The 72,089-nt window shown below is 39.7% G+C and overlaps 1 protein-coding gene and 1 long non-coding RNA gene across 2 annotated transcripts; both read left to right on the forward strand.

The window, feature by feature from the left end:
- Positions 1-12,997: 12,997 nt before the first annotated feature.
- CTTNBP2NL (CTTNBP2 N-terminal like) lies at positions 12,998-51,961 on the forward strand. The gene is made up of 5 exons (XM_053457586.1): positions 12,998-13,087; positions 32,496-32,604; positions 46,658-46,888; positions 48,275-48,382; positions 50,186-51,961. The coding sequence occupies exons 2-5, from the start codon at positions 32,506-32,508 to the stop codon at positions 51,641-51,643; spliced, it is 1,896 nt and encodes a 631-aa protein (XP_053313561.1). The 5' UTR covers positions 12,998-13,087; positions 32,496-32,505; the 3' UTR covers positions 51,644-51,961.
- LOC128475133 (uncharacterized) lies at positions 35,405-36,174 on the forward strand. Its single transcript, XR_008346444.1, has 2 exons — positions 35,405-35,686; positions 36,079-36,174. It is a non-coding gene; the product is annotated as an uncharacterized LOC128475133 (long non-coding RNA).
- Positions 51,962-72,089: the final 20,128 nt, after the last annotated feature.

The raw sequence follows: 72,089 nt of genomic DNA on the forward strand, positions 1-72,089 counted from the left end.
CACACCGACACCCAAACACACACACCAGGACAGGCACTGCCACACACACACACCAGGACAGGCTCTGCCACAACAATACCCAAATACACACCAGGACAGGCTCTGCCACACCGACACCCAAACACACACACCAGGACAGGCACTGCCACACAAACACACACAACAGGACAGACTATGCCACACTGAGACCCAAACACACACACTAGGACAGGCTCTGCCACACTGACCCACAACCACTCACCAAGACAGGCTCTGCCACACCGACACCGAAACACACCCACCAGGACAGGCTCTGCCACACCGACACCCAAACACACACCAGGACAGGCTCTACCATACCGACCCCCAAACACACACACCAGGACAGGCTCTTGTATTTGTCTTAATGTTATCTTCTTATATGAGCACAGCAACGCCTCCATGCCATTGGTCATTTTTGTGCAAGGACCAATCTTTTTGGGGGCAGGAGAAACTTTAGAAGTCCTGCAAACTGGACAGTGGTCCACAATGGCATCCCACACTACAGGGAAGCAGTCAACCCGATGCAGACAAAATCTAAATAATGGATGCTAGAAAGTGACATATCCTTAAACACCTTTTCCAAAAATGTACTAAGTGTCACAAAAAGAAAGGATAATATGCATCCCATCGACAAGCAGTGGACAACATAAATGTCATCATTCAAAAGACAACCCAAAAACACAAAAGCCCTCCTCCAACAGTAGTGCTACCAATAAGTTCCCATAGCAGCATAACCAAAGCGCAACTCAATGACATTCACAATAACCACCTTTGTTAGCATTACGGGAGACAGCTGCCACACTATCCCCTTTGTTACACACAAACCACTCAGACGCATGATATTTCCCATTGTAGTGCACGCAACCATGCTTGAATTTATATGCCAGCTATATGACTAGCTGTCACCATACTGCAAATAAAACCCTTTTTTTTTGCTGGTGCAAAATGGAATTCTACATGCTTGGTAGGAGCCATGGCCCTGTGCCATAAGGCAATATCGTTGTCCCAAGTAGATCCAGAAGGTTGTCAAAAAATACTTCACCACCCAAGTGTATAAATTGGAGCTGGGACCCAAATCTCAGTATAAAAATCTGCTTTATAATCACATAGTATTCAGTAATAATTAGAATCGTAAGGCTAACAACCTCATATGCACTCTTAAGACCTCTCCAATAGTAGGGGCTTTCGCTGATGCTCGCAGCATCCTGGCTTCTCAGTGGTGAAGACAGATTAGTGCCAGAGGCCGCTAGAGCATGCTCTAGCCTGTTGCAGCTTTCTGCTCATAGTCTAGGAGCCTCAAAGACCTCTGAGTCCTAGAGAAACAAAGGGGATCATGCCTGGACGCCATCAGGGGAGACAGGAGACATGGGATCTACCAGACAACCTCTGGTAACTGCAAATGAGCTAGGTATCCTGAGGCTATGCAGTCTGCTCTGAAAGCTACAACGAGAGTCAGATGTACTACCGGTGCAGGAGCCTCATCAGGAAGAGCAGCCAGGTGTTTGGATCAGCCAGTACATAACTGAAACCAGGTCAACAGCTCTGAAACATATAAGCACAAGAGAGAAAAATCCTCCAAAACCTGTTCTGTCTATTGTTACTTTACTATGTTTGGCTCAATTGTGTCAATATACTTCATCTACAGTACGTGTCATACTCTGAACTAAAGATTTAATACCACCACCCTCCTAGCCCTGTCCTTCATATGTCTGGACTGTTTCCTCTAACTTTCTTGCCCTAAAAATCATACTTTTTAGGTCCCCAGAAAGACATAACATAGCATCACTTAATGAAAGGAAACCACAAATTTGAAGGGGACGTGTCCAGAGATATACAATTATGAGAATGCACCTAAGTACTGATACAAGACTTTATTTTCATTATCACTTGTGCCAAAATTCAGAGGGCTTTTTCAACTTGGAAACGAAATTCGTCTTCAAGCACTCATTTACTCTCTCATACACTTACTCTCTCTTACAGTCTCTCACACTCCGCACGCCATCTCTTCCATTCCTCCAATCAGAGGAGAGGGTTTGTGCAGACGCTCACCCATTTTGCACAAGCGAACCGCGAGGCCAAGTCAACAAAGCAGATAGTGGGAAGAAGACGACTAAGAAAGAATACAAAAGACAGAACTACAAGAAGAGCAGAGACAAAAAGCAGAGCTACAGAAAAAGAGATAGGGACATGGAGTCTGTTGGAAGAAAAGGTAGGGACACACTGAGAGACAGCGTAAGAGAGCGTTAGTGAGAGAATGAGATTTAATAAACCAAAGAAATGCACACAAAATTCGGAGCTCTCTGCTTTGTTTTCATATGTTTCGTTGGGTTTCCTTTTGGTTTTAATGAAATGTACAGATTTCATTAAAATAAGTGTGAATCCAAATGCACAAGTGTACTTTTTACTCGATACAAAAACACTATCATACTGTTAAAGTATTCAAGTTGACTGCCTGCATTAATATCAACTTCATACAGGAACCCTTGTGAGAAAGATATCATAGGCTTTCTTCAAGGTAAATTCTAGTACATTCAAGTACAAAGTTATTTTATGCAGCATGCCTCTGTTTGATGTAGGTTTGACACAGTGCATTAGCTATGAAATTGGAATGTAACAATCCACACTTCACACAACAAACATTTATTTCATGTCACAATAGGAATCATGGGATGATTAAAATAAGGGATTTTAAAGTTAAACTGCATAAAATAAGCAATGCTTACTACTTTTAACGGTATGTGACATCCGTCATATACCTAAAAAGCACACTTTTGAAGAATTATAGACAATATGGTAGATGAAGATTTCAAACACCTCAAGGATTTTTCAAAATTGATAGCTAGAAATAGAAGCACTTTAACATGCTTCATAAGGATTGGAACAACCTGGAAAGGTAAAAGGAGTCATTCTTCATTTATAGTGAAGTGGATTCATTGCACAACCTCTTTGAGATGAGAACAAAGATTACATGTTTTTTTACAACATAGAGAGGTTTAGCCTTATAAAAACAAGATGTTTCATTTTCTTTACAATATGATATTGTTGTCTTTATATTTAACCGCAATCTGATTACATAGCCTGTGTTTCATTTCTGCTAAGTTTCATTTTAATAACATTTCATGATATTGCTTTTACAGAGTGTCAATTACACATTTTAATCCATGATCCTCTAGCCCCATGTATCTTTGCTGTATTGTTGTTAGTATTATCTATTCTTTATATAGCGCCAACAATCTATGCAGCGATATTCAAGGGATATGACAAGACGACAATTGACAGACTAAGACAAACTGATACATTTGGTGGAGAGAGCCCTGCTCGGAAGCTTACAATCTTGAGGGAATGGGATGACAAACATAAGGCACAGAGAAAGGGTGAGAGGTAGTGTGGTGGTTGTATCAATGACAAGGAAGTTCTAGCAGCTAAGATGGTGCGGCTTCTCTGAAGAAGTGGGTTTTGAGATGTTTCTTGAATGTTGGGAGGGAGGGTGAATGCTGAAGGTTCAGTGGAAGTAGATTCCAGAGATATGGGGCAGTCAGAGTGAAATCTTGTAGACGGGAAAAGGAAGAGGTGATAAGTGAGGAGAGCCTTAGCCCATGGGAAGATTTTTTAATAGTACCTGTGTGAGCTACATGGGTGCAATATTTATGCTTAACTACAAACATGATAGAGAGACAATAGATGGATGATAGATAATAGATAACATATCTATGATGTGATCTATGAGATAAGTGATCCAACACAACAGCTCTAAAGATTTGGTAATTTCTCTGAAACAATTTCATGCTAACCACGGCTTGACAAACAGCTGCTCCCATTTCAATTACAAGATGCCTGAAGGGAAGATATTTTGTCCCTAAAACTTCAAAAGTCAGATGATCCTTTAGTCTGATTAGGTGAAAAAAATATATCATTAGCATATAGAGCACTTTTGGATTTTAACAGCCTTTGGAACACTGCTTTAGGCTCTGTCTGCATTAACTTCATTCAGATGAGATTTTAAAAAGGAATGTTTGATAAAATTATGTTTCTCTGTATCATATGCACGTAGGTGCGGCCCGTGTGAGATTGGCAACCAGGATCATAAGAGCCCTGCTGCTTACCTGTGGGAGGGTCTTTTGTACTCCACAGAGGAAGCGGAACTCAGCAGATAAGTCATATTGTTGAATTTTTTTGTCCAATTGTGGTGTGTTACTTCCTTTTAATAAAAGTGTTGTTAACACACCAAAATTGGACAAAAAAATACAATAACAATATTAATTTATATATGATTGTTGACAGCAATCACACTCCTATCATGCCCAGCCAACCAGTACATGCTGGAATCTGGGTACGCCTGAGATTGGTGTTAGCAATCATTATATATATATATATATATATTAACATTGTTATTAATTTTTGTGTACAATTTTGGTGTGTAACTTACTTTTATTAAAAGTGTGGGATTTTTTATGATTTTTAAAGGTTGGGGGGTCATTTTCGGTTTTGGATAAGTGAACCCTGAATTTTCTATTTCATTTTTACTTATCCAGAATCCTGAATTTGTTGTCACAAAACTTTCTAGGCCCAGAAATCAGTGAGAGGAAAAGTAAAGGTGTTGTGTCATTTTCTTTATTTAATCTGCATATTTTATGCAGTGAAAAAATGATTGCGGCCCTCGCACGTATACAATTCTGATGAAGTGGCCCACTGCAGAAAAAACTTGGACATCCCTGTACTATACTCATATGTGGCATTGGACAGTAATAGATTTATATGATGATGGCATGACAACATAAACCTTGCTATTTCTCAGGAACCTTTCCTTCACCCCCCCCTGTCCAGTGATATATTTTTGGAATTGTTACTTCTTTGGCCCAGACCCAGAGCAGCAGCACCTCCAGCCACCCCTACCATGTGTTCTCCTTTGCTGTGCATTGACTTATGTTTAAACATATGATGTTGTGCACAGATGTCTGCTGTATTAATGGTCTGTTTTAAGAAAGGTCTCTGTAGCCAACCTATTGAGACTTGTGGCACACAGAAGGGTCATTTGCTCATTAATTGACTTTGGGTAGCTAGAGCCTGGATGTTCCATTGAATGATGTACAGTATCTCACAAAAGTGAGTACACCCTCACATTTTTGTAAATATTTGATTATATCTTTTCATGTGACAACACTGAGGAAATGACACTCTGCTGCAATGTAAAGTAGTGAGTGTACACCCTGTATAACAGTGTAAATTTGCTGTCCCCTCAAAATAACTCAACACACAGCCATTGCTGTCTAAACCTTGGCAACAAAAGTGAGTACACCCCTAAGTGGAAATGTCCAATTTGGGCCCAAAGTGTCAATATTTTGTGTGGCCACCATTGTTTCCCAGTACTGCCTTAACCCCCTTGGGCATGGAGTTCACCAGAGCTTCACAGGTTGCCTCTAGAGTCCTCTTCCACTCCTCCATGACAACATCATGGAGCTGGTGGATGTAAGAGACCTTGTGGTCCCCCACCTTCTGTTTGAGGATGCCCCACAGATGCTCAATGGGGTTTAGGTCTGGAGACATGCTTGGCCAGTCCATTATCTTTACCCTCAGCTTGCTTAGCAAGGCAGTGGTCGTCTTGGAGGTGTGTTTGGGGTCGTTATCATGTAGGAATACTGCCCTGCGGCCCAGTCTCCGGAGGGGATCATGCTCTGCTTCAGTATGTCACAGTACATGTTGGCATTCATGGTTCCCGCAATGAACTGTAGGTCCCCAGTGCCGGCAGCACTCATGAAGGCCCAGACCACCACTATGCTTGACTGTAGGCAATACACACTTGTCTTTGTACTCCTCACCTGGTTGCCACCACACATGTTTGACACCATCTGAACCACAGGACATGGTTCCAGTAATCCATGTCCTTAGTCTGCTTGTCTTGTTGTCAAGGTTTAGACATTAATGGCTGTGTGTTGACTTATTTTGAGGGGACAGCAAATGTACACTGTTATACAGGTTGTACACTCACTACTTTACATTGTAGCAGCGTGTCATTTCTTCACTGTTGTCACATGAAAAGATATACTAAAATATTTACAAAAATGTGAGGGTGTACTCACTTTTGTGAGATACTGTATATACCGTATTTGCTCGATTATAAGACGAGGTTTTTTCCAGAGCAAATGCTCTGAAAAATACCCCTCGTCTTATAATCGGGGTCGTCTTCTCAGACCCCCCAAAAAATGTCTGCTGGGGCCATGCTGCTTACCGGTCGCGAGCAGCGTCTCTTCTGTTAGAAGCAGGAGGACAGGAAGCTTGCAGCGTCCTCACAGAGCTCTATCTCCCCCTCCCTCCTCTGGGGGCGGGGCCAGAGAAGTTGCTCTACAGCCGGTCCCCTGCAGAAGTCTTCGAGTGAGAGATCTGCAGTTCAGGTAAGGGGGTGGGGGAGGGTTTTTGGGTAAGTATGTGTGATTAATGTGTGTTTAATGTGTGAAGTATGTGTGATTAATGGAATGAATGAGTATTTAAATGTGTTTGTGTGTGATAGCATGGATGTGTAAGGGGGGTGGGGGTTGTAGCATGGCATAGGGAGGCTGTAATCCCACTACTATCATCCCCAGGTTCCAGCATGTACTGGCTGCCTTGGCTTGATAGGAGTGTGATTGCTGTTAGCAGTTTGATATATATATATATATATATATATATATATCAAACTGCTAACAGCAATCACACTCCTATCAAGCCAAGGCAGCCAGTACATGCTGGGTTAAAAGGCATATCATGGGGCTGAGTGGCATATAGGGGGTTAAAATGCATTTCTGGACCTCCAGAAATGCATTTTAACCCCCTATATGCCACTCAGCCCCATGATATGCCTATATACCTCCAGAAATGCATTTTAACCCCCTATATGCCACTCAGCCCCATGATATGCCTTTTAACCCCCTATATGCCAGAGTGGCATATAGGGGTATAAGGCATATCATGGGGCAGAGTGGCAAATAGGGGGGTATAAAGCATTTCTGGGGGCAGAGTGGCATAACTGGGGGGGGCAGGGTGGCAAATAAAAGGAAATTTAAAAAATATATTTTTCTCAATCATAGCTTTTATTAAACATGAAAAAATAATTTACATGAATTAATATTTACTGGTAAAACTTTTTTCCTATAGGGTCGTCTTATATTCAGGCTTTTTGTTTTTTTCCTAAATTAATATTTTGATTTTGGGGGGTCGTCTTATAATCGGGGTCGTCTAGCAAATGTACTGGCTTCCCATCACCACAAGGTGTCAGCAGCTCCCTACATAATATAAGATGTTGCGTTATAGAGACACAGAAACACAGTCTGCCCATTTTCCTGGTGTAGAATCAAACCTTACTTAGTCCTTGGTATTGTCTTAGATACAAGATAACCATACACTTGCCCCTTGCATGTTTGACCCTTTCAGTGCCAAACATGGACGTGGTCGAGAGCAAGCCTGGGGCATGTATGCAGAATGCAGACCAATCAACAGCTTCTCAACACAGACACAACACAAAAAAAAAAAATGAATATCCGATCACTGACTTCATTTGTGTGCTTAAATTTCATTATAACGTGTATCGTGAACTACATGGGCTGTGTGAGTAAACTGTATCTAGAATTACATCTGTTGGATACATTTATTAAGGGGCATTGAAGCTTTTAAGAAAATCATTTTTCTACTTTACAATTTTGTTTGGAACTTATGGGGAAATAATGGCAACTAATTGGAGGTGTTGTATTTTACCTTTATATCATGTAATGGGATGCTTTGGGACACCTTAATTTGACCTGAAAATATATATTTGTGTATATATTAAATTTTAACAATTTGTTAGTTCATACAAATCTCAGATTACGAGGAGGGCCCCAAACGAAAACGAACACCAAAATCTACAAAATTTCCATTCATTTGTTGGATACATGGTTACATTTTGGCACCATTACAACCCATCAGGCAAAGTGAGAAAGGATAGTGTGTTGGAGAGTAGCTATAAATGACAAATAGGTAGGAGCTCATAAAATGGGGGGTCTTATTGATGGTTATGGCTGTATCCAATAGCCTGCAGGTTGTTTTCCTTACTTTTTTACTCTGGCCAATCGGCATTTACAAGGGGAAAGCACAAGCATAGACATATATGTTTGCTTACTCCATTTTAACTTGTCAGTAACAGACATAGACTGATGGGAGTCAGGAGTGTGGGACAGTGTCAGTCAGTGACAGTGTTAGATTCATCTCAGATTGAAGTTCATCTGTCTCCCATACATCAAGCTGTGTAGTGCAGAACATTTAGTGGGGAGAAGCTTTACAACTATTGTTCGTTTTATTGATTTACCTCGGCAGGTAATGATTCATTTATTTATTCATGGGTTGTTTTTCAGTGAAAAAATGTATTTAGGCCAATTCTTAAAATATTTTCCCATTTTGTGCCTTAGTAACACACTTACTGTATACTACCAGCAAAACCTGTAACATAAAACAATAAATCAGTAACTATTAGTGACAAATTGGGCAGGGTAATGTGCTATGTATGCAGTGTGTTTTAGTTCTTGAAACACTGTTCCTGAGTAAGGTTTAAGTTCAAAGTTTATGCTACCAGCAAATCTTCTAGTGTTTTGACAACAAAAAACAATAAATCATAAAAATTAGGTAAGACAGGGGACTGTGCAATGCATGCAGTGTATAATAATAATAATAAAAAAACAATAGTGGCATATTAGGCAGGGGACTTCAATTGATTTGGAAATGTTAGAAATATTTTTGGGGTCATTGTTGGCGAATTCAGCAATCAGAAGGTTAGGACGCCAATTATCCTACTATGGTTTCTGGAAGCTCATGGAGCTGGAAAATATGTTGCAGAAATAGGCTGTGGTAGCTTTTGAAGGTAACTTTTCAGTAAGGTAATCTTGGAAAAACTGTCAGCAACCACCACTTGGAAGGAGGTAGATTTATGATAAAATCCATTGTCAAGTCAGGTTATGGGCCATAGTGGTTGGAATAATCCAGGAGGTTGTACTGTGAATACATGACAGGCCACCAAAAATTTCCTTTTGACCAAATCAATGGGTTTTTTGCTTCCTCCATGTCCTGCCAGAGGAGATTCATGATTATTATTATTATCTTTTATTTATATAGCGCACAGTTTTATTTATGTAGCGAACAGTTTACGCAGCGCTTAATACAATACATAAATTCAAGGGATATGACAAGACAAGAATTGACAGACTAAGACAAACTGATACATTCGGTGGAGAGGGCCCTGCTCGCAAGTTTACTATCTAGAGGATGATACAGTATTACATCCTGACAAACAGTAGATGGTATATACACCGATGGCAGTTCTGAAGGCAAAAGGGCGTCCAACCCAGTACTAGCAAGGTGTACCTAATACAGTGGCCAGTGAGTATATATATATATATATATATATATATATTTATATATATATATATATATATACATAATGTTTATTTTTATGAGCAAGTCCTAAAATTAGCGCTATATCTTTACACACATTCTCTGTCCATCAGCTGCCACAGAGGAGAGGGAGACCCCTCTCCGTCAGTCAGCACCCTCCATGGTGGAGCGAGAGACCCCCTCCGTCAGCCAGCAGCCAACCTGGAGGAAAGGAAGACCTTCATCCACCTCCACACGCCTTCTGGTGGCAAGTCATGAGAATGCAGGTTCCTATTACAGTCATGCCACGAACAACATGGCCACTGTGATCCCTGAACAAGAAGTGAATATTTTGGCGCCAAAACCCCTAATTGCTACCCACACACTTCCTTTCATATATAAGCCCTCAGTAGACATCAGACATTTCCCTCTGATGGTCATGCCTATGTTACATAGTGCCTATTCCTCAGTGCGCCTTCTATTCCACTCTCCAGTGTTTGACCTCAGCTTTACCCCGTTTAGTCTAACCTCTAGATTCCTGACCTCGGCTGGTTCTTCGTTGTTCCCTGACTTCTGGCACCCCGACCTCGTCTTATTTTCAATCCTGTTCTAGTCCACTCCTTGTGGTCCTACCTGCATTAGTGTCGACAAACCTTGCTGTGCATGACAGTAACAAAGTAAAACACTGGTATGTACCGAAATAAAATTCTGGACCGAAACCGAAAATTCAGGATTCACTTTGCCGAAACCGAACCGAAAATGACCCCCCGCTTAAAAAAAAAAATAACCACGCTTGCAATAACAATATTAATATATATACCGTATTTGCCCGAATATAGGCTGCACTTTTTTGAAAAATGCACACTTCCCAAATGTGGCCTTTTAGTCCCTAAACAAACCAACAAATCTATGCATGGGAGTATCACTGTACTCATGAAGTGTTTGTGTGTGAATTAAACACAAACATATTAGTACCACAAAGTTTGACAAAGGCTGGTGGTAATATACTAGCATTTGAAATAACCTGAGGTGTCTAGTTTTCAAAAATATATGGTTTCATGTGGGTAAATTGCATTGGTTGGCTGCACAGATGTCCCAAATAGCACATGGGGTTAAGAAAGCCCTTCCTGTTACAAAATATAACTTGTGTAGGTACAGTAAATGAGAAAAAAGAAAATTACAGCTAAACATGAGCACGGCAGAAGTCACGAAGGGTACAAAAAATTAAATCAGCCATTGTCACGAAGGGGATACAGCTGTAACATTATTATCATATTTTGTACAGCTCTAATCTTTTCATGGTCAGTCGTAGAGGACTGCATCGGGATGCGGGTGCGTGCGTTTTTTCGGGTGTTGCGGGTAGTCAGACAATGTACCTGTGGGTCACAGTAATCTTGCACACTCTCGCAAGACTGCCTTCGCGTTGCTCGCACACAGCGTCTCTTCTCTTGTTCCACCCAGGAACCCAGCGGAGTCACGTGACTTTACATCACTTCACGTGACTCCACTGAGTTCCTGGGAGGAGCAAGAGAAGAGATGCTGTGTGGGAGCAACGCGAAGGCAGCCTTGCAGGAGTGAGCGGGAAATCTGCAGTTCAGGTAAGGGGCTGGGCGGGATTGGACACATATGTTGCGGGAGAGGGCGGGAGTGGAACAGACACGTTGTGTCCCCACCAACTGCAATCAGTTTTAGCAATGGAGGTACCATGCTTACCATGGTAACAATGTGAGGGCAACAGTCACTTTCCCAACCAACTACTACTATATTAGCCTTACTCACTTAGTAGCAGCCAAATAGGAGTTATACAAAGATGAAATTAATAGCCAATTCCTACCCATCCCTTGTTGACTCCAGAAAAAAAGAACAGAAGTAGCGGTGTCTCCTGGAGGTCACTTCCTCTAGTTCACAAGACAGACAACAGGTAGCTCTCCAGCAGTCACTGATTCTTAAACAGCTCTGAGAAACTCTAGTTGGGAATTTTGGTAACCAGGCCCAAACTGGCACCTCGCTCACCAAGTAAATGGCTAGTGGGCAACTGGTCGATAGTGCCCCATACTTTAATTCCGCTCCAGCAGAATGTGTGGTGTACAGCTGGGTACACGCGGCTGCGTGCTATGATAGTACAAAAACATTATGTGCAGCTGCACGTCCCCAGGTTTGACACCACTTAACCCGGATGGTAACTCTATTTCATCAGTATCTGAAGAGCTACCTAAGCTCTACATTCTTTTCCAGGTTCACATCAGAAAGGAAAATATTCTAGTATTCTACTGTCATTTTGTCAATTTTGCGAGGTGAAGGGAAGGTTAAAGAGTGAGAGAGAGGTGGGAGGGAAGAGAAACAGAAGAAAGGGTAGCTTTAGAGTGTCAAGCCATATCATAGAGACAGGGGGAGCTATTCACCATCACTAAGAAGGCTGCAATCCTCTGACAATAAATAATCATTTCCTTGGAAGTTCATTAATTTTAGCGATCTTGTGTCCAACACTCCCCTTCTTGCCAACTGAAGTCAGCTTGATCTCTTGGCACCTGATGCTAAATGAGTTAGCATGAGTGAGATTTGCATTTCCAGATGAATTTGAGAGGATCTGTCTACAACACTGTGAGCGCCTTAGCTCAGTTATATTTTAGTTCTTTGTTAAAATAAATTAGTTGCACCACAAGCTATATCAAGGTTCTGCTTTGTGCAGCATGAAGTCCGAAACACGCTGGGTTGGTGTGATCTTGGTGCAAAGTTTCGAAATAGCAACCAAATTCTAGGGTTACAAGACCAGATTTTAAGTTTTGTACTAGAATCACTTTTATGCTTAAAGCAAATTATTACTTCATTATATTTTTTTAAAAAAGCTGTTTTAATAAGAAGTAAAGAACAAATTTCCATACTTTACAAGTCAGTGTACCAAATACAGACTTAAAAATAACATAAAATAAAAATAAGAATCTGCCACAGCCCCAGTCTGTATTTTTGTAATGGAAACCCATTATTCCAAGTATGATTACTCTTTCGACATATTTCATTTTAGTCAGTGTTTGGTGGCTAGTTTAGCGCACCCTTTACTGGCCCTTCACTTCAACCCGGGTTGGAAGCATGAGGCAGGACACATGTTTAATATAACTTTGCACTTATTTTTCCTTTTATTTTTTTAATAATTGAGTAAAATACTACGTATAGCTCTTCTCTGCATCTTACGTTGATGTTGAGTCATTATACGGTGCACACAGTATTTATAACACCACAGAAGAACTTTTGGAGGGAAAATGTGACAAAACCTATCCCAAGTTAGCATATCCCATAATAATTATTTCGCAAACGTTGGGGGTTATTATTTCTAATCCGTAAATTGTCACTTTTTGCTTCAGCGAGTGGCTTTAAAGCTACACAGTGGTGAGGAAGAGGGGGGAGGGAGAGGTTAAGTTAAAATCTTCTATTGTTCCCCTTCTGCCTGTCAGCCGCCTCCATCCCACAGAATGACAGAGAAAGGGCTTAGTGAGCCTTAGCAGAGAGGAGTGAGTACGGCCTATCCCAGCCGTGTCTGAATGGTCCAATCACTTGGAGAGGCCGGGGACAGCCAATCGGCGAGCTGTTTACATGATGCTCGGAATTGCAGAGGGCTGTACTGATTGTACGGAGCTGGGAGGAAACCTCAGTGCAGATTGCCCGGCTGTGTCCTGTTCTGCAACAAAGAAGGAGAAGCGTAAGTAGGACAAAAAGATAGAATTCTATTCACAGTTATTGCGTGGGTCCTGAGTGGGATGTGAGTGAGTGGAAAGCCCAGGTTGAGTGGGTCCTGAGTGACCTGCGGTTGGCTGACTGGCCTCTCTCTAGGCTGCTCTTGATATTTGTATATTGATACTGAGGGGGAGGTGGAATGTACCAGGGCAGTGCGGGATCCTGTATCCCTGTAATGGTAACCCTGTTAAATAGCCAGCCTTGTCTCAGTGTGTATAGAACTCAGTAAAGGTCCATCATTGATGGATAAGGTGCAGCGTGCCAGCCATCCTCCCTCTCTTCATCGGCACTTCATTTGTGGGCTTTGATGTAATGTAAGGAAGTTTTCATTTACTGGCAGGGTGGTAGATATGTGGAACAGCCTCCCAGCAGAGGTGGTAGGACCTAATAGAGTGAGGGATTTTAAACATGCATGGGATATGCATGAAGCTATACTGAATAGAAGACAGGACCAAAGGCTGATTAAGGTCTGATTTTTTTTTTCTATTCTATGTTTGCATGTCACTCTATGTATGTATGCATGTATGTGGACAGAGCCATCTAATAATACGTACATGTGGAAAGATCACTGCCTTTAGTTGGTTTGTTGCGTGGATTCTTGTCTATAAAAGAGTTCATATAGTTCTGCATTTTTGCTTTTTATGGCAAACTATACGGCAAAAGGGGAGACTAAATTCCGAGGAACTGAATTGTGACTCGCATTCTATTTTGAAATACACACAGAAGTAAGCAAATATTTGGTGGCGATTGCACAGCATGCGTTGTTTGACATCGTTTGACACCACGGAAATATTTACAGTGACCTGTATACTTGTGTCTGTGTGCGTCGGGGAACAATTCAAACATTATATATAGTTTATAATATATAAATTATAATATATATTATGAGCGCAAAATCGGAAAAGGCTAGCACCTTCTTTTTCACATTTGGCTTCCTTTGAGGATTGCTATTAAGGATGTCCCTGATGGCGAGCGAAGCCACCAAAAGCAACATGTTCACACTCTTAATGACTTTGTGAGTGAGCTGACACATAAAATATTAAACCTCTAAATAACCAATAATTCGGCATTAGGCTCCACTGGTGACTCCCAGCCATACGTATTTAGGAAACATATACATGTCATCCCCTCGCTGTTGGTGACGTAACATAGAATTTAGTGGTGGAAATGACGTTTAGAGGATGGAGCTTTGACCTTCAGTGACCCTGAGAGTATGGACAAGCCATAGAGTAGCCCGAACCATGAGTCTGGTTTCAGCTGTGAATCCTCTTAGGTATACGTATACGGGCTCAATGAAAGTATAGTTTGTGGGAGGGTTTGGTGAGTCATCCCTATTAATGCACAGAAAAGTATGTTAAAACCTGGCGCAAGAGCTGTCTATAGGAGTCAAACCTATGTCTGGAATCTGAATGTATAGATTAAAAAAATAATCCGCATGCTCATTTTTTTTCTAGTAGAGCACTGAGAAGGCTCAATGGCTCTTAGTTCTGCTGTCCTAATGTAAATCATAAATCAGTGAATTAAAAGAACATTTATGTATGAAGAGCAATTTTAATGAAAAATGATTTAAAAAAATGTGCAGTTACCCCATGTAACAGCTCTTTGCATCAGAGTTATTCTATACTGAGTCTTGGATGACCCTACCACTTGATTTGCCTCCTTATGCTGCTTCTAATATTGTCATCCGGTGTTGGGCTTACGTGGTCTTGTTATTTCTCAGTGCGTCTTTTTTCATATGTTTAGGAGATTATGTCAGCAGCTTTAACATGTATTATACTTGATCATCCCTTTGTGGTTATATAATTAAAAAAAACCCTAAATAAATTAAAAATGTGTTCAGGTCAGATATAGTTATCAAACATGCAAATTGATACAACCCCTTTTAAGATGAGCGGAGGATAACTGGCATCAGGATGCAACAAAGTCTTCTGTCTCGTGATGTCCAAGTCCATGTCAGGAAGCCACGGGAAGTGGTCAAGTTTTCAAATGAATATCCCAGGGCAGTGAATAAAGTAATGTTATTATTGAAAACATATTTGTTTTGTCTGTGCACATTGTTTGTGATGGATTATGTGTAGTTCCTTTACCCTGTAAGCTATTTGTCTATATGGTGCTAGAAGAAGCATTAACAACATGAAAAGTAAGGACCTTACCATGGAACTTATTGAGAAAAAATATCTTAATAGCTCCAAGTTCTCCCGAGACTGAATTCCTACGGTATGCTGTAAATTGTCAATTGTAATTATAATCAATGCCAGTCCCCCACAATCAGGCCAGGGTGATCAATAATACTGTCTGCTATTTTTCAAAACAAGGTGCCTGCTTTAGGGCCATCACGTGTTAAAGAGTCATTTTGGGCATAGGTCACCCTCTTTGTTCACCATTGTCCTAAGTACGCTCAGGTCCTAATGAATGTTGGGGATAGAAGCACACGTCAATCTCTAGCTTTGCGGAGATAGACGTTCTTAAGACTTTGGTGCTAAAAGGAACTGGTTGTCAGCCTGATATAACACTTCTGAATATTAGTGATGAGAACTGAACCCCAGTAACATCAATTCTTGCTACTATATACTTTCTCTGTCAGACTTTGAGGTCTACTCTCTTAAGGAGGAATTTGAGGAAGAGTGGTTTCAGTTCCCTCACTTCACTATTTATTATGAAGGCCAAACGCTCGCACGCTTCTCCAGTGAGCTGGCCCTGAATAATGTATAATACAATGGCTGAGGGGACACAAAGAAATCTGATTTCACTATACATTAGGCAGAACCTTTAGTGAATAGATCCCTTTGTATTGGAACCGTGGTGCACAGGAAACCTGAGAACATGCCATGTTTAGATCCCATTGTAGCAGTTACTCACAAGGAGGACCCTGGTTTAAGCTCCATTATTTGTTATTAGAGCTGTACTCCTTTTTTCACTGGGAGGCATGCAGGTGTTTTATGCCTCTCAGCATGAAGCTTTCACTATCGCCGACGGTAGTGTTTATACAAACTGCTGATTTATCCCCCTGTGTTCTTGTTTAGATATTTAATGCAAATCGAGTACAGAATGAGTTTTGGTGACTAAGGGGAAGGTTGCTCTTCTGCAGTGCACTACCCTGCATCTTTACTGAAAGTGACTCCATGCCGCAAGCTGCAGAACAAGCATACATTTCCCACGTGTCCCTCTTACGAAGCCAGAGCCAAGGAACTGAGAACGTTTGCTGGGTATGAGTGTATCACAGTGTTTTGCAGCCCTAAAAGTCACAATAATGTCTATTCAAACATCAAGGCATGTGCTTATAAAATGAATTGTGTGAATAAAATGCATTACTCGTCTACCAAATGACTTGCAGGGTTCAATAGTTACAAAGTCATGGAAGATGTCCTGTAAAGCCACATTCCCTAAATTACTCTTGTGTATCTAATTTATATTTTTAAAGTCTTCTGACCTCTTCCTTGTTTGTTTTTACCCTATACCCAAAACCTTTCATAAAAGGCGAGGCTAGATGCCCCTCAGGACGTACCTGGATGTCAGGGACATCTTCTTGCCGCTGCGCAGTGTCTATTGACAGCCTGGACTCTCACCCCTGTCAGCGGTAGCCAGCATCGCTGGTAGATAAGTTGGACAACCTTCCAGCATAAGTGGTAGAGGTGAATACAGTAAGCGAATTTACCCATGTATAGGATAGACATGAGGCTATCCAGAATATAAGGCAATATATTTATTTTTTATTTTTACAGCCGTTAAAAAAAAAAAAAAAAAAAAACCTGTGCCTAATTTGAATTTAGTTAAAGGGGAAAATGATTTTTACTTGAGTGCTATATATAATGTCGTAGCGTAGCACTGATTTTATTCTGCTAAACTTCCTTTATGTGAATACCTATAGGCGGTCGTGATGTGTTGGGTGTTTCCTTTCCCTGCTGAAACTCCACACCGAGCTGATCAAGTGAGGTCATGGTTATTCAATGAAGTCCTTTCCTCCGTAGACTTTCATTAGTCAGAGTGTCAGCTTCAGGGTGATTAAGACCGAGTCACTTTTGTTTACCATAAGTCACTATGATTAGCGCTATTTTGAATGTGATAGTGGTAGCAAAAAACATTCGGTGGGCATTTCCATTTAAGCTTAAGGCTACGAAGGTGACATAGAGACTAATAATGGATTGCCTGTGTTCTCTCCCTGGTTTGCCGTATTTACATGTACTGTATTTTCAGGCAAGGTTTCAATCTATGTCTGTAATCACTGCATTCCATCAGGAACGAGTGGGCACCTGTCACTCTCTGTGCCGTCGTCTTGTTCCAGAAGAGGCCATCTGTAGCTGTATAGGAACAGGAACACTGTATTCTGAATTGACAGACTATTTATAGCAAGCTAGGGGAATTGCACCAAACTAATATGTATCATAGTGCCACATGATAATGATTAAGCCATGGTTAGTGTTCCTGAAACAAAGTCTCAGAGTAACATTTTCAGGTAGCAAGCATATATGAGATTTTGTCTAGAACTACAATGTTCGTTATTGTACACATGCCAGCCAACGTGTGTATATATATCAAGGTGTCTGTGTTTAGGCTACATGTAATAGTGCCTTCTTTGTATAGATTTAGCTGGATATGAATGAAAATAATTACTGAGCATCTTGTACGGGGTTAAATAATTTAAATACCACCGGGTTACAACATGGATTTTCTTTTTTTTTTTTTTTTAAAGCTTTGCACAGTTTATTTAGGTTCCTATAAGTCTAGGAAAAGTATTTGGGAAAAAACTTCATATTTTTCTGGGGTTAGTTTTTGTTATTGAGCTCAGCAAATCAATCTATAATAGGCATACAAAAGCCACAGACTGGTCAGGGATTACCAGATAGGTGCTAATGGTCATCAATTTAACATGTAGATTGAAACGCAATCATTAACTGAATCAGACACAGCTGTGTAGGAGGAATAAAACTGAGTAAGGAACAGCCAAACTCACTAACAAGGTTGCTGAAGACAGTTTAATGTTAAAAGTCATACTCCATGCCACAGCAACAAGACTTCGAGTCAGACAGGATTTTTCCCATGTTCTGTCCAAGCTCTCTTAAACAAAGAACTGGGCATTGTCGAGGACTTTATATGTAGTAGTCGGCCAAGGAAACTTATGGCAGCAGATGAAGGACAAACCACGCTAACTTCCCTTCGCAATCAGAAGATGTCCAGCGGTGCCATTAGCTAACCATTGGCAGAAAACAGTGGGACCCTGGTACACCCAGACTGTCCAGAGAAGTCTGGATAGAAGCGTTCTTCATGGAAGACTTGCAGCCAAAAAGCCAAACCTCTGACAAAGAAACAAGAACAAGCCAATCAACTATTCACTAAAAACAGTAACCAGAGTGTGGAAATGGCCACAGGTGCTCTGGACTAATGAAATTTCTGCCTGTAGTAGAAGGCTAGAGCGATACAAGAATGAGTGTTTGCAGGCAACAGTGAAGTATGGTGGATGTCCCTTGCAAGTTTGGGGCTCCATTTCTGCAAGTGGAGTTGTTGATTTGGTCTGAATTAATGGTCAATTAATCAATGCTGAGAAGTACAGGCTGATACTTCTCCGCCATGCAATACCACCAGGGAGGCATCTTATTGCCCCCCAAATTTATTCACTAAGAACTGTCTTCAGCCTAAAGAAGAACAAAGTGTCCTGGAAGTGATGGTATGGCCCCCACAGAGCCTTAATCTGTCTGGGGCAGAGAAACAAATGAGGCTGCCTAAATCCACAGAAGAACTGCAGTTAGTTCTCCAAGCTGTCTGGAACAACCTACCTGCCAAGTTCCTTCAAAAACTGTGTGCAGGACGAATTGATGCTGTGTTTGAAGACAAAGGATGGTCACACAAAATCTTGAAATTATTTAAATTGGTCCTTTGTTCACTCACTTTGCATTAACTATTAACATGTCTATTTTTGAAAACTTTCTTGCTTTGCAACATTTTTCCACAACTGCCTAAAACTCTTGGACATCTGTATTTGCCACACAATGCTGAGGGATCTTCTTCAGGGCCCTTCCTTATCCTGGAAGCACAGGGGCGCTTCCTCTCCCCAAAACACTCTGTCAGGCTCCAGGGGTTTTTATTGCCGGCACCTGTGCCTGGTACAAGATTAAAAAAATATGCACAGAACATCTTCCCGGGACTGTATGGTGACACAATATTACTTCATGTTCAAAAGAGTTGCATAAAAGCTAAATATGTTTCACTTCTAATGTTAACGCAGACATTTAATGGTATGTTTACATGGCAGTATGTGAATACTTGTGCATCGCTTTGTAAAATAGTCCACCAGAATCAGAAGACCAACGAAGCATCGAGAAATAATGGACTTGATTGATTAAATATTTTAATCTTCCAGCAGCATCACAATATAGCCAATGTCCACTGACATAGTTTCCTAGCTGTAGTAAATGTGTACGAGGTTTTGGACATTTGATTGAAACCGCATGGCATTGTGCTATATTTAGGCATGAATGGAGCTCAGGCTGTTTATTTTCCCTTCAATTCTGTATCGACCGAGAGTCATAGGGTTGAAATTTCCATTATGTATACAGACACTGAATATAGCCTTTATTTCGAGGAGGACCATTACCCCTTTGTGTCGTCTTTCACGCTAACACCAGACCTCCGATTGATGCCATTCCCATTTGAAAAAAAATACTGTAATTGGTTCCAAGAGAACCCATACACAGGATTTATTCATACCCTTTAATACTTTACTTTAAACATTGAAGGGATATGAATGCTTAGAAATAAAAACATATATGCGGTGGCTGGTGTGTCGCTTTTGAAGTACTTTGTAAGGACTCAAATATGCTTTTACTGAACCTTCCATTTAAAGAGTTTTCGATTGTGTCACATGATGTAATGTTATGTTTTTACATGTATCTGTCACAGGGTTTTTGTATGTACTGTGGCCCATTCCTGGACTAATAATCTCCTAGACAAACACTCTTCGCTCCATGTGTAAACAACAGAAGGTCTTGGTCCTAATCACCCAGGGGGAACTGAGGAAATTAAGGTCTGTGGGGAAATACATTTATTGACATTGCCGTGAAGAATCACCAGTCCATTGGGGCCTTTAGTATTGTACATACTTGATGTTTATTTCAGCAATGTGGTACAAAGTTCATTTCTCTTAAATATGCTACATTCTCATTATATATATTATAGCCTAGAGGAGAAAAGGGGAGGATGGGTGATCATAAGAGAGGAAACAAACTACGGGAGACAAACTTATTTCAAAGGAAGAGAAATGTTAGGACAAGACATCATAATCTAAAGCTAGATGTCAGAGGCCGATGTGTAATAAGTTTAACTTTACTGAGAAGGTGTGACATACATGGAACAGGTTTCCAGGAGATGTGGTAGAAGTTAACAGAGTAACAGAATTTAAATTGTCATGGGATAGGCATAAAGCTATCCTGAATCTAAGTCGAGACAAAAGACTGATTAAGGTCTGATTCTTTGCATCAGAAAAATGGTTCTTATGTACTGTAAAATTCAATGTTTCTTTTACCATATACTGTATAAAGCAATATAAAAAAGATCCTTATCAACCCATTGTGAGTGTCACACCCCGTGTCAGAGGTATGATGCAGAGGTTCCTTGTCACGTTAGAGGCTTATATGCACACTCCCTTAAGACTCTCGGTGCCAAGACATGCAGGACGTGAATGTTATATGAAGTTTGATACCCTGTTAATGTTTGTTCCGCTTCTCAGACAATCTTCGACACGTCTTAAAAATTCCAAGATGTCGTCAAGGGAGTTACAGTCCGCATAACTCATTATCCAGAGAAGGAAGGTAATAAATATCATGCCCGCCCAGGCTTTGAGCAAAGGTATACAAGCAGAGATTACAAATAAAACCTTTACATGTTAATCTGATGTACAGAACATCTCATCCATTTCTTAGTTTCTTTGCTCGGGTCTCTAAAGGGACTACTTCATATTAATTGAAACCTCTTAAATATGGCAGTAGTAAAATGAATACAGTACAGGTTTAGGTAGGGCAAGTTAGGAGTATAATGTGGATCTGTTTTGCCCCCTAATCGCTGTGCCATACTTTTTATTAATGTCATCATAGGTAAACTGATCGGATTTTTTAAGTAAAATCTTCTGTATTTTTTTTTTTATTATTGTTTAAGTAATGTCAAGACAGAAACTGGCTCTGTGGATGCGGAGTAGCTTTGGGCCACACTCAACACAAATGATTTATCCTCGTAGGAACAGTAGGCACCTATGCATCAGTATACATTCTACCTATACATCCCATGTTACTATTGTATCCGTATTACTATGCTATTGATATCCATAGGAAGAAATTGTTTACAGGGCATTTTTATAATTGCACTGACTACAGTAGATATATTTTGTACAATTTAAATTTAAAGAAGGACTGGTTCAAAGGAAACACAATAAACGGTGAACAGAAGTCATAGTTGAGAGGATATCCCCATGAATCTGATATCTGGCCAACCTAACCATCAAGGTTTTCTGTGCATTTAATGGCACATGAGGTCCAGGATTATGTTCCTATTTTTGCTATATTGGTAGAAGGAGCATCGGTTGAAATAGTGAGAATGAAGGAGACAGAGCAGATTTATACATCCCTTGTCTACATGGGATAGTGTTGGGTAACATCTGTTGCTGAATTACACACCAGCCAATGGCAGGGCTCAGCTCGCCGCGTCTTATCTGTGTGCTACTAGAGTTGTCCCTCAACAGATGCCTACCCTTTTAGGTGACACTGCAGTTATAGTCATATTGTCAAGGCTAGTTGCTTAAAGGAAAGGTATCATTGCTTAAAAATGAAGGTGTTGTTCCAAACACGTCAATTACACTCGCGTTAAAAGTGCTGCGGGACATTTAAGAAGATCTTTCTGTCCCTGACAACAAAATATCATTCAAATGTTTACATTTAAGTTATGTAAATATGTCTGGCAGTGGTTAATGAATGACACAGTACTATGAATCATTTGTACAACTGCAAGTAGTTATGAAAGTGACACATTCAGTAGAAAACGTGGAGTACGGCATTAAAACTGAAGACATAAAACAGGCCTAATGATGTTTTTTTAATTAATGGGACATAGCTGTGAAATAGGGGAGTTCCATGTACGGAATTAGTGGTTTTGATTTTCAAGATGTCCACAGTCACATTTCCTCTATTTTTATATTGTGATTGGAATACGTTTGTGAAAGGGGAACACAGCACTAGACTTTATTTCCATCACACGAAATACAGAAGCATCATCATCATATACAATGGTATAGTGTTCTCTTCACTTGAGTTTAACCCCTTAAGGACAATGGGCGGTCCCTAAACCCATTGAAAATAATGCATTTTGAGCCCGTACATGTACGGGCTTTGTCATTAAGGGGTTAATAAAGGCTGGTGACCCTGTGATTCGTGCTGTAAAAAGCAAATGCTCTTAGTAAATGGGTTGTTACCCTATTACACGGTAATAAGAACCCTATTGCAGTTCAGAGGAACACACAGCAAAGCTCTGATCGAGAAAGTTTACAAAGTCGCAAAATAAACCGCACGAAGCAAAGATTTTAGGGTGTAGAGTAGTCCTGTGAATGTTACTATTCTTAATTTACCAGACCTTTTCAATAGGCCTGTCTGTATGCTTGCCTAACAAGGAAACTTTCCAAATGAGTCAAGTTACACCTCGGCAATTACAAGTAATTACTTAGCCCCATGGGATAGAAGCTATGAATGCAACTTGTGGAAAATTCCCTTGATCCTTCCTTGGCTTCACTGGAGCTCAGCCATACATGGCTTGTTTTCTTACAATTTACATTATTCTCCCTACTGTATGAACCTCCTCTTTTTTTCAGTAATGTAACCTCTTAAATCGGGGCTTCAGGGTAGGAGGAGCATGGAGTCCCCCAACCAACTTCCTAAAGACAAACAATGCACAATGTATGGGAAGCTTTTCTGCGTCCGGGTATCCTGTGTGTCTTTTGCGTCCCATGTGCATTCGCTTTAGGTTTTAGCACTGGCGAAATCAGCGCGGAGCTTGTCCCAAGCTCTGGCTTGGGGTTTATTTGCTAAATCTGGAGATTTAAGCATGTCACCTCCGTGACAGTATTGTGCACCATCAAGGGCAAGTCCCAATGGGTTCCTCTTGCATGCTGAACTAAACACTGGTTAAATTATGCATTAGGCATGGCCAGTAGAAATTGCAACTCTCCTGCAAACTGCCCTGCTAACGTTAGTGAATAAACTCTATTGTAATAAAAGAAACTCTGGTTGCCCCAAAATTTAGTTGTGAGCTATATGAGGCAAACCTTCTCCAAAAGACAATGCTTATAATATGGCTGTATCATATTGTACGTAAAATGTTACTGTGAAAGCGTGCCCGTTGACACGTTTACTGTGTAATTTGAGTAGGGAAACATCTCCTCTGCCGCTGCAGACTTTTAAAGGCATTGCTTTATGGTCCTGTGGTTCCTTTTGCTTTGTCAGGGTGTACATACCTTTCTGATGATAATAACACTTAACTCAGAATGTGGATGCTCACTTAACACTAGTATGCCAGACTGTCTGTCTGTGCACACATTGGTTAATGTAAACTTGCTCAATCTCTCCTAATCCCATAATGCCATGTGCATGGGACGCTGGCAAATCGACGCTTTGCTCATCATTATGCTCTAGTAGCCAATACTTGATTTGTGGCGCTACTCATATGGACAAAGTACAGGTGAGCCGTAGCTCAATTGATCTATCGCTCTAATCAAGACAAAGATGTTTGCATATAGGAATACTAATCTGCCATGTGCCTGGATAGGTGTATTCTACCTCTGTGAATCACGGCAGGGTGGATGTAGGTGTGGAGAGGCTGACATTACTATGATGCTTGTAAAATCCAGAGCTCTGATGCAATGTTCTCTTTCTGCTTCTGAACCGAAACTCAGACTTTTGAAAAGGAAGCAAGCCAAGAGAGGCTGTCTCTAATAAGATAGAGGTTACAGCACACGGATATATAGAATGTTCCCTCTGAGTCTCTGCCCCCATATCAACATGTGTTTGGAATTAAAGTGATGATGAAGTTAAGCGACCAGTGTTGGATGGACATTTAGAGTCTCTTTAAAAAGTGATACTCTCCATACTATACAGTAAATTTCTAAATGAATAGACGCTGATCACTCATCGGAACGATTTGCTGTTTACAGAAAGATGTTGAGGAACCAAAATTTCCTTTGTCAAGTTACAAATCCTTAGTAGATTTGTAACTTTTTCCATTTTATTTTTGTATGTATTAAATAAACCTATATAACTTTATTAACATATTTAAAAAAGCAATATATAGGTAATAAAGACTTGCCTTATGTGCACACTTTGAGGAAATGTATCTTAAAGCAGCGCTCCAGCCCATTTTCATGTTAAATGCGTATTTAGTGGAGGTCTATTGTCTCATTTAACTCCTCCCCCAGAAGCCTCTACTCGTGGAAGAGAGCATACCAAAATATGCTTCTTGCACATGCTCAGTATAACTCCTATTGAAATAAACAAAGGTAGCCACATGCAAAAAAGTGTGCTATTCCAACATACATTGAATAAATAAAATTATTTCATTACGTCCTGTCTTCTGAATATGCCTTATTATGACTTCCATTAAGTTTTCACTGCCCTAAGGGGGGATGAGGAGAAGGAAGAGAACTTCAGGGCATTGTTCTTTAGATGATGCTGTTTCTCCTGCTCTGAGACAATCCCCGCTTGTATGAAGTCAATGCAACCACTTTCATCTGTAGTAAAGCCTCATCCAGAGATTTTAAGACCTTGACTATTATTCATATATTTATCTACGTTCAGGTGCTTTTTGTAATTTTTGCTCTTTAACGTAAATCGCTACTTGTTTTATTACGCCTTTGGAACCACCATATTTTCACTGACTGACAGCAGACCTTTCCTGTTTTACTTACTAAGCCTGGCGTCTGTCTAATTCTAATGAAATGTTCACGCTTAATTACTGTTCAGATGTTTAATTAATATGGCCATGTTAGTTTTGACAAACATTTTTAGTTTGGTATCACCCTTGTCCTAGAAAACTTCCTGATTAAATCAACTTTTTAATTGTTCTCACACCCTCCTTCAGTAAACAAAACCCAAATTCTTATTAAATTCTTTTCAGTAGGTTGTGCATAGAATTAAATGCAGTCAGTGGCATATTTAGCTAAGAAGAATGTGTTGCGTTATAGTGTCCTGGTTTCTTTGTGCAAAATCAAAGTGGCCACCAGATCATCTACATCTGTAGACCTGTTTAATGTTGGAGCTACAACAACATTGAGAAGTGCTGCCAATCTCTACGGTTAATTAAAACTACATCTTCTGGAAAGTTTTGTCTTTTTACGTAACGGGAGGCAAAATGTTTGCATAAAGTTAAAACCTGTGAGAGATGGGGTCGATCATTTGCACCATTCACGCCGTATGTTGGCTTTCGCTCCCATAAGAGTTAACCGGTTCAGAACTGTTTCCATCAGGGCATAACTAAGTCATTTAAAAATCTGGTATTTAAAGTATCGGAGCGCTAATCCCAGAGTTTGTTCAGCAACAGACCCTGTTTAAGTTGGCTGGGAAGCAGAGATGCTCGTCATTTTAATTGATGTTATCTTAAAGTTTTATTCAGAAGCCAAACACTTCACTCAGATGCTTCGGCGTTTAGAGGATTCCTCACTTCCCGCGGAGAGACGGAGAAATAGTTTGAGGGCCGCCATTTTATTAGGAAAATGATGCTGTTTGGTGGAGCAGTAGTGGAAAGATTTTAGGTGGCCTCCTGGAAAAAAAATTTTATGTGGCGAAACCAATAACAAAAAAAAAAATTAATAAAAAAAAAATGTAAAATTGTCTCAAACTGGTCAAAATTTACTTCAATCTTCGTAAAATAGGACATGGGATTTTAGTGAATAAAACCATTGTACATGTCATTTGTTCTTGTGCGTGTGTCTGTTGAGTTGTACCCAAAGAGCACACCTGAGACCCGTGTTCATTTATCTTTCCTGCCATCGTAGACTATGAAACATTAAACACTCTCCAGCTGAACAGGTTGGGGAGGGGGGGGGGTGCAATTCCACTTTATTTTCATAGCCTCCAGCTGTAAACTCTGTTTTCCAAAGAGCTCGGTGGATTGTGTGCCTACAGCAAGCTCCAGCTGGAACATTGAACGAGGAGGTAATGGAGAAGCTTATTAAGAGAGCTGGGAGTGACCTCTCAATATATAATGTCCAGCTTGATGGATGACATTCAACTCCTGTGTGTGTAGAGGGAGGGGGAATGCGTCTAATTAGTTGCAGTCTTTATTTTCCCGTGTGTTTTATTTATTTTTTCACACCTACCACGACATCGGCTGAATGATCCTAAATAGCACCATATTTATTTCGTACTCGTTCATGGCAATGGATGACATGGCTTTCTGTGGTTGGCATTCATTGCAAATTAGCATATAGAGGCAAACCTGCTTCTCCAGTGACCTTTTGACAAGCTTTTTTGATTTTATGTTTATGAACGTGACTACGATTAAAAAAACACGATAGTAAGACAAGGGCCGACATGTCACCTTTTTCTGGGATCATTTACTGAATGTGTATACTGTCAGCATGTCCACAAAGTACATTTTCAACAACTAACTTATTTGGAGGGTTTATCATTTCGAAACACTTAGTATACTGAAAAATTGGCAATATTTCCTCAAGGTGCTGTTCCGCCTAGTCTGCTGACGTTTAACAATCGTATAGACAGATCTATACCGCTCTTAAATGCCCATACCTTTCCCAGAAATGATGCTTTGATCATGTATACCTTTTGGCTAACTCCTTTTCTTGTTCCGTGAAAATAAATGGCACTGATGACATTAAATCTGATGGTGGGAAAATAAATTAAAACAGTTATAGAAATGAATAATATTTCAGATGTATTCGCTTAACATACGCAAGATCCTAATCTTTGTCTAAGTGGAATGGCACCTTTCACAGTTATTGCGAAATCGTTGAAGCGTCTGCAGAGTTGGGAAGCAAGTCATCAACAACATATTGTTGGTAAATGCAGGCATTAGAGCAGCTTTGCCTGTAGTCAGTAGACGTAGTAAAACTGGGTGAGCCAGCATGGACTTGAAGAATTGTTCATACACAATGGCAAAGCCAAGCTAACTAAAAAGTCGCCTTCTTTAGTGTTGTTGGACTTTATATGTAGATCGAATGTAGCCCAGCTGATGCACCGGCTTGGAAATTCTGGCTCACTCCACGCCAGTAAAATATTTATGGCGTCAGTTGGTGGCAGATAATGATAAATAATATAGTAAGAGAGTTTAAACATGCATGGGATGGGCATAAAACTATCCTGGTTCTAAGACCGATCTGCTGTCACATTGTATGTTTCTACGCATAACATTATAAGATGTATTCTTGCGTTGAAGGAGAGAGCAAACCGCAGGGTAGCACAAGATTTCATCCAAGAAAATATGTTTCGGTGAAAATAAACAATAATGTCCAGTGAGGACGGAGCAGCAGGCTTCCGATAAACACATTTCTCATCCTTCTTGTGCTTTTCTAACTTTATTTACAGGTTATGCAAACAGCCTTTGGCAATCTTGTGAAATGTTTATCCCCGGTGCAATCCATTCCGTTATTTTATTGGCGGAGGAATGAGCTCTGCTCCCTGCAAAGCAAGCGCGACTTAATTAAAAGGGGAAACATAACGGCAGAAATATGTCACGTTAAAAAACCATTCCCTCTTGCTTTTTGTTATCTTTGTTGAGCATCGTTACAATCTGCTCATATTTGTTAGGAAAGGACTCCCTTAGTGTGCAGCTGCCTTTCCCGACGTAGCTTGACTACTCTTCATGTCTCTTTTTTTGACCTGTCCAGACATACCTGGCAAAAGTAAAATAAACTTAAAGGTGTAGTCAATCAGTAGATTTTATTTGCCAGTACGTTATAGATAATCAGGAAAAGGGGGGGGGTGGATAATGGGGGATTCTACAGAATTCCCCAAGCATGACACCAAGACCATTTGAAGGGACCCCTCGGCTATCATAGGCTTTAAGATGATGCAGGTGTTAAATCATGATCGATGATACTGTGCGTTCTTCCTTGGGACCGTGAATTTATTAGCTTATTTATTTAATTTTAAAACTTTATTGTGAAGATCCTAGTTCTGGATTATGCAGTCTAATGACAACACTACTAATCCTGCATGAAGAAGATGGGGTTACATACGTTTAAAGCGATGCCGTCATAAGGCAGCAAGGGATCTAAGTAACTTGTTTCCAACGCACACCAGAATTGCTCTTCATACAGGAACCCAAGGTCTTAATTAAATCGTCAGTGATTTTGAGCAAGCTGCAGCCAATAACTTAAGAATACGGCGCAAAAAGTAAGCCGACCTCAGCCCGGTTGATGGAACAAAATATATTGACACACTGAGTGCAGTCTGACCGGACGTAGTATTTCCAGACAGCCTTTCAGCGTAAACTCAGTCTAGCCTCATTAACTTTAATGGATTAAGACCGCTACTACATAACGTCAGTACATGTGTTCCCGGCAGCTTGTCAGCAAGTTCAGAAATTAGGCGATCGACCAAAACCCCAGAGCTGTTAAGACAATGTTAATTCCATACCACACAATACTTTAATACATGCTTTGCTGAAATATGAATGCACAAAGCAACAATAATTTTTACTCAATTTTTTTTTGATTATGTAGAGCAAGTGAAAACTCCACAGATGTCAGAATAATAGCACACTCTTAGTATAAAACCCTTTTTTGCATATTTTTTATTATGCCATAATAATAGGAATTCATGAAGGGCACTGGCTCTAAACCAACTGACACTAAATATATATAATATTTGGTTTGGACCTATGTTTTCAGACATTTCTTTGCCAGCATAAATCGCTTGCCCTAACTTTATACAGATTTTTTTCAGCTGTTGCTAAGCTTCTGGTAGGGTGACATTACTACTAGCCCATACACTTGCCAACACCATGGCTAAGCCAGCGTAGCTGACAATGCTGCCATGTCATAAAAATACTGGCACCCAAATAGCGTGAAGGCAGCAAATACACCGAGTCCCATATGCTACATGATACGGTATAATAATAAAGACAAAACAAAGATATTATTAAATATTAAAAACGTCATTTCTTTTAATATGGCGTCTGGACGTTAATCCCTCTTTATTGGGCCAACGTAGAAAAAAGACGTACATAGGCTTTCAGGACCTCGGGTCTTCTTCAGGTTTTGGATTTCTTTGACAGTATTAGACTTTTTTTTTTTTTTTAAGCGTGTGATGGCTACCTAACCATATCCACAGTAATAAAGGGGTGCTGTATTTAAAAATATTCAATTCACACAGTCCATTTTTACCGTTCAGTCATTTTGTAATCTTATATGCCCTACGTTGTCCTTGACAGTAGATATCACATTTTGTAGGCTTCCTAGCAGGGGGAAGATTATTTTAAGCAAAGTAACTTGACAATTAGGGGATGAATTAATACGGTTTTTGTTGGCAGTGTTCCTCGTGTATGCCAGCAAAAGGTGCACGTGCCAGATCTGCTTTTCTTTTGCTGTCAGACTTTTTAAAATTCACCGTGGGTCCTCAGAGCTGATGGCAGAGTTGCATAAATAGCCCCGGCCAATGGATTTAAGCTGATCTGCAAATCCATGACTCTAATCCTCGGAAACCATCCACGGTACAATTGATTAGAGCTCCGCTTGCTAATTGACTACTGTCAGTAGTTATTAGAGCCAGCTCACTACTAGCCAGCAGTGTATGAATATTTAACGTGTTCCTAAATACGACCCGCGTTAAACAATGGGCTATTTACATGTTCTCTCAAGTTACTGTAAACACGTCAGGGAGTTTTTAATATTTTTATAAGATTCAGCATTATCTGTAATTGACCCCCCCCCCCCGAGATGTTATATGTAAGCATCAGCAAAGACTGAGGTAAAGGGTATGGTGGAATACCACCATCAGCTTGAGCCCAGAGGGTAATCTGTCAGAATCGTATCTCTACGGCTCGGCCCGTCAGCGGTATACTCTTGATATTAATGGCGCACAGCGGAGGATGCGGAAAGCGCTTGTCTTGTAAAGATCTGTGCTGGCTTATCTAGACGCCGCAAAACTTCTTCACTTGCACCTCCGAGCTCCCTGATGTGGAGAGGGCTGATGGGTGGCAGAGTGGAAATGTGCAGCTGCCTAAAGTCCCCAGAGGTTCCATATGACACACAATGCGACCATAAAGGGCCATTTGGAATTCTTTCCGGCTCTGGTTTGGACAATGAAATTAGGATTGGGACACACCAGGAAACATCCTAATACCCTGTATTGGGATCCTATACCGAACATATGCTTAGAATTAATCTTACAAGCGTTAGTGGGAAGGTTTCTTTTACTCCCTACATTTTCATAGAATTTGAAACTTTGGAATCACACGGCAGTCTTATTTCCATTTGTATGCAGAGATATTCTAGGTAGGCTGCTAGTGGCATGATAGGGAAACTAAACACCTGCTCAAATACTCTGCTCAAATACTCGGTGCTCCTGTCCTACGGATCGGATCAGAAAGGGGCAAGTAGAAAAGCAAGTGTGATGTCTCCTCAGCATTGCTTTCTATGTTTTCTGTTTGGCGGAAGCATCATAGGGCATCTCACTCTTCACATTACTGGACTTTACCCAATTTTGCACGCTCCTCTAGACAGGCACTGTTGCCGTTACACAATAATCCTTCAGTTAATTCAAATAAACATGGCCATGTCCTCCTTCTGATCCTGTGCCGTTATGTTTAAATGTGGATGAAGTCCTCCCCAGGCATATGAATGATCTTTCAGAGCAGTTCAATAACAGAAGATGTTCTATAGCTATTAAAATCTCTGATATTTCTACAGCAAGACTACTCATTTTTAAGAAAACAAGAACTTGAATTATTGATTATTTTTTCCACTCATACACAAAAATAGTCATCAACTCTGTGATCCATTTCAAACCTACTCTAGGTTTATTTTTTAGGCTTTGCTGCTTTTTTGAAACCTAGACAGATGTAGAGTATTAATAATTTAACTTAGAATCCTAAGGGAAATGGGCAGAAAGGCGATATTTTCAGGTTATTTCACAGTGGAATACAGTGATTGCGCCCTCTTTCTGTGGCTTTTATTTATTTCAATCATTTATTTCCTTTGTGTCATTTTGCTCCAATGTCTTATGCATTTTTAGGGTGTAGTATGGGAAAACACAACTGAATAAGAACTCGCCTTCAAATCTAAAGCTTTGTGATTGAAGCGTTGTATGTGGTAGTGTGTCTGTATCACAATGTATCTGGCTTTATTCATCTCTAGGTATGCTGTTGTGGGTATCAGAAAAAGTTGGGTTCCACATTATAGATAGAGAAGTGGTTAAGCGATTATGTGTGTAGGAAGAGGCCAGCTTGAGATATTAGCTTTTATTCAACTTTGCCCTCATTCACCAGTTACATTTCAGGCCACCAGATTTCTCATGGCTTCACATGACTTCCCGATTTACCCGCAGGTTCATTGGGCATAATCCTGGGTGGATACCTTTTGGCGGGACCAAAAAATATTGCTGCCTACTAAGACTTTTTTTTTTTTTTTATTCCTGCTTTGGGGTTTCCTCATTTTTATTATTTTTGTTTATTAGTTATTTCCATCTCCCTAATAGGGAAAGTAGGATTCTGCCATCTGTGTCCCAGCCCTGAAACCTGGTAGCGACTTGCTTTAGCGCAGGTAAACAAGCTCATAAATCTTTTCTCTTTCTGATGTCCCTCTCTGACAGGCATTTAATAAATACGCGTTTATACATCAGGCATAATTAAATGTAATCTTCTTGTCTGATCGCTGACTGACAGCCGAGAGCAACGCCCACGCTTAAAATACGAAAACACATCTCCATAAAATCCAAATGCAGGAACAAAGCAGGTTTGTTTTATTAATCCATGTGTTTGAGGAAAAACCGATCACATTTCATCTCACCTGCATCCCACTTTTATGCACAAACCATTCTGTCTACGGCTGAAGGTATTCTATAACTACAACGAGATTCTGTATATGCAATGTATAGGGCCAATCCAGGTTGAGGGTTCCTTAGAAGAAGAGCTAAACTGGCCCTGTGTAATAGTTAACAACCATGCTTTATATAGGAGGAAATACAACTCAGATGACATTTGGTTGGGGATGTGTCTGACTTGCAGGGATTGTTAGAAATCTAATGGAATCAAGCTGCGTTTGCTAGTTTCATGTGGAAATGCCTTTACGTGGAGATCGTAAATGAAAAGCGTTCTACATGTTCCTGTGTGGTCAATGTTGTGACTGTAGTTTTATGCTTCGTATCTCATGTCTGCTTCCTTTTTTCTAGGGGGGACACAATGAATCTGGAAAAACTCAGCAAACCAGAATTGCTGACGCTGCTGAGCATCTTAGAAGGGGAACTGGAAGCGAGGGATCTTGTCATTGAGGCAATAAAGGTATGTCCTGTTTTTACAATGAGATTGTTAACTTGATTAATGACACAATACCCCAAATTATAAATCTGCGAGATCTTCTAGAGACTAGATGTCCCATTTTTAACTGGAGTGTCTCTTCATTTCAAATCCTGCCTTTTTTTTATGTCCATGTCTCATCTGAAAGCTATTATAGATTCCACATCAGTGTGATGCCTGTTGCTTTAAAGGGGCTAACAAGGGATGGACCTACAGCTCTGTCTGTTAACACCAACTTCTCCACGTGTTCCCAGAATACTATGCAAGGATTTGACTACCCAATTTGGGCAATATTTACAACTGCTGCCAAATTCTGAGCTGTTTCGCAGAGCACAGAAGGTCTTGAGTGCCAAGAATAAACCTTAGAGCCTATTTAAATGCCTTAATAAGGACTCAACGCGGTAAATATTTAAATCCACTTGTTAGAAATTGAGTTTGTTTTTGTCTTCAATGGCGATCAGCCACAGGGTTTCTGAAGTCAGTATTGACCCAGCTATTCCTGCAGCTGCTCCACGTTGGACGGGCTTCCATCACTTAATGCGAGGGAGACTGCCTCGCTGTTTGGCCGCAAAAAAAACTATTAACTCATCGTTAAATGCACCTAGATTTAAATTAAATCAGTATAACCGTGCAAGATAGGAATGGCTTTATTTGAAACAAGCTGTGATTATCTCCGATATGTTTATGTTTGAGGCCCCGGAGTTACTAAGCATAAAAGTATTATTCGGAAAGTAAGTCTATATATAGCATGTGTACGCATATGTTATGTGAAAAATTATGTTTTGTTGTTTTTTTTTTTTTAGCTTGCTCTTATAATTCTTAAGTGTATTTTCACATTTATTGCTTGATTAAGGGGATAACTCTATTTTAACGAAAGAGTTAATGTGCTTCCAGTTTGTAAGGGTTGCGGTAACCAAACCAGAAGGAGGATGGGGACGCTGGAGGCTGAGCCCGCCGCAGAATAGGAAGTGTTTAGTGTTCTAGGCAGTGATTTCATCGGCACCTGGAGCTGTGGCCGGCAGCAGCAATGACAGACTGACTAGGAAAAGCCACAAAGTCCTGTTCAGCAAAACTGAGGCCTCCTTGTCTCACTTTTCCATCCATTACAGCCAAACCTGGACCTTGCCTACTTTAAATTCACATACATAATGAACTAGGGGGGTTCACATTAATACTTAAAGGGACACTCCAGCCATCTTCCACTTTAATGTGAATGATGGCTGCATCACCTTCACATTTTTATTCCCCCCCCATCAATTTTGTGTAACAGTTCTTTAGAATCCCCTATATGCATTTGCATATTCCCCTAGCCCCCTAGCTTCCAGAAGTTGTGTTCAGCTGAATGCATTTACTGTTTACCATGCTTTGTGCATGCATGGTATACATACTACCAGCCACCTCTAGCCCCAGCTCTTGAGAGATTTCCAGGGGGTTTAATAAGACTTCCGCAGAAGCTTAACCAATTTTTCTCCCTTTCTGTCATGCTGATAATACGCTTTCTTCATCGGGGTATGGGACATTAAACTGTCCCTTTTAAAGCGGAAGTCCCCTGACACTTTCAACTTGAGTATAAAATACAGTGTAGGTCAGCAGTCTCATTTTGTTCTAATAAACATACTTTATCTGCAGTGAGCTGATTCTTTGTGGCAGTGCTAATAAAGTCCGTCCCTCCTTAGACTTTCATTATGAAGAGTTATTATTGTATTGTTTACTACAGACAGTATATCATCACTATATACAGTATTAGAAGTGTCATTCAGAGTACTGTTCATCACATGTAGCCTTATTTTTATTTAGTTCAGGGGCCAAGTAATTGCCAGCACTTCCCGCAGATCTATCGGGTAGTATAAAATGGCAGGGAATAGGGTAGCACGCGGTATAGTTACGGCATTGGGTATTTTAGACTTGCGCTGTGAATATAGAAAATAAAGAACACACTTAAGCAAGTAGTTGAAGTTGTGCTGATCCCTGAGTTTCCTAATCAAGTTCTTTCAATCACAAAATGGTTTAATTATTAGTAATGACTGCAGCATATCTGTAAAATTACCATTGATGTTCGTTGAAGCTAAAGGCTATAATAGTCAAGCAAATGAATGATTTGGAGCTTGTGAAAAAGAAAGAAATGTGCTTCGTTTCCCAAAAGCACATTATTTAAGCAATTTCAGCATGTCCACTATTTATCCCCACATGAGCAATAACAACATCTTTAAACTACTATGGAAACAAAACATTGGACTGAGAACTGGCATAAAGCCGTAAAACTGTAATACAGCTCCAAGCGGAGAGTAATGGGAAATATTAAGCGCAACAAAAATATTGCTAATGTTCCAGGCACACGCCAGCCATCAGATGCGTGATAATGCACATGATACCTGTGTGGGCTTTTTTAAATATTCCTGGTGCTTTCTTGCCACTGATTGGCTGCATACATTACATTACATTATGTTCCTTTGCTTATTACCATTACATTACAGCACAGCAAAGCACATACATGCTTCTGATACCATTATATTGGATTGGATTTGAAAAACATTACTTAAAAGATCTGCCTGTTTTCCCAAATCCTACATTATGTAGTTCCATACAGTGGAGTCATCCACTCATATGTATTAAAAGTGCCTATTATGACTGAATTGAACCTTTAACTCGCTGTTCTCAGGATTGCAAAGTTTTTCAACCTTATTAAGTTATTGCCGCCTTTGTTACTTCATGGTTTTCCATTGCTTGCAACTAATTCGGACAGCCTTTGTAATGTTGGAGTGAGTAGAACCGAAATGAACCTCAAGAAGGAAAACATAAATGCTTGGTTCTGCCACCTTTTTCTACACATCTTAGTCCCCCTGAGGTAAAATAACCTTTAACTTTTAAGTCAAATATTTCTACATCAATATTGCTTAGTAAAAAAAACTATTGGATAGTTTTGATAACGTAATTGCGGTAAAAGCTGTGAAACCGAATAGACTTGCACATTCGGATTTGTACGAAATTAAATTTTACGTACGAATCTCATGAAAGGAGGCGGGGGCCCCAACTTCTTTTGCATCTTCTTATTCTGTCTTCTTTATTCGTCCGCTGCTCCTCGTGTCTTCTTTCTTCATTCACTTCTCCATGAACCTGGCCTCCCAGTGAACTTCCGCAAGAGGGCGGAGTGTCCCGGCACACCCTGTCCCCCGACTGGAGGAATGTTTTATCCGAATCGCTTTTTATCCTCTTCCACAAGTCTAAGAGCTACAGTTTTCCTTTAATTGAGCTAAGAATAGAATCAGGAAGAACTTTAGGAGAATATGCTCGTCTAGAAAACAGACGCGCTTCTTACAGAAATGCAGCAGTGCTAGATCAAATCAACCTTTTTAAAAAAATATTTATCACACCATTTAGGTTTCCCCATACGATAAGTCCTATTTCCCAGTACAACTATATTGTTATCAAAGGGAGATGCGCAGAGGCAAATTGACACAGGCAGGTATTTGAGATAATGGACGGATGTCTAAAGGCTAATAGTATTTGCATAGATTGTAGAGAAGGGAATGTTGCATAGCCCATCTGAATAGATAAGATACCAAAAAAAAAAATAAAGGAATAGAGAGTGTATCCCGAGAGAATGAAAACAATGGTAAATAAAGGCGATTAAGTGGAAAACCAAAGCAGGCCCTGGGTCACCAGAGCTGATTAGAGACAGTATTAAGTGAAAGGGATGGGATCGGGAAGTAATACGCAAGTGGGACAATTAATAAGAAGGCTAAAAGGCCAGTTAGTTAGATTTTATTTTTTTAGCACGGTTTTTTGTTTTGAGGCAGTGGCATACTAGTCATTGTATGTGTTCAAGCTCTATTATCTTAACCAAATCTACTAAACAAACACTCTTGACTCGTTATCATACTCCCTTGTGGTATAGAATACAATACTCATTGTTAATCATCCAGCTGGGCTCTGACTAATAAGAGTCTATGTAGGAAGGACTTCATGGTATTGCCATAAAGAATCCGCTCAGTGTGTTGCTTGTGCGGGGAAGGGCACACATTATATGACACGGTGGACATGGCATCCCGGATACCGCTGCATGGTTTGCGTTGCCCATGAATAATGCATAGGTGATATGAAAGGTTACTCTAACTCTCCTGACCGATCTAGCTAGGCATTGTGCAGGGCCAGCCATAGCCTTTCCTTGACGAGAAGCCATTTTTCTTGTGGATTTTAAGAAGATGGGTCTACCCAGGCAAGAGCAGCAAGAAGCAGAGAGACAGAGTGAACGTTATTAACTGCCTTGTATTTTGTATTTTTTTTACAATCTTGTCTGTCAAAAATGTATGTCAAGAATTCTTTGCAGGAGATATTAATTTTCTGAAAAATACATACACCTTGTGATATACAGAAAGCAATAGTATGAAAAAGTACACAATGTCTACAAAATGATTTACAAATTGGACTTACTCCTTTTATATATAAACTTCTTGTGGGTCAGAGAGAACGGAGTGCCCTTTAACTGGTACCCAGGGTTAAAATGGGGTCTCACCCTGCACCCCTTGCACACACAGCCAAAGAGTAATATCGGGATATTTGATACTTTTTTTTTGTAGATCTGGGTGAACTCTCCCAGGCCCCCATCTCTCAGCCTCCCTTCCTGTTTACTACGAGTTATATCATAAAGGCCTCTCTTGTACAGGCTGCAATGACATTTGCAGGCACAGAACTCCTTTCACGCAGTGCTGGCTGAAAGCCCACCCCAAATACTGCAGGGTCAGGCTCGTTTTCTTTATATTCCCGTTAACCCTAACTATTTATCCTTTCATTGCAGTAACGTTCTGCAATGCAAAAAAAGGAAAAATAATCCTAATCAGATAGTTTGTTGTCGATTAACATTATTATTCCCCATCCAGTTATTTTTTAACCCCTTAAGGACAATGGGCGGTCCCTAAACCCATTGAAAACAATGCATTTTGAGCCCGTACGTGTACGGGCCTTGTCATTGAGGGGTTAAATGACTACCAGAGGTTACCTATGGATTCTGGGCTTTTTATACCAGCAGCTTGTATGCTCATGATTGCATATTTCCACATTTTCTTTTATTTACTTTTAAGTGGTACCAAATATCTAGGAATCCCTAGAAACCTGTGATGGCTGGTGTATCAGAGAAAGCTCTATTTGTGGGCAGTTGATTATATGGCTATGGGACAGTTATCACTTATTTCTGACATAAGCTTGATTGCAGCCAATATTGTGTTCAAATCCACTTGTAGCTGAACACTGAGAATTAAGTGACCCCTTGAACCAACCTTGGATGAGTAGCAGGACCTCCCCAGTAAGCATGGGGATCGATTGATTGCATTTGGCAAGACATCAAATGATTATCCATACTCTGTGGCATTAACATAATTCTGTCCTAGGAATTATGATCCCTTAACATAGACAGAGACAAAGGACAAGAGGTCAGCAATATCTTTCCAGTAAAGAATGGTGATTCCAATTCTTCTGTTCTGCTCTGAATTAGACACACTTGAGATCTGATACACTAGAACAACACATGAAGTAAAGGAATTCTACTCGCTTAAAGTGAGTACATTCACCTCTCTACCATCCACATTAAACACATTGGCCGTGTTTTTTGCAGGGCACACGTAATTAGCACATATTGCTGATCAGCAAAAGTAAAGTACAGCCCTGCAGTATGTGAGATGTATAAACAGTTAATCAACTATACATTCATAGTTTTATTCTGAGGGACCTGTCTTATCCGTGCTGATTTTAAGCGGTATGCATGACACGGTATGCGGTAAGCGGTATGCATGACACTTTTTTTCCTGTTGATTTGTGACCTCTTTATTGCAGTAATTGCATGAACAAAACCTTATTATGTTTGACTAGTTCAGTAGAGCACCTAAAATATTTAAAATACTTGGAATGAGAAGTACAACAGATCATGTTTTTTTTTACAGTATATAAAATCATGATATAATAAACTTGTGCATCAAAATTTGCATGAATTTTCTTCTGTATTCTTTCTTTGTCCGCTTCTCCCCTTCCCCTGTATCAGCTCCGTTTAACCAGGCCTTGAGGAGCGCTTCAGCCCCCCCACCCCCGATTGGAGGAATAGGGTACAGGCTGTCCACATGGCTCCACCCCTTTTGTGGAAGTACTTTGAGAGGCCAGGATAATGTAGAGAGAGGTGCGGAAATGCTGCTCTGGCCTGTTGAAATACTTCTGCAAAAGGGCGGAGCCATGTGGGAAGTGCTCCGGGAGTCCTGGTTAACAGAGATGATACTGGGGAGAAGCGGATGAGGACAGAAAAACAAGAAGAGGCAAGAGAAGAAGCTGAGCTGCAGAAAAAAGAGACAGGGGTACGGAAGCAACTGGTAGAGAGGTTAGGGAGACATTGAGAGAAAAATCCCTCCAAACGGTGCATTTGCACAAATCTAATATATAATAACAAGTCATTTTCCTAATATAGCTATTTGCTGTTAAACATTTTAGTCTAGTTTGCAATATTATTTTCAGCATTCCATCAGAAGGTAAGTATATTGCGGGGTTATGTTTCAAGTCTTATCACCACAGCAGCAAACTAAAAAGGTTCTTGCTGATAGGACTATTTTGTTGGTTGCTATGGCAGTAAGAAGCCTTTTCACACTTTGGGCCAGAATCACTTTATACGTGTTACTGCAGTGTCTCTGTCTGGGCAGGGTAGCTTGCTAATGACACAGATGCATTTGGGTTTTTTATGGGAGCATCTGACCATATACACACCTTTACTTAGTGGTGCTGCTTGGTGAACAAGCAGCCTCAGTAAAACTGTGGGCTTTATTCACTAAAGTGGGAATTGTCAGGACAATTGTGAATGATTATGACAGCCTGAATGACTCACATGGTATATAATATACACACTTTTGTTTATTGGTAAAACTATTAGAAGATACCACCAATAAATCTGATGAATAAAGTACCAGTACAGCCTTGCATATCTCCCTGCTTTCACTTTAGCGTAGCCCTCGGTATTCTCGATCTTCAAGGGACTTTCTCGTTTGTCATCTCTGCTGCAATTTCCTGTTATTCTTTAAAACACAGCAACTTGTGCTGCTCCCATTTCCAGGTCCAGCATTTCCTTCCCAGTTCTTATTTATGGAACAAAAGCATCTTTCCAGTACATATCGTTAAGAAAATGTTGGGAATATAGGCTGTGTAGGGAGTGGCTGACACCAAAACCAAGGCAATGCACAGTCTTACGCAATAGTTCATTGACTGCCAAGGGTAAATATATTCGTGTAATGGGACTTTACACAGCAATATAGATAGCGACCCTGTTGAGTTTAATATATGCTTGCAAGAAGGCTTCGCTGCTTATTGTATGAACTCCTCAGGATTGACCGCTTCAGTTTTACCAACTCGTATCTTCAATTGTCTTCTATTTGTGAGCCTTTACAATACTGGAGAATCTCCCTATACCAAAGGTCCTCTTTATTGTGAGCATGGTGAAACCTAATAATGTCTTGTCTTGCATTTTTACTAAATGATGCCACTATGTATTGTTAAAGGCAAACCTCAGTGCGTTTCTCCTACAAGAAAGTCTTATTTGGCCCTGCGTAATGCAAAGGTAATGGGGGAGATTAAAAACCGCCCTCACTGATTAAACTATTCATTATACAGGGTTTGCTTAGCCCTTTGAGCAAGAGAAGCTCACTGAGATTAGTAATATGAGGGAGTTAGAGTATATAACTAACAAGCAAACTCCCTCTTTAGTGAATATTCCCCCCACTAGGTGTTTTTAATATGTCTGTTACAATGCAAAACTCAAATACAACATCTTTAAACTACTGTTTCCGTTAAGTTTATGGTAAAATGAGAAGGAAACAGACAACTACTTTCAAGGTATTTATCTGTCAACTATCTTTTAGTAAAGCTTTAAATAGTTGGATCCATATGATATTTATTAAGACAACAATCTCCATCTGGAACTCATTGGAGATCCTGTGACCTCGGCGGGTTCACCAGTTCCCATGCTAACGTAAATAAATACAAATAGGGTATCTGTGTAATGCAGAGGCTACACATGCCCACCTGGCCATCATATTATCTGATATCCTTTATGCCTACACCTTAGTAGTGATAACTGTTTTACTGGATCAATGAACACACCTTGATAATAGTATATCGTTTATAATACACAAAAGATCTCTCTCCAATCCTATCCATCAAGTCTTTTGTTCAGGTGGAGGGACATGGAGAACCAAGCAATGTTCTCAGAATGTGCACAGAGGGTACCGCCCTACTTAATTGTAAACCTACTTTTTTGTAAAATCTAGAAATCTACTGACTTAATATGAACATATACCGTATTATGTACAGACCCTGGGTAGCCAACATGTACCTTTCAGCAGCTGCAGAAGTGCAACTAATGGGCTATGAGTCAGTCTTTGGCTTGGGACCAAACATTTTACTCTTTATCTGTTGGCAACCCGGGACATCGATTTCTACCTATCCCAAACATTGCTTGTGGGACTGGTGCACTCCCTACGAAACTTTGCTTTTCAGAGCAGAAGCTCTAAATGTGGCGTTGTGGAATGTATTGAATAAATAATAATAATATATGAGTGCATCATGTCTTTGTATGGCGAAACCATAGTTCACCAGGAATATACCGTCCTCTGTTTTCTACATTTAGAATCGTTTAGACAAGATGTGATTGACACCATTGGTGTTGTTTAGTTTGTGTTATACTTGCTCCTTCATAAAGATATGTTACCTTCAGAGACGCTCTTACTGATCATTTGTTCAATCTCCATGGTATTTCTTTTTAGGCGCTGGTTTGTCCAAGCAGGAGAGATTATTTTCTTGATTATTGTGTTTGTAATTGCTCTGGAAGAGTTAGCGCACAGCTCTTTATTTGCCAGCGGTTGATCAAATGTATAACTATGCCAAGTCAGTGCTGCGTAGCTGCTGCAGGTAATCCCAAATAGTTCACAGATGTACACAGCATGGAAACGAAAAGCCAAAATAAAATCCTATAATTGCTATAAGATCTACAGTCACGTGAAAATGAAAGTACACCCTGTTTGAATTCTATGGTTTTACATATTAGGACTTTAAGACATTCATCTGTTCCTTAGCAGGTCGTATGTGTCATTATTTATTCAACAAAAAACAAGTTAAAATAAGCTATTTACCCAGTTTCTAAGGAACAGATGATTATTATGTACTGATATCTAAAAATATAGAATTCAAAGAGGGTATACTATGCTGTTTGCTGTTGCATTGGTTTCTCTGTCAAAGGCAAGATGGAGCCTGTAGCAGAAGTAATACCTTTTACTGGGCCACCATAAAAAAGATGGAGAGTCACATAAGCTTTGAAAACCTCAGAGCCTAATAAAACGTATCACAGGTGTAAGCTTTCTACCAGACACACACACACCCACTGCATTCCGGTTTAATAGCTCAGGTTTTCAAATTCTTTGGTATATTCGTAATTGGCAAAGTATCACTTTCTTCACAGTACTGTATATGGAGAAGCATGAATACCCTGGGCTTCTGGGGGGAAAAGGGTGGTGTATCTTAACCTGCTAGGATCCAGTCTAAAATGCGTATGCAGGCATGATCATAAACATGCACAGCCATCGATTCGTGTGTAAGACCCAATAAATCTTTGATATCATTCAGGAGGCAACCTAGCAGGTAATCTTTCAGGTATCAGAATTCATTTCCACGTCTTGGTGAAACCTGCAGTAACAAAGGCCGAGTGTCTATGGAATGTGGATCAGCTGGTTCTGTTGACTATTATTTAAAAAAAAAAAAAAATCATAATAAAAAGAAAAAACTGCGATGTACAGAAAAGGCATGAATACATTTTTCTTAACCTCTTCTGCACCTCAAGCTTCACTACAAATGTTTCTGTAATACCGTATTTGCTTGATTATAAGATGACCCTGATAATTAGATGCCCCCCCCCAAATTTGAATATTAATTTAGGGGGAAAAAAGAAAAGGCTTGAATATAGGACTACCCTATAGGAAAAAAGTTTTACTAGTAAATATTCACATGTAAAATATATTTTCATATTTAATTTAAAAAAATGCATTGTTTTTATTTCATTTTGTTTGCCAACCTGCTATGCACATCTGCCCCCAGCTTGCCACTCTGCTTCCCAGATATGCCTTATACCCCCCTCCACTGCTGCCCGGCACTTCCACTGAGGCTTCAGACAGTAAGGTCATGTCACGCCGGCGCTCAGTCATAGAAGCCCTAGCAGAAGTGCTGGGCAGCAGGGCTGCCAGAGAGGAGGATCCAGGTCCCCTGCAGCCCTGTGGGGGATCTGGATCTTAGTCTCATAGTCAGACCTCCATTTGACAACCTCTAACACAACCTTGAATATAAGGCAATGGGAATTTTTCAGAGCTTATATTCAAGCAAATATGAACAGAATAAAGTTAAGCATACTATGTGTGCAACAGCAAGGCCAGCTGAATTACAAAGTAAAGGTATTAAAGGGAGAGAGATTCACAGGCTTGGATTTCTCGTCTATCAATGTCCAACAGACCAGAACCCAGTGGGGAGCATTTAATGGCAGTAGGTTCGTTCCCTGAGTCTGCTGTGTGTCTAAGTGGTTGTATGTATGTGTGAGAGGGTGTAGCTGAAAGTGTTGTGTGCTTGTGGCCACATGCATGTGGGTTGGGTGACTGAGTGTGTTTGTATGGCTGGTGTATGTGATATGATATCTGTTGACTGAGAACACTCTGTTCATTAGTGGTATTTGTGTTTTAGTCTGCAGCAGTGCTGCTGCTTACTTTATCCACTATGCTGCTTATTATTCTTGAAATTATTATCGCTGACTGATGGAGATATTTATTCGGGATGTATTTTGGGAGAGCACTTTTAGCACTTCTGTCCAAGGATATATACTTATTTGTTTGTAATTTCCATTGTGAAAATATTGAAGTAGGTGCTCCACATGGAAAGGCCACAGTGGAAGCCAGGTCCCAATCATCATCTATGGCTGCACCCCCCAAGGGGGATATGCAGATCCTTCCCATCATGGCTGAAACTGAGGAAGAGTCGGAAATTATAGCCCCCCCAGCCCCTCTTCCCCGAAGACAAAGGGCACAAAACACCCCATTCACAAAAAGAGGCGAGTGTTTAGTCTTATTCAGTGTACAACCTTATCTGTGACTCAAAATCAAAATTCCACAGATGCACAAAACAACTAAAAATAGTGCTTGTGAACAGTATGATTTAGTGTCGTATTCCAGCCCCAGCCAAGGGCTGGTATTTTGTAAAAAAAAAATACCCCTCCACCACCAGCATAAGAACAGGGCAAATTAAGTGAGCGGTTTTCTCTTAACCCTTACCATTTTGCATGACAGGCTTCATGATCCTCGGGCTTCATGATGCCAGAGGACCAAGCTTTTCTCATAGGTGCTCACTTGATCTTAGCCAAAAGCCTGAGAAATGATGATATGTAGTAATGCTGTACAGGAGCCGTGTCGTGCGGCCACACAATAAACCTACAGAAATGTCTTGTTTGAATGTGATTTTCCTATTGTGAGGACAGTAGCGCTTATTATTATTGATATATATATATAGCATCATCTTATTCTGCAGCTCTGTGCAGTGGGTCACCACCCTTTTAAACGTTTTAAAGGTTGGCAATAGTTAATTATTCTTGATTTCGTATTGTGTCTACTTGCCCATTATCCAAAATCCCCAGCTGCGGTATAATCCTTTTATTACATTTCATGTGTAGGAGGTAAAATGATACATTTCGGGAATATAAAGAGCAAAACCAATTGACGTCGGATGAGCCAGACCGAGACCCGCCTTGTCTGACCTTTTTGGATATTTAAAAACTTACATATAATTTTTTATTTTTTTTACATCTGCTGCTGTGTATATTCACTTATGCTGATTAGCTGTTCAGATCAAGTTTTAGTCGTTCCTTCCAGTATTCTTTTAAACAGCTAGGTGTCCACAGTCTGGATGTGGTCCACAAGAGCTATCATAAGTGCCTCAGGCTACCCGAGTACTCAGTAGACTTCATTTTATTATTACATCATTTTTTTCTTTTACATTTTCCCCAGCAGTGACTCATTTAAACCTAAAAAGTCTAGATGACCATGGTTGCTTTTTATAGTTTATAGATTTTTTTTTTATTTCAGCTGGGTGGTTGAGCGGGGTCGGATATGGATGTGTCGGGAAGTAGCCAGAATGACTGAGGGATGGATTACCCGAGCCATAGTTTGGATATTTGCTTGCTCTGGTGTGCCCAGTGAAATTTACCTGACAACGTACTAGAGCTAGGGATGCTCACAGCTTCACCAGAAGATTTATTTTCCATTTTGGTCCAATTTAAATACTTTTATTGGTCATTTTTCCTGATTACAGCATGTGTTCACCTATTCATAACTTTGTCAGGACCAGACAGATTCTATTTGCACTAAGATTGGTTGTAAGATGGTCTATAAAGAGTGATCAGACACATTGATGATCACAAAATTCATGCATTTGTTTTGAGATAAAGTTGACTGATGCGCCTAGAACAGAATGTTGCCCGGCCATGCATCGGGAGAGCAGAAAGCGACTCCTGACATATTAATAGTTTCCTTCACAATGAGTAGCTGATATGCAACTTTCACTTGGCTACAATGAACTTTTAGCTCACCACACGCCCTTAAGTGACTCTATAATTCTCCTTCTTACTTGGGAACTCTGTGGGTTGCGCATGGAGACTCCGGGTGAAGTGCCACTTTTCTGGGTCACTAAAGGGAAACAGGTCACAGGAGCGTAGTTCCTGCACCCGGCCCACTCCCCCATTAAATATAGCATGTGTCCTGCGATGTCGGTCAGTGAGTGGACCCGAGACACACTGCCCACCGACGCCAGGGGCACTTGCCACTCGCATCCTGCAAGGGGGGGGCTCAGGGTACCCACAGCCTGAAACTTCCCAGGAATGGCTATGGTGATTGCACCATGTTTTGCTTTGTAATTGTTCTTTATAAATCACTTTATAAATCTTTATTATTTTTTGTTTTTTATAGATTATATGCTATAATGTTATGGGTTTTCTTCTTAGCTTAGTGTATGGGTCTGCAAATCTTTCAATTTGTAGGTAGGTTTAGCACCAGTATTCCGGAAGGATGTAGTTTTAAAGTTAGAAAGTAGTGTGGAATTAACCAGCTTGTATACCTTTTATGGGGCATATTCAGAGAGAAGAACGCAGGCACTCCCACAATATACTGGAAAAGCATCCAAAGGTCAGCCTGCTGTACGTCACACAAGATTTGAAGAGGGTGTGTGTGTACTACCAACTACAATAAATACAATATATACCTTTATAACTACAGATCGAGGGTGTGGAGACGTGTTTCCCAAGGGACTGACTTGTACAAAACAGAGGAAATTATCACAGCGTGTCCTTTTGCCTTGATAAGGATTTCTTTTTTCCTGTTCATAGACTCCTGCATCACTCACAGTAGGATAGTCACTATCAATTTTTGACGTCGCAGGATTTGGGTTATCATTCGCCGTTTTAAACACTCTGCGTGTTCTTCTGGCGGTTCCCCTGTGAACCCCTATTACAGAGCTTCTTTTGATGATTCTGTTGCAACAATGGAACGCATGAGTAGCTGATACGCGCTTTGTGGCCCTGTTTGCTTTGTCAAGCCTTGCTGTGACCCTAAAAAAAAATCGCAAACCTGCCCGTACGCGCACATTAAATAGGAAACGTGCCTTTTAACAAATATAAATACGCGGTAAGTTATGGTTTTTTTCTAAAAAAAAGAGCTCTGAAGCACTTTATTGTAGAGCTGTTGACACAATTTGGTTGGGCAGACTGGGTGGGCCAAATGGTTCTTGTCTGCCGTCACTTTCTAGGTTTCTATAATTTTATTAAAATTATTCATTAAGCCCACGTTTTGCCAGTGAAAGGAGCCCACTTTATAGAGGTTTACAGTACGCGGCAGTGAAACATCTTCGTGAGATAACTAATGACCCTCATCTTTTATTAAAATATCTCATGTATATGCAGTTTATATATCATTTCTTATCTCTTTTTTTTCCTCAGGCCCAGCATAAAGAGAGTTTCATTGAAGAACGCTATGGGAAGTACAATATCAGTGATCCATTGCTTGCTCTGCAGAGAGATTATGAGACTCTCAAGGATGAGAAGAACGGGCAGAGGCCCCCAGTGTGTTCCAACCCTTTGTATGTCTTGAAAGAAGTCATGAAACAGTGCAAGACCATGCAGGAGCGGATGATGGCTCAGCTGGCAGCAGCAGAATGCAGACACAGAAAGGTGAAAACGTGGTTTGGGCTTGCAAAATCCATTCAGGCCCTCCTTGGTTTTCTAGAGGACTTTCATCTCGGCTTTCCTAGATAGACTCAGGATACTAAAACATACTCCTAAAGAGTCTGTCCTCTTGTTTGTTTGCCATTGTGTGCATCTATATCACGGTGCATGTGGTCATTAGTGGATTTCTAGTAGCTATGTTTCCTTTTGTTGTATAGTTCTGCCACACACAGAAGAATCTTCTAATTCCCTTGTGAGTCCTTAGTACCTTGGACTGATATTGTGTCTCTGTCTGTCTGCAGTTCACTCATTCCAAAGGAATGTAAAGTAATAACACTGTATGATGTCACCTACCTGCTTTGTTGTTCTTCGTGACCTGTGGCTCAGAAGTTTAGATGAACCACGTGTGGCAAAATGCACTCCACTTAAACCAATCTTTGTTTAAAAAAACACCATGTAAGAATGTATAATAAAATAAAACCATTTAAAAAGCACTTAAAAATGTTTAAACAAAAGACATCTTCAAGGAAACTCACTCTCACATGTTAAGAAGGTATCCTGATTTCAATTGCCATAGAGGTTTTTGGAGTTTGTAAATGTATATATTTACACACACACACACACACACACACACACACACACACACACACACACACACACACACACACACACACACACACACACACACACACACACACACACACACACACTTTATAAATAGTGTAGGTCCCCTTTTCAGTTCTTGCAGTTTTAGCATTGTTAATGTAACAGGGGCTCCCTCCAGTGGTGTTGAGGTGTATTGTACATTATTCGGAAGGCACACATATATTTTCATATGAGATCCTTGACTGGCCCATTGAAAGGCGTTAAACTCTGTTAAGGACACTTTCAACGCTGGGACCTTTAAAACATTATGGGGTTTATTCACTAACGTGAGAACTGGTAGGAGAGCTTGAACTTTGGGGCTACATGACAGTGCATGACTTATTTATGATGCTCTTACCTTAAGGCACATTCACTTTTGAGATCAGTATGATAGTTACAAGGCAATAGAATAAAATAGTACCCCTACAGCAAGCAGTAATATGGTCAGTAGTTCCATATGTGGTCCTTACACTGTCCTTGAATACATTTGGAGAATTGTAAGATTACCTCTTGATAGGGTGTGATACCTTTTTAATATGGTCAACCAAAGAGGCTAGAAATGTGTGCACTACCAATTAGTGTAGGTTGGAAATTTTGTGACCAATAATATGCATCAGCTTGTTGGGGTTTCCCGTTTCGCTAGCTATTTCTTTATGTAATTATGGTTGATTTGGGGATACAAAGCCAGAAAGTAAACAGTGAAACTACGTTCTTGTGGCCTGCCCATTTATATGCATTCTCATGCAGGTTATTTTGGACCTTGAGGAGGAAAGGAGAAGGCATGCCCAGGATGCAGCGGATGGCGATGACGTTACATACATGCTAGAGAAGGAGAGAGAGAGACTGGCACAGCAGGTAATAAGTGATGAGATACCACCCATCAATTACCAAAGATAAACGTACTTGCTTATATCAATGAAGACAAATTCAGAAAATAAAGAATTATGGGCTTTGCTAGCAGAAAAATGAAAGCAGAAATATGTAGACATATGGTGGTTTGAATCCTTCATGTCGCAGATCCAAGTTATCTTCAAGGAAAAATAAACTTTTATTGTCTTAAGAGGCCCATAGTATGTTAGAAAACTATTGTCATTCTGTCATGTCAACCGTGAATCAGTTCCAGTAATTTGTGATGGTCTGTGTCTGCTGTGTGGAACACATGTAAGTACTCAGCCAAAAAAAGGAGAGGGGTGCATATGCTCTAAAAAGCTAAACTCCTGTTTTTGATACATGATTTTAATGACCTGTAATTTAATGGTCAGTAATGTACCGTATTGGCTCGAATATAGGCCGCACTTTTTTCCCCCACTTTAAGTCGGGCAGGCAGCGGGGTTAGGATACAGATCCCCCGCAGCGGTGCAGGGGACCTGCATCCTACTCCCCGATACGCTCAGACAGCCTCCCCTGCCAGCCGGGGTGCCGGCACAGGAGGTTGTCTAAGCGCATCGTGCGGAGCGTCCGCACGATGGGTTTTACCTCTGCCCACCCGGACTTACCGGAGCAGACTCCCGGGTGTCGGCACAGTGGCAGCATATCTCGGGGAGGGAGGACAGTGGCAGCATATCTCGGGGGGGGGACAGAGTGGCAGCATGTTTTTTGGTGCTTTTTTAAAGAAAAAAACTTTTTCTTTAAAAAAGCACCAAACTTTTAGGGTGCGGCCTATATACGGGGGCGGCCTATATCCGAGCCAATACGGTATATAGATATGGACAGTCCCAAAATCTTTTTCTTTATATTATACTTAATAAAATAATAATGCATAGTTTATCCTGTGCTGTAGAGGGGAGAGGTTTGTGTATGTATAAATATATAAATGTGTTATATAGATAACACTGTCAATAAATAAGCTTGTAAAATACTGCACTTTGCTATTAACCCCTTAATGACAAAGCTCGTACATGTACGGGCTCAAAATTCATTGTTTTCAATGGGTTTATGGACCGCCCGTCGTCCTGCACCATCTGCTGGCACACTAAAAAAATCACATTTTTAGATTAAATGTTTTTATTATTTACAAGCTCTGTCCTCAAGTCTCACAAAAAGACCATATTTTACATCTATTTTACCCCAAGCCTCAGTGTAGTAGTAATCTAATTTCCTGATACGTTAATTAGCCCCCTTAATGCCAAAAGGAATAACCTTGCAAATCTGGCTTGTATTTAAGATGCTTTGTAACCTAATGGATGTGCAGAAACTGTAATTCCCCTACTGCTAGCCCACCCTGAACATTAGTCATGGTAATGTATACAGTCTTCAGGCATTTTGCGTAATGTACTTTTGTTTTGAGTATTATGTCCTTGTTATATAGCTTTAGCTTAATTCATAGCAGTGTTCATCGTATTGACAACTTACTTAATATTCACAGAAATAAATACTGCTGAAATATGTGTTAGGGATTCACAGGCTTCCTTTAGGTGGCTGTGCTGTTCTTTGTGCCTGGTAAACCCACAACAGCTTATAGAAAAAACATGCCTCTTTCTCGCTTCTTCTAACCATTGATTTCCTTGTTAGTATCGCATTGTTACTTCTTTTACTTACCAAAATGTCTATTTCTCCTGTATAGTTTACCATTTTGCCCAAAGCTTGTATGTTCCTTTACAGAACCTCATGTATATTTTCTCTTTTCTCCTCTTTCATTTATGTCTGTCTCACCTGAAGTTGGAATTTGAAAAGTCCCAAGTGAAGAAGCTTGAAAAAGAACAAAAACGGCTTTCTGCTCAGCTGGAAGAAGAGAAGTCTCGCCACAAGAAGCTATCTTCTGTGCTTATGAAAGAGTGCACAAAAGCTAACAATCGAGCAGTGGAGGAAGGGCAAAAGGTTGAAGATGTTAATGTAAAGCTGGAGAAGGTTAAGACCAAAGTGACCCAGCTGGAGGAGGACCTGGCATTGGAGAAGAAGCGGAGCCTTCAAATGGAGGCCCAGGTGGAAAAACAGCTATCAGAGTTTGATATTGAAAGAGAACAGTTGAGAGCCAAACTGAACCGCGAAGAAAATCGAACCAAAGCCCTAAAAGAGGAGTTGGAATCCTTAAAGAATGTCTTGAAAGATTTGAAAGCTGCACCCCAGGTACAAGAATCCCTTGCCAAGCCCACCTCAGAGCTGAAATCCACTGGTGTTTCAACAGAGAAGCCTGAGGTCCTATCGGTTTCTTGCCAGACAGAGTGTGTACAGAATGAAAAAGGTGTTGTGGATGGCCCAGCCAAAGCCAATATTTCTCTCTCAACCCCAACTAAAATTCCACAATCGTATTCTAAAGTAAATGGACATCATAGTGTAACACACAGCAACGAGCATGTTTTAAAATTAAACGTAGGGGAAAACCAAAGGGAAAAGTCTAGAAGTCATGAAAATTTGCCTGAAACCGGAAGCTCTCCTGTCAGGGTTGAATCTCCTCTGCACATGGTAACACATCTTCCGTCCAGTGGCGCATCCTCCTCGCCCAGCAGTACAGCAGCCTCTTCTTTAACCTCCTCTCCATGCTCTTCTCCAGTGCTTTCACGGCGCCTAATTGGGGCAACAGCGGGGAGCCCCGGATATCAGTCTTCATACCAGGTCGGCATCAACCAACGCTTCCATGCTGCGCGACACAAGTTTCAGTCTCAGGCTGAGCATGATCAGCATGTTTCTGGCCTACAGAGCCCACCTTCGAGGGATTTATCTCCAACCTTAGCAGATAATTCTGCAGCCAAACAGCTCGCTCGCAACACAGTCACCCAGGTGCTTTCCCGTTTCACCAGTCAACAGGCCTCAAGCAAATCTGTCCCTCCCAACAGTTCTCCATTTGGCACAGACTATAGAACCCTTGCCAGTCCTTCTAACCAAAAGAACGATGGGAGCCATTCTCCAAATCCTATCAAAGTTTCCAGTCCTCTAAGTCCAGTGTCCCCGGGGATCAAATCCCCTACCATATCGAGGGTAGAAAGAGGAAACCCTCCTCCAATTCCTCCAAAGAAGCCAGGTCTAGCTCAGTCACCAGCTTCTCCAATCCCACCAGCCAAAGTGCCGAACCAACCACCTTCACTCGGAGGTTCAGTAGAAGTTTCTAGTAGTTGCTGCTCTAACAGCATACTTGCAAATGGGAAAGATATTGACGTAATGATGCCATCTGGCAGCTAGAGCTACAAATTGGTGGCCAACATTTGGAGACATAAACACGTCGACTGACTAGTCCTGTGTCTGAATGCTCTATACAAAATGATCAAACGTATTTATTTTGATAGTAGAAGAAAATTGTATAGTTTACTTTTTATTTACTTTTGCCTTTATTTACAAACCGTGTTTTCCTTTTTGATATGGAAATGAACGCTTATCCTGATAAGGGAAAAATACCCACATCTACCTTCCACGTACAGCAGTAAATATGCAGGCGATTGAATGGTTGAATATATGCTCGAGGCAGATGAGACATGGAAATCGAATGATGCTTCATTTTTAGCAGACAAATGCTATTATATAAATGTAGTTTTGGATGTGGTGGCGAGTTATGTCGCTGTGTTTTGAAGCTGCCTATTATGAAATCATTAACATAACATTTATTCCATTGTTATTCCAAAAACGTTTACCGTTTTCTATGTAACGCTTTCAGTTGAAGTGTTATACCACGTGGATGCCAAACATGGCTCTCAGGAGTTTCAGACGACTTCGTTATGTCAGTAGCGTTATCAGCTTGACGTAAAATTGAGTACATACTTAGGACAACTTTTGTTACCAAAACTTTTCCATGCATGTTCATAAACAATAATGTACAGTTTAGGTGGTAAAGTGGACAGGTATTGGTGCTCAAGTTTAATGTGAAGAGTTGTTAACCGTTTGGTTGGACGTGAAAAATACCTTTTTGGTTACTGTACTGCTGTGATTTACTTTTGCCACCAAATAGGGCCGCCGTTAGCATCACTTCGTGTGTCTGGCGCTATATATTGTGAAGCCAACATACAACATTTGATTAGCTCAAATTATATAACACAGTAGGCATTATAACACGAAATGAAAACATGGGAAAGAGTGAAGATCATAGTTTATTAACCATTTACAAACAAGACTACGGTCTGCTTTACTTATTGTAAACCCCAATTTTAACCATGGGTCAAGCGTCGGGAAAGCAGGACAAGCAGGATATATGATCAGGGTCCAAAACCTGGGGACTAATTCACCGTAATAGTTCGTAGATGGAATATATTGAATTGTTTCCAAGTACACATATGGCAAGTTTTTTTGTTTTTGTTTGAGAAACCAGTTTAACCCCTTAAGGACAATGGGCGGTCCATAAATCCATTGAAAACAATGCATTTTAGCCTGTACATGTCATTAAGGGGTTAAGGTGTTCAAAAGGTGCTCTTTTAATACCAAAACATTACAATCTTTATAGGTAGAGAGTTGAGTTATATAACAAAAAGTTATTTCCCGTTCTAGTGTAATATCATGTGGCTTTATGTTAAAGCAAGGCAAAAAAAAAGACCACTATGGATTTGCATTTTTAGAATATGCCCTTTATGTTAAAGTAAGGCAAAAAGGACTACTATAGATTTGGATTATAGAATATGCCTTTTTCATTCTATTTCTTTTTTTTTTTGTTTGTTTTGTTAGTAAATAAGTGTGAGTTTTGTCGCACAGTTTTCCTGAACATATCCCAGTTTTTTTAGCGAATGAGTAGATCAATATTTATTTAAAAACTTTACAGGACTAGCACCCTATTAAAATAAAACACATTTATCTTTTTAATTTTAGAATGACCAGGGAGAATTGGATGATCCTGAATCCCTCCCAGAGGTTGTATAGGCAGATTTATGTTCACAAATGGAAATCAGTCTTTTTTTTTATATTAAATATAAATATTCCTTTAATTTGTATAATTAAATACCGCTTCCCGTGAGAAATCAATTTTGCCTAGTCAGGTTCGGAAATGCTGACACAACGCAGCAAGATACCCTCAAACAAAGCATTTCTTAGTATAAAGAATCGTCACAAATAATACGGTGCTCCAAACTATACAAGAATTATGCAAACAATCAGAATACATGTTTTTTACTGCCACATAAAGTGACCCTCTGGTCCATGTTATTGCAGAAACAGGTGAAAGAATGAATGCCCCTTTATCTTCACCCTTAATGTGCCTTAAAATATAATAGTTTATTAAATTATCCTTAATTCTTTGCAAAAAGAAAATCCCAGATTAGCGAGTATGGTAGTATATGTGCAGAAATTGTAAGTTTTGTTGCATCCATGGATTGATTGTCAGCAGGAAATCTCACAGTAACAGCTTTTAGCATAACTGAATTACTAATTTAAAATTGCCTGTAGGTTGTACTTTTTTTGGTCTGGTACGGTGTGGAAGACTTGTAGTTCACGTTGTGCAAGCAGAGGTTGGTGACCGCGTGTAACAGAGCCAGCATAATTTAATTCTCCATCTTGCAATTAATTTCTTTATTCTCCATCACCCTCACAAAGGCTGTCTGAACCAATCAACAATCAGCAGCTGAACAACAGGTGACAGACAGGCCATAGACATGCAGACCTTGAGAAAAGGAAGTTAAGACACTATTCTCCATGTTACACGCATAAGCGGGATTGGATTGCCGATGCATTGCTTATTTATTCTATTGTGAACATTGGGTTATTTAGTGAATGCAATTGTAAAATGAAGGTTTTAGGAATGCAATAGGTGCGCTATAACTTAAAGCACAGCCAACTCCAGCCTCCTCGAACAGAGCTTCTTGGGCCTATGTAAAGGGTCAGTGACTGAAACATATATTTCTATGGTTAATTCAGTAGGAGCATTACGTTGTCATGTGTGTTTTTAAAGGGAATCGCCTACCATATTGTTTTGCTGTCCTGTGGTTATAAGGAAAATGTATCTAATGTTCCTCACAAAAAAACTTGAGTACTTTCCTACCCATAATTCCTGCAAGCCTTTTGAGGAGCAGAAGATATCACCTGATTGTATCGCATACCATGGCTTGACATACGGTGCTTCTGACGTTCAGCACAGGCCAGTACAATCCCTTAGTGTCTGAACTCTGGCTAGGAAGAATGGCGACACACAGCAGTAGCGTATACCATAGTAAAACCACCTACATAGTACAAATGGCTGGCTACCCCACTGGCGATATAAGTATAACGTATACAGAAGAATACGTTTCCACATGTTTATGGCCTGCCCGGGAATGCTGTGTAGCAATCATTACTTCTATCAATATTTTGCCCTTCGCTTGTAATTCATTCTTAATTCTTTAAGTGGTGCAACAGAGGGTTTACAATCCAATATGCAGGTAACATAGAGGTGAATTTTAAGCCAGCATCGCCGCAATGGTGCTTCATATTTACAAACTGAATCCTAGCCTTTAGACTTTGCATTGTCATTGTCCATCTTCTTTTGGAAACCAAAATGTGGCACTTAAGACAGAAGTAGAATAAGAACCACTCGACCCATCTAGTCTTCCCATTTTTTTTTTTATGTAAAGACTCCGACCTTAATTAGTACTTGATCTTGTCTTATATTCAGGATAGCCTATGCCATAGGATTGTAAAGAACAACACATGTATATACTGTATTGTAATGTGGTAATCAGCCACATGCCTTAAGAACATCAATTTCTTATGAAATGATTAGAACTAGTTGGGCCTCTGCTTTAATTCTTCTCATTTACTGCGCATGATTAAGGTATCCACATATTGCATGGTTATAGCTGGGAGAGTGGTCCTCGCACCTTACTATTTGGTAATTATGTCTAAAAAGCCATTCTGGAGCAATCAGTATAGCAACCAATGGAATGTCCACGCTAATTGTTTCACTTTGCACCAGCATTGCAGCAAATCCGCATAACCATCATGGTTTTTATACACATCTTAAATCCATCGAATAATCCCAAGTGTGGACTTGGCATTGGGGAAGCTATTAATCATTGCTTGTTGTCAGTTGAGCTAATACTCTGTATTAATACCTGTCTGTATCTATCATTGTTAAATGATCAGTATGTTTCTGCATTTAACCATTTTTTTCTTATGTCCCTAAAACTATGTTGACCAAACATTTAAAAAGTATACATACTGTGTGATAAATCATCGTCCGGTTTTAAACCGGTGTGGGGGTTCTGTGAGATCATCCATAACTCAAGCATGGATATTTGAAGTGTATAAGGGAACTCTGTAGTAATTCAACTGGATCAGTATTTACATTAAACCTGTAACCCTCAGGGTGGAGTGACAAACCGAGGTTAAGTTTTGTTTATATATATATATATATGTCCATTATAGAAAAAAACGCACTAACAAGACTTGCAAGAAATAATAGTGAATATAATATTCAGTATTGATTGAATTGGAGTAAATGACTGAGTGCAGGAGTACTGGAATAATATATCAATCCATAGAATCTGCGTTTCTGTCTACCACCGGTACCTTTGGCAAAGGTCCTGGATGCGGACCGAAACGCCAATGTACGGAATTTACTTTTCAAGCTTTCAGGACTAAAATACTAGCCGTCTTATTGGTTCTATAGTATTGGCATACTATTGGCATAAGACTTAAACAAGTCACTTTATGTGATCTAAATGAAATAAATGCTTACATATAATTGTGTTACACAAAAATGCATGATATTGTTGGAAAAGTAGGTAACTGCTGGTGTAGAGTAAAAGATGTTCATTCAATCACAGATGAGAGACCCTAAGGTTTACCTATGACCTGGATTATATTAAAGGAAAAAAAACAGCCTTTGGAATGTTAACTAAGGCTATTTTGTTGTTTTGAATAAAAGCAGAAAAAAAATCTTGTTACAGTACAGAAGGAAAATCCATAGGTCTTATTTCTGTAGAACCATGCTTCGTTGTACATGTGGTCTCTATTAATTAAACTACCTTAAGGTGAAACAAAGACTAAAATAAATTAGAACCAACCTTAAATAGATATGGGCAACATTTAAAAGGGATGGATGGATATATATATATATATATATATATATATATATTAATATATATTATATAAGTTACTATACATTGACATATAACAGTATTTCAAAATATCAGAGGGAATATATTTTTCCAGTTGCTCTTGCTCTTCAGGGCACTTTCTTGAACTTAGTGTAAGCAATTACAGTATTGCTTCCCATGGCCAGTTATTTGAAATATCTTCAGGTTGTAAAAGGTATGGAAAACATTTGCGTATATTTGTGAATATTAGGAACTTTTCTTTTATACAGGGGACTTGTAATACTTGTGTATACTGTTTATGCACTTTTACTTGATGTATTTTTGTAATGGTTACTGTTTTTAAGTGCTGTACTATGTGTGTCTGAATGCCAGCATACACTCATAGATAGCTTAGGTTTTAAAGAATATCGTAAAAGACAGCAGTAAAAAAAAACTACCAGTATTTTAGGGAAAAAGCTGGATAAGGATTTGGTGATCTTAGTCCACAGTATCTAGGGAACTTGTGTGCTGTCACAACCAAGGTGCCCTATACAACTCTATAATGGTGCCCAGTACTGGAAGAAGAGCTGCCTAAAGACATGCGGTCTGTCCTTGTACACAGACTTGGCTACGCCAAATTTGAAGAAGCATTATTCTCAGGCCCCTTGTAAGCTCCTTGGATGTATTTTAATTAAGGCGCACCATGCATGGACCTCCAACTGGCGACCCATGTTCCTCAAATCAATGCAGCTCCATGGTGAAATTGATCTTTGCTAGCATGTTTCTTCCCTGTCGCTACCTTTAACTAAATATTGGAGCCGAAACAACCCTGTTACTGTATCAGCTTCATTTTTTAGACACCATGTACACTTCCTATTTCTATTCCTTAGAGGAGGAATCCTGTCCTTCGGTAGAGGCACTTTGGGTAGGCTTTAATTAGGAGAAGTCTTGTTCTAGTCTAGATCCAATCAGTCAAAAGTGCCTGCTCTGATGTAGTAGTCCATGCAATAACATTAAAATAGGTCTGAAGTGCTCCTTTAACTATCTTGGACATTTGCTAAATAATGCTGACCCCTCTTCTGCACTTTAAATCATCACTCAACTGTTCTAATACATTGCTTAGGGGAGAGGGACTGGCTTTATTTAGCTGGTGTGGGTTATTTTTTGTGTGTGTGCTGGTTTATATGACATAACCTCCCTTGGACATTCTCAAACCAAATCATTGCCTAGATACAAATGTGTATGTGTGTATATATATATATAAATATGAATATTGGGATATTTTAATGTATATTTCTTAGAAGGTCTCAGAAAACTCATGTATTTCTCTGATGCAGTATAGAAAACGTTTTATTGAGTGATTTGGATATATTGGATAACAAAAGCTTTTGATTTGTTATATAAAATTATCATTATTTGCATTTAATGTAATGAAGCAATTTTATCGATCAGTTCTTGAGTTTCTAACTCGTTTTATATTTTTTATATCGATGCGATTGCCTCTGCCTTGAGTTGTCTAAATACCTGTAATAACCTATAGGAAATAAATACTATCTGTATTGCAAAAGGACGTAATTAATAAGTTGTTGATATGCGTTGTTAAATCTGAAAATACAAGAGACTTTTTTAGGCTTGGCCTTAAAGTGGGAAAAAATAGTACATAAATTCTAGAATGAAACATTAATAGTTATTAGAGGAACTGGAAACGCTTATTCCATATTTGAAACATAGAACCACTCAGGAGCGTTCCGAGAAGAGACAAATGTTTTTTCCATGTGTTATGTTCCTTTTAACATCTGAATGTAAGCATGTTTGCATCTTATTAATTTCATGGAGCCTAGGTACTTGCAGTGTTGGTGCCTGTGGACAAGAGTGAGGTTTACAGTCTGACAACAAATAAGTAATGAGGAAGAGCTTTGGGGAGAAAGGGCATTGTTGGGGACATCAACATGGCTTGCCCAGCTATATGTCCCTCATTAGAAAATTACAATATCTGAATATACTCACTCAAATAATATGTAATGAGGTCTATAATTACTTAGTGTAGCTCAGTGCTATGCTTTGTCCTGCAGGGCCTATATCTTACAATGCTTATTGGTTAATCCTTTTGGTCCAACAGTAGGTAAACGGAGCCCTCAACCCAGATACAACACCTTTATCTGAAAGTCTGGCAGGATATATAAGTGGATATAGAGGCAAAAGGTGATAATTGTTAACCTTATTCGCATGCGCCTACCCAGAATTCTTTGTGGTTGTGGCAGCACCATGAGATTTCTGAGGGGAAAAACAAGCCTTCTGGCTTGTCTGGTATCTGTAAATGAGCGTTTAATGCTTTTACTACATATATATATCTATCTTAGTAAAAGCCCCCAATCCCCAGGCTATGTTGAGTGAATGACTCATAGGAATAATTATAGGAACTGCTAGTGTGGCAGAATTGCACTCCATTATAAAAAAAAATAATGCAAGTACATTCTAGAACACTCTTATGAAGCATCTACTAAAATTGAATTATCTAGAATTTTATAGAACTGTAAATGAACATTATATTGCACATCCCTATCAGTATGGAAACACTCATGTGTATAACTGACAAACGGTTTAAGTTCTGATAACCAAACCAGTAAAGTATACTATTCACTGCCATAATATCTTCGTTCAAACAGGAACACTGATCTAGAGATTTACATTTGAACTGTGTTATCCTGTTCGGCCCCCGTCTGCAGTAGCAATCCTGGCATTGATATCCTAGATTATTCATAGAAGGAAAAATAGACAATGATAGTATAACTACTTTTAATTAAGAAAAAAAGGCTATTGTATATGAATTTGCTACAGTGATCTGATGTGTCTGTAGTTTTGAAATGGTATTCTATATTACTCATGAGGTTAGGGTAATGGTTTAAATAAAAGTAAAAAAACTGTAATAGTGTTGCATTGGTTCTAATGTGGTTTTGTCAGGTTTTCAATAGGATGAAATATGTAAAGTGCCTTTTTAATGGCCAAGATGTAAATATATATTTACAACACTATTAAAAAATACCACGTGTTCTCTGCAATATGTCCATCATTATTCAATAAATATTCTTTATTCCATTTTGTCTAAATACTTTTCATTTTATATTGAAACAGCAAAAACCTTAAATCACATACAAAATCACTGGTGTTCTCCTTTTGTATTAAATTATGTATTTGTCGAAGTAACTTTATTATAATACAGAGCATGGCTCTCCGGGACCCAAGAAAGTAACAGGGAAAACATAATTTTGCTCTGGAGAGGGGTTCTGCTACTGGAACCAACCCATTGTGGTCCAGGTCGGAAGGGCCCTTTCTAAACAATTTTGAACCGGTACAAGGAGACAGGAATAAGGGGGTCACAGGGGTAGTTATGCCACTGGCTGCCTCGCTGTGTGAGTGCGCATGTTCTACCTCTTCATGGCTGTTGTTACTCTTGGATGCCTTCCCTTCACAACAATAGTACCTACACTGGAGCGGGCCAGATCTACCAGGGCAGAAATTTCACAAAAGCACTTGTGACAAAGGTGGCATCAAAAACCATGAATGCATCATGGTTGGCCAGCAACAGCTTTAACCCCTTAACGACCAATGATGTGCCTGCATGGCATTAAACACACACTTCCCAAAAACCAAGACAAACCCGTGCATGGGTGGGATCGCTGTACTCAAGAGATGTTGCTGAACACAAAAATAGCATCACAAATTTTGACAAAGGCTGGGGGTAATATTAGTGCATGGAAAGGGTTAATTTACCGGCATTTGAAATACCCTGGGGTGTCTAGTTTTCAAAAATATATGGTTTGATGGGGCAAATTGAACTAACCGGCTTCAAAGATGTCCCAAATAGGACATGGTGGCAGTAGGACTATTTGTCAAAGCACCAAGTTAATAAATCTGGCATTTTACCTCCCAAACAACCCAACAAACCCATGCATGGTTGGTATTACTGTACACGGGAGATGTTGCTTAACATATATTGGGGTGTTGTTTCACAGTGGCATATTCCAGGAGCTGTACATCCATACATGAAGTACAATTTGTGAGACAAAAAACACAAAATAAATTACTACAAAAACACAAAGGATGGTAGTAGAATTAGTGCATGGAAAGGGTTAAAATATAAGCATTTGAAATACCTCGGGGTATCTAGTTTTCAACAATATATGGTTTAATGTGGTAAATTGTATTGGCTGACTTCAAAGATACCCAACATAGCACATGGGCCAGAATGACCAGATCTGGGGAAAAAATGGTTTTGAAAAAGCAAAACGCTACTTGTACTTTTTGCTCAATAACTTGCAGAAAAAAAGCACAAAAACATAAAAACATTGGGTATTTCTAAAATGAGGACAGATAGTAGAATCTCATTTCATTAGCTGTTCTAAAGTAAAATATTTTTTCAAACAAAAATGAAAAAAAGTTTTTGATGTGATTAAAAAAAGTGCATTGAATTTTGTATGCAGCATTAATGTTCAAAATGTTAAAAAAATAAAGAAATACTAAAAATGTTCCAATGAAATTCATCACACATTTCAACCAGAGGGATAGCAGAAAGTATTTTTGTAACAAAGACAAAGAACACTTGGAAACGGGTCAAAACAGTCACTCACGTAGTCGGAAAATGTGGATTCTGAGCAAACATGCTTTTCCCTTTAGTTTATACATACTGTATGGTGGTGTTTTAATATTGGTATATATTGCTTATTTTGATATGTGAACGCCATTAGGCTTGGTTTCCATTGGGTTTTTTTTTGCTAAAAACGCCTATAAAAACGCCAATAGCGCCACCTGGCGTTTTTTTGTGAAAAACGGCTGCAGCCAGATGTTAGCTGTTCTTCAATAGGAAATCGCAAAATGCCATTTCCACTTGGCGTTTTTCTGTTTGGCGTTTTTTCAGTCCTCTTTGGCGTTTTTCTGCTTTTTTGGGCTCTGTGGCAGTTTTTCAAAACTGCAGCATGTTGACACTCTGGCGTTTTTTGCAAGAAATCTTGGCTTTTTTTCTCCTATAGAAGTCTATGGGAGAGAAAAAACACCATGAAAAAGCCATGTGGGTTTATTGCCTTGGCGTTTTTTATGGCGTTTTCCACAGTTACAATGCAGAGGATGGACCCAGTATCTGTGTGTCCTACGAGAAATAGGCTGAAAACAAACAGTTTCACACAAAACAAAGTCCTGGACTGGTTCATATTGAATTTTACACCATTTGGTACAAACATGCCATTACAAACAAACATACGCGACCGGATCCTGCGTGCCAAAAGCAACAGCAAACAATTTGCACCATCATTTGGGGCCAATCTTCCCAGAGGAGCAGACATTCGAAATAAAGCATGCCTTACAAACCACAGAAAAGAGACAAAAGGGTCTACCAAGTAAATGACATCAGGAGAGGGCAGATACTTGCCATTTATCCTAATCCCTTTTAGCTGGGTGAAACTTCTAACTTGTAAAGGCTGGAAAAACTGCCTAAGGTCAAAAAAAGCAATTTCCACAGAAAGGCTAAAACGCCAGAAAAAACTGCAGAAAAAACGCCAAAACGCAGCTAAATGCAGTGGCAGTTTTCTTGGCAGTTTTCCTGGCGTTTTTCATCAAGAAAAAAACGCCGGACAAAAACCCAAGTGGAAACCTAGCCTAATACTGGTTTATTCATTGCATATGTTTGTTTAGGAAACACAACAGAAATGATCTTACCTCATATGTGAGATAATAGTCTAGAAAAGACATTTTTAACAGCCCTGGCCTTTTGGTTGACAGGAAGGGAAGATTTTGTACAACTCCAGATCAGATGGTAGAGAAACGCTGTACTTTTATTTTTAATTTCCATAATATTTGCACTTTGCTGTGTCCATTCATTGCATTTTTTGTTTTTTTCATTGTTTTATTTTATTAAAACCATTACTTATAGTTAAATTGGTATATTGAAGGCATTGGATCCCTTCATTGGATGTTCCTGTCTGGTTTTCTGGCCATACTCATAAGGTCTTGGGTGAGTCGAGATGTACCTTCTTTCAGGATGGACTTACTGGAATCCAGTTGTAGCTGGTGGGCAGGTCCACTAAAAAATGAGTTAAGTAATTTTTTTGAATAAAATACATGGACCGTTTTAATAGTTTATTTTATTAGGCAGCAACAAGTTCTGAACAAAGAAATGAGAAGTAAAGTTGTAAGCCCATTTTAATTTTTGTTCAGGCCCAGACTAGCCATAAGTGGGCCGCTGGCTAAGGATATGCCCGACCGCATACTACATGAGCATAAATATGAAGCGTGCAGCCGTGTGTATACCATTGTAGGCCGCACTAACATCATCAGGTGGTCGTTATAGCCTTAAAGTGCTAGGGCCATCGTGTCATCAGTCCTGGATATCTTTTGTTCATTTAAATCCGAATTATTATGTGATTAAATATTTTTTATGTTCTTTACCCATGGTACAATGTTGCTATATGAATCAATCAATGGTAATTTATAATATATTGATAATAGAAGAAGTGTAATCAGAAAAAAATAGTAAGAGCTATCCAAGGCTGTTTCTATAGTCATATTAGAAATAATACTATTAGAAATAATGTTTATAATGCACATAAAAAATTAAGTTTAAAAAGGTTTTACATTCAGAAGACTTAGTTGAACAGCACCTTAAGCATAATTTAATCAACGTATTAAGACTATTTAGAACTTATGATTTTTGTTTTGCCTTTAGCTTAATTTTTTGGAGAGATTTGCAAAAAATGAGCAATTTGACAAAAAGGGATCATCTACAGCAATAGAACGTTAATATGGCTGCTCCTTTTATATAAATATTTATTGCTTATTTTTATTTTACGTTAAATATGTTTTTTCTGGGAAAGGGACAGAGCCACTTTAATACTATAACATTACCACTGGGGGGCAGTGTTTCAGCAGTTATAGAATACTACAAGTACTACATGTGGTATATTCCTTTTGCTTTCTTAATGATTATCCAATACCCCTCAAGGGGTGATGAAAAAAAAGATTTTTAACAGCATATTCACTGAACGGTTTTGTTGGTACAGTGACAGTCCTGGTGGAAGTTAGTAGGAATATCTATATTTTTGAAAGAAAATAACATTTATACATTAATTTTTTTGTAAAACAGATTTAAAGTTCCGTTAGATGTTAAGTTTATGGCTGTTAAACTATATTTTCCATTAACCACCATAGCGCAAATGGTAAAACAGTGTTCCAGACATTCAAGTTCTTTCTGTTCCATTAAAATGATAGGTGTGTGTGTATGTTGGCAAAGCTGCTTCAGTTAAACGATGGAGACCGCACATAAAAAGCTAATAAAGTTTTCTAGAACAAAGGGATAAGAGGTTCTTTGAACTAGACAGCGTATTGCACATCCTTGGAGCGATCACTTGAATACAGGTGGACTCCAGATGAAGAACTGAATACCAGGCTCCCTGCAAGCCATCAAGTGGAGAAACCAGCCAAGGTGAGGGTTGAGCTAAACCTAAACTCTGCACACAGAAGTCCCAATGCAAATAACAAAAACATATCCTTGCCAACATTCAGTTGTCCAAATCAGAAAACCTCATCTGATTTGGGGAGGGATTCAGGTGGGGGCACGGGTGGTACCAACCACCTAACTTATCCATGCAGCCATCTTGAAATGCCCACAAGGTGGCCACTTGAAAGGTGTAATTGAGGTCTCGGCTGCAAAAGCTGGCACAGCTTGCTGGGCCGGCAAGGGGAGAGCATTTTTTTTCCCCAACATAAAGAATACTTAATTTTAGGCTCGAGTCATGTGATACCAAAGAAGGGCACTAACAGGCTTCATTTTTGGATGCTTTTTGAGATGATAAAAAATACCAAACTGCTTACTTGTCTTTGCATACAAAGTACTAATTTAGATTTTGTTTAGGTGGAAAGGCATTTTTAAAATGAATCACTGGTGAAATATGTCAAATTGCTGGTGCATGTAACACATATATATTCGCAAGCCTCAAATATTGTGCAATTCTCAGCATCTAATTGCATGAAGGCATCTGGGAGGTCCTATGGGTTGAGGGGTTAATATAATATCATTATACTTTTTTACCATGGTACCATGGTGTAATTGAAATTCACTGCCTGGGCATGAATTCTTAATTTTCAGCACCCAACTGTTCTGCTGCACCCAACCGCTCTGCTGCACCCTGGGCATCTTCCCGAGTTCCTGAATCCCAAGGTTCGAATTTCCCAAAATGCTTTAGTTTAGTGCTGAATAAAGCGTGTTGCATTGCTTTGCGATCTGTTGTCATTTCATTAATAAAAGGATATAACACTTTGTTATTAGCCTGTCCCAAAGGTATGCTGACATCGTTAACAGTAAATCTGTCAATGCCAACGCTCCATCCTGCATCTATCGTTCAGGTCTGCGTGTAAACTATCCTCATTAGGTTGTTTAGTCTGAGGATTACCAGGGCAGCTATGGGAAGTAATGATTTCAGAGGAAGGTAACATCTATGGGAAGGGAGGATACCAGAAGGGCTTATATGTGTCACTTTTCAGGGGGAGAGGGATGAATGATGGAGTGTTACACAAGGATACAGATAAGTGCCCCTAACCTCTGAGCAAGCAAGGTGGCTGAGCTGGACAAGAGATAAAGACTGACTTTGGTGTTTGCAATATCACTCAAGTGGATGCTTGAGAAGGAAATGAAAGTCAAAAGTGTGTTTTAAGTTCTGAACAGCTTGAAAACTCACTTAATATACACAACCGTCTTGTGTGTTGTCCCGTTAAAATGCGTGGCAATGCCAATTTTAGTTGTATGAAAGAAATATAATTGACAGTTCTAGAGTGTAACCCGTTCTTCTAACCTTAATGTAATTTCTTTTTATTGGTATCACTTGTGTATGAATACACATACACACTATATGGACAAAAGTATTGGGACAAAAGGGACACCATTCTAAATACATAGGCAATAATATGTAGGGAAATCTTGCCCATTCATCCAGTAGAGCATTTGTGAGGTCAGGCACTAGTGTTGGGCGAGAAGGCCTGCTTTGCGATCTCTATTCCAGTTCACAACAAAGGTGCTCAATGGGGTTGAGGTCAGGGTTCTGTGTGGGCCAGGCAAGTTTTTCCACACCAAACTCATCCAACCATGTCTTTATAGACCTTGCTTTGTGCACTCGGGTACAGTCATGCTGGAATAGAAAAGGGCCTTCCTCAAACTGTTAACACAAAGTTGGAAGCATAGCTTTGTCCAAAGTATCTTGCTATTTCCCCTTCAGCATACCTGGTGATCCATCGTGGGCCTACTAAGGCACTTGGCACCCTTTTCATCACCCACGGTTGGGAGCATGACACTTAAGGCTTTGGGGGAGTATACTAATTGTACTAATTGTGCTGCACTTATATAATGGCCATACAAATTAAAAAAGATTATATTTTTAGTTGTTTGGTTAATTCATTAATTTGCTCTTTATTCATTTTTTAACTTAGTTTGAAAGGTAGAGGGTATAAGCAAAATATTCAATTAAAATAAAGTTTTACAAATGCATTGTGCAATGATTTCCAACAACTCTAATGACATAAAAAAGAATTCAATGTTCTATATTTCTTATAGTTATTCCACATGAAGCACAACCTTTAGTTTTAAACAGCTTAACCTCTGAATAATGGATGGCAGTTTTGTGAAATGTACATAGAACGCGTGAACACGCATAAGACTCACATACCAAATGATTCACATCAACAGCACCCGAATCATTTTTTTGAGAAGAGTGAAAATATTTTTAAATTGTCTTTAAAAAGTAACAGCAATTTCCCACAAAGGCCACTGTCGGTGCCAAAATGCGATGTTTGTTTAAACAGTGTGCTGATGACACGCTGGATCGAATGTCTAACTTTCGCAGTAAACACTTTTGGCCCGTGACGTACGTAAACCCAGAGTGTTGTTGTGAAAAGTCTTCATGCGATGGGCTTAGCATGAGAAAACACACACGTATTTCCATCTCGTCCTGCCTCAGGGTGCTTGACTGGTGTCAGGCCAGATAACCCTCCCATGGGACAGTGCAGAGGCAAATAGACTGATGACAGACAGGCACCATTTGCTCTGCCTATTCTCAACATACAGTGAAACCAACCAAAGTGCTTTCTGGCAACCCATGGCTGTACCGTGTCTTGCAACTTGCTTGCAACCCTTGTTTTACATACATATGTTTCTATTGCTTATATACATGTATGTTTGTAACAGCAACATTTAGTAAAATTTACTACGACTGAGTTGCTCTATAAAACAACAAGGTTTTATGTGGTCACAAATTTCCAAATGCATCAACCAACCCAGGTTTGCCCCATTAGAATTAAAGATGGCCCTACTGATCAGCCAAGGACCATTCAGCAGATACTTCCATGAGGAGGAAACCATAGCTCTGTAACCATACAGGTCTTGCAAGGTGTACTGTTACCGTTTATGTTTACCTGTCAGTTTGCAGAGCTGCCAAACACAATCTGAGACAGAAATTTAAATAAACACTGATTACTTATTGCCCCAAATTCCCAGTGCGGTGTATTCTGGCATTTGTGTGGACAATTAGTTCTTAAAGGAGTAGACAGTTTGGCCTATGGGGCATATGGTTTTTGGGCTGCCAGCTCAAATGCCAAAAATTCCTCCAAATTTAATAAACCCCGCAGTTCCATATAGCAACATCCCCTCAAATCATTCATATAAAATTCATAATTCTGCCTTATTTCTTCTGTAGTTTCTCGCTGTCCACTGAATATATCCTCGTATCCAATGGGCTCTTAGAAAAGATGTGTCCTCCTGGTAGACTTTCTGAATATACTTCATTAAATATATCACGTACTTTGGAGCTGCAGAAATGTGTCACCTTGATACCACAAGTTTTATGTTGGTTGGCAAGCTTTCTATTCCAAGATTTTCTGTTAAAAATATGTATTACAGCATTTTATTTTCTGTGCTATTTCATTCCAGAGTTGAGTTGAAGGTTAATTACAATATAGCATGTGCTTCCAATAATATAAATGGGAGATTAGGTAGGTGCCTGCCAACTTATACAGTTTCACCGCAGAAAAATGCCTTGGTGCAGAATGACATACTGCACTGAATTCATAGCGAGGAACTTGCTGAATGGTAATGTACAGTGTTGACAATTGACACCAAACTCTAGATAAGATATTTTCTTTATACAACTATAATAACTGTTCACACATGCTGTGCCACAAGCTTATGTTAGGAGTCCCATTACTATAGCTGGCTGTGTGTGCATTAGCTGAGGTTTGAGGGAAGGGGTTAGTGTAAGATGTGGAGCAATCAATTCAATTCCATTGGTTCCTCTGTTCTATGTTGCACAGTTAGTTTGCAACCCCAGGGTTTAGACTGCTCTATGCTTGGGGTTAAGGTCAGGGGATCCAAGTAGCAATGGATGCAAGAGAGTCTCCCCAATAGCAAGCCTAAGTTGTGAAATGAAAATGTTTATTGAGTACATATGAGAAAAAAAATACTGGTACATATTCAGTCTATTCTTGTCTCAACTAAGTTATTAGTGAATAATATACCTATGTGTGGGCTATATATTTGCTAAAGACTTTTTTCGAAAGTTAATGTAAAGTTCAAAATTCTGTCCCTCTCTCGGAACATTGGCTGAATATGATGTCAAAAATGGCTAAACCTATACCCATGTGTATTTAATGTATTATGTGTATAATGTACACCCCACTCATATTATGCAGATAGCACATCAACCTTCACTTACAGAAGACTGCAGTTCCTCCTACTTCACGCATCCACACAAGAAACACTATTCCAACTGTTAGGGTTCCTTCATCCAAATTGAGTTTATTGGAAACTATCTTAGTGGCCACACACTAATGTTCTAAAAATCATATCTTCATAAGCCTTGTAGACTTGCCACCTCAGCCATTTGTGTGTATGAAATCTACATTTAGTTGGACAGATCTACAATGGATATAAAAAGTCTACACACCCCTGTTAGAATGCCAGGTTCTTGTGATATTAAAGAATGAGACAAAGATAAATCATGTCAGAACTTTTTCCACCTTTAATGTGACCTATAACGTGAACAATTCAATTGCAAAACAAACTGAAATCTTTGAGGGAAAAAACCAAAAAACAGTAACCTAGTTGCATAAGTGTGCACACCCTCTTAAAACTGGGGCTATGGCTGATTTAACATTCAGACCCATGTTAAATAGAAGTCATTACACACCTGCCATAATTTAAAGTGATTCTGATAAGTCACAAAAAAAGTTCAGCTGTTCTAGTAGGAAATACCTGACATTTGCTTAGTTGCATCTCAGAGCAAAAGCCGTGGTCCGCAGAGAGCTTCCAAACCATCAGAGGGATCTCGTTGCTGAAAGATATCAGTCTGGAGAAGGGTACAAAAGAATTTCCAAAGCATTAGATATACCATGGAACACAGTGAAGGCAGTCATCATCAAGTGCAGACAATATGGCATAACAGAGGCATTACCAAGAACTGGACGTCCCTCCAAAATTAATGAAAAGACGAAAAGAAAACTGGTCAGGGAGGCTTACAAGAGGCCTACTGCAACATTAAAAGAACTGCAGGGATTTCTGGCAAGTGCTGGCTGTGTGCTACATGTGACAACAATCTCTTCATATGATTGGGCTATGGGGTAGGGTGGCAAGACATAGAAAAACATCCAGGCCCTAAGAGTTGCATTTTTACCCCTTTTGCAATATACATACCTGGGAACTATCCACAACCCACCCTTGTAGAAGGTCCTGCTGACATCAGTGGACAGTCCCGCTTACGTCACAGGACACGCAATTGATGAAAGGGAAGTGGGGGGGGTGAGGTATGCTGGTAGTGGCCTGGAGACCTGGAGAAGCGGTGTCTCCATGCAAAATCCAGAGCATTCCCAGTTATGGTATTATGCTGTACCCTAACTCCTTCTAGATTGTAAATTTGTTGGAGCTATTTACAAAAGAAATAAAAGTAACAGTGTACACAATTTCCCTGGAATTAAGAATTGATGTAAGGGTTGCATAAGAGTGCATATAACATTCATTAAATAGGCTTTAATAAATAGATATTGTAGGGATCAGGTTAGGGAGGCTGGACTGGTGATTTTACAGTAGTATTTAGCATTAATTCTAGATTATAAACTTTAGATTATGGACCTCCTTACTCTGTTAGTTGAATTGTTATGTTATTTACTACTAGTTATGTCATGTTTACTCATTGTAAAGCTCTGTTCACTCAAGAGCCAGTGCCAGGCATACCCTCTAACCCCTCCCCCCCCGATGACGACCCTGCTTCGTCACTTCACAATTCATGATTAAGGCCAAAAACTGGCAAGCTTCTGAGAAGGAGCTATGCTTGTGAATTGCATGATTTTGTGGGTAGAATAATTTGTTGAAATCTCAGTTATTTCACTATATATTATACACGATCCATTAAGCTCTTCCCACAGCAGAAGCTTATTGGGGATGGCCATTCATAATCTAAAGTGAAGTCAACCTGCTGAACCACAGATCTCCTGACAAATCTCAAGTTAGTGATTAATCCATCATGCTTTTTTTAAAGAAAATTCAATAACCATATTAACAATACACCCGTCATACTGGACAACATTTGTCTTACCTGCAGTGTATCAAAGGTGTCAGAGTTTAAAAGCACAACTTGCTTACTCCAAATATGCATGTGCTAACAAACTAGCTATGACAGTACGCAAATAAATATTTGACCAGTCATCAGCATCCCACAACATTATCTACCCCTGTGTATATGTTATCATTTTGAATACATGATATCAAAATGATATCGTATTCAAAATGATATCATATATCATCTATAGGTTAACCCATAGGGTTAACCTATAGACAGTGTTGCTGGCTTGTCTCTGTCTGTGCCTTCCAGTAAAGAATAGGTTAGATTCTCTCAGATAATCTGCATGTCTACAAGCATGTTGCGCACTTGGCTTACACTGTTAAACCGGCATCTGTTTTGGATTTTTGAACGGTGGTAGGTAAGGCCCCCACTGAGTGAACCCAATCAATCTTAACTGTTTAGTGAAAACATTCAAAGGCATGGATAAATGGACTCCCCAGCAGAAAACTGCAGGTCCTTCTCACGTGAGAAATATCTTGGCACTCGTTCCGTCTACAGACCTGGTGAAATTAAAGGGGAAATATCACTGTCACGGCTTTTCCATAACCAAATTTGTTCATTAAAACTACCTATAGCTCATGCTTTTTGTTTGACAGTCTATGTATTTGTTTTGGTTGACTTTTTTTGAAACGTTGTGGATGCTCCTCCTCCGGCCACCTTTAGGAAGACAGTAACTTCTCTGCACCATCACCACACCGAGAAGATTCTTTATGGCAATGGTATGAGGTCCGTTCCTGCAAAGACTTTCATTAGACAGAATGTCTGGCTGGCTTATTAACGATTAGTCATTGTATTGTTTTCCACAGATAGTTTGAAAAGGAGACAGGGTGCTTGTCTAGTAGGTTTGGTTACAATAATAGATGCATTTTAAACTCTGGGGATGCAACCAGAATTATTTAAAGCACTTTGGAGTGTCCCGGCAAAACCGTTAGCAGTCGTATTTACCCAGTCATTATTGACAGGGGTGCTTCCAAACACTGGGAGATGGCAATTGTAGTACAACTTCACAAAAAAAGCATATCAGGGAAGACTCGGTCAACAACAGACCTGTATAGAGTTATGTCAGTGGTCATGAAATGAATGGAAGTAATGTTGGAAAATAATTGTTAAATATCTGGATGTAAATGGTTTTCAAGATCAGAAACACCAATGGTTTACTACCATTACATAAAGGCATCACTGGCCTTTACATAATTGAACAAAGACTATTGTCTGATGCCAACAAAGGTGTGTTAGGCCAGAGTTCTAAATGTTTAATAGTTCAAGAGTGTCGAGACAGTTGGACTAGGTCTTTTGGCCGGTCACTAGAGATCAGGAATGACTGCAACTGGAGAGTATATATGGAATGATGTTCTGACTCTTAATTTCCTTGTGAAACTAATGTTAGCATGTTAAATATCGTATTTGACCTCAATGAAAAATGTTTATAATAAATAATTAAATAGTAAGTGTGCCATTACCTGCTCATACGCTGTTCTAAGTTCAGAGGATGTTGGGTGAGTAATGCTTGCTTGGACAAATGCAATTGTTATTACATAAAACAGTGGGTTTTGTCTTGGCCAATGATCCAAATATATTCCCATTCTTTCCATGCTGAGTCATTAGCATCAGTTAACTGGTGTCCTGTTCAAAGCTAATTAATTGCCTCATTCTCACAGCACAAGGACAGGCCAATTCCAAAGCATATGGTTCCAGAGCCAAGAAGGATGTCAAATATATTACCATGTAGCACTACTAATGTACACTTCTCTGTTAAAGCAACCACAAAGCAGCTATATAATCCATCATATAGAATTATAACATAATTCACGGTGACCTCAGATGTAGCTGAAATAGATTTTATGTGAAATATATCGATTTAGCACTAAAAGAACCAGATTAGCATTTTACAGGGGAAACTGGCTCTGTGTTAATCCTTATACTTAGTGCCGCATTTTTTATGGCTCATTTTTTAATAGTGATGGTGTTGTACATTTGCTGTGGCCCTCTGCCAGCTCAGTGGAAAGCTCTTAG

Source organism: Spea bombifrons, chromosome 2 (genome assembly GCF_027358695.1).
Source record: "Spea bombifrons isolate aSpeBom1 chromosome 2, aSpeBom1.2.pri, whole genome shotgun sequence".
Lineage (NCBI taxonomy): Eukaryota > Metazoa > Chordata > Amphibia > Anura > Pelobatidae > Spea > Spea bombifrons.

What these genes read in the sequence shown, in the direction of transcription:
- CTTNBP2NL (XM_053457586.1), top strand. Translation starts at nt 32,506, where the DNA reads ATGAATCTGGAAAAACTCAGCAAACCAGAATTGCTGACGCTGCTGAGC. An exon ending in CAGAATGCAGACACAGAAAG is followed by an intron (nt 46,889 to 48,274) that starts GTGAAAACGTGG and finishes ATTCTCATGCAG; the next exon opens with GTTATTTTGGACCTTGAGGA. An exon ending in GAGAGAGACTGGCACAGCAG is followed by an intron (nt 48,383 to 50,185) that starts GTAATAAGTGAT and finishes TCTCACCTGAAG; the next exon opens with TTGGAATTTGAAAAGTCCCA.